The sequence below is a fragment of the Miscanthus floridulus genome, chromosome 14, assembly GCF_019320115.1.
Source record: "Miscanthus floridulus cultivar M001 chromosome 14, ASM1932011v1, whole genome shotgun sequence".
Lineage (NCBI taxonomy): Eukaryota > Viridiplantae > Streptophyta > Magnoliopsida > Poales > Poaceae > Miscanthus > Miscanthus floridulus.
Window position 1 is genome coordinate 27,526,681 of NC_089593.1, and position 60,948 is coordinate 27,587,628.

A 60,948-nucleotide genomic window follows, 5' to 3' on the forward strand; every position below is an offset into this window, starting at 1 on the left:
AACTTTTCAATTTGAAGTAATTTAGAGTTCATAATACTAGAGTCAAAGTGTTGTTTTTTCATTTGACCAAATTTGACTTGGTCAAACTTGCTCAAATGAGACAGTAAATGACCTCAGATGAAAAAACTCTGAATACCAAGTTTGATCGTCTCAGCAAGATCTACAATTGTTACATAGCTCATTTTCCCATTTGAGAAAGTTTTATCAAACACTAGTCACAAATTCTTGAATCTTATATAGACTTTCTGAAACTATGTCACACACTTGTAAAATTTGAACTACATTTTGTTCAAACTTTCTCAAATTAAAAAATAGCATATATAAGGATTGTATATCTTGATGACCTGAACAAATTTGGTATTCAAAACTTTTCAATTTGAGACAATCTAGGGTTCCGAAAACTAGTTTGTAGACGTCAAAATTTAAAAATCACAAATTTGAACCATCCAAACTATCTCAAATGGAAAGTTGACCAAAACAACAATTGTAGATCTTGATGAGTTGAACAAACTTGGTATTCAAAACTTTTCAATTTGAAGTCATTACAGTTCATAATACTAGAGTCAAAGTGTTGTTTTTTCATTTGACCAAATTTGACTTGGTCAAACTTGCTCAAATGAGACACTAAATGACCTCAGATGAAAAAACTCTGAATACCAAGTTTGATCATCTCAGCAAGATCTACAATTGTTACATAGCTCATTTTCCCATTTGAGAAAGTTTTATCAAACACTAGTCACAAATTCTTGAATCTCATAGACTTTCTGAAACTATGTCACACACTTGTGAAATTTGAACTATATTTTATTCAAACTTTCTCAAATAAAAAAATGTCCTATATAAGGATTGTAGATCTTGATGAGATGAACAAATTTGGTATTCAAAACTTTTTAATTTGAGACAATCTAGGGTTCCGAAAACTAGTTTGTAAGCATCGAAATTTAAAAATCACAAATTTGAACCATCCAAACTATCTCAAATGGAAAGTTGACCAAAACAACAATTGTAGATCCTGATGAGTTGAACAAACTTGGTATTCAAAACTTTTCAATTTGAAGTCATTTAGAGTTCATAATACTAGAGTCAAAGTGTTGTTTTTTCATTTGACCAAATTTGACTTGGTCAAACTTGCTCAAATGAGACACTAAATGACCTCAGATGAAAAAACTCTGAATACCAAGTTTGATCGTCTCAGCAATATATATAATTGTTACATAGCTCATTTTCCCATTTGAGAAAGTTTTATCAAACACTAGTCACAAGTTCTTGAATCTCATATAGACTTTCTGAAACTATGTCACACACTTGTGAAATTTGAACTACATTTTATTCAAACTTTCTCAAATGAAAAAATAGCCTATATAAGGATTGTAGATCTTGATGAGCTGAACAAACTTGGTATTCAAAACTTTTCAATTTGAGACAATTTAGGGTTCCGAAAACTAGTTTGTAAGCATCGAAATTTAAAAATCACAAATTTGAACCGTCCAAACTATCTCAAATGGAAAGTTGACCAAAACAACAATTGTAGATCTTGATGAGTTGAACAAACTTGGTATTCAAAACTTTTCAATTTGAAGTAATTTAGAGTTCATAATACTAGAGTCAAAGTGTTGTTTTTTCATTTGACCAAATTTGACTTGGTCAAACTTGCTCAAATGAGACACTAAATGACCTCAGATGAAAAAACTCTGAATACCAAGTTTGATCGTCTCAGCAAGATCTACAATTGTTACATAGCTCATTTTCCCATTTGAGAAAGTTTTATCAAACACTAGTCACAAATTCTTGAATCTTATATAGACTTTCTAAAACTATGTCAAACACTTGTAAAATTTGAACTACATTTTGTTCAAACTTTCTCAAATGAAAAAATAGCCTATATAAGGATTGTAGATCTTGATGAGCTGAACAAACTTGGTATTCAAAAATTTTCAATTTGAGACAATCTAGGGTTCCGAAAACTAGTTTGTAAGCATCGAAATTTAAAAATCACAAATTTGAACCATCCAAACTATCTCAAATGGAAAGTTGACCAAAACAACAATTGTAGATCTTGATGAGTTGAACAAACTTGGTATTCAAAACTTTTCAATTTGAAGTCATTTAGAGTTCATAATACTAGAGTCAAAGTGTTGTTTTTTTCATTTGACCAAATTTGACTTGGTCAAACTTGCTCAAATGAGACACTAAATGACCTCAGATGAAAAAACTCTGAATACCAAGTTTGATCATCTCAGCAAGATCTACAATTGTTACATAGCTCATTTTCCCATTTGAGAAAGTTTTATCAAACACTAGTCACAAATTCTTGAATCTCATACAGACTTTCTAAAACTATGTCAAACACTTGTGAAATTTGAACTACATTTTGTTCAAACTTTCTCAAATGAAAAAATGTCCTATATAAGGATTGTAGATCTTGATGAGATGAACAAATTTGGTATTCAAAACTTTTCAATTTGAGACAATCTAGGGTTCCGAAAACTAGTTTGTAAGCATCGAAATTTAAAAATCACAAATTTGAACCATCCAAACTATCTCAAATGGAAAGTTGACCAAAACAACAATTGTAGATCATGATGAGTTGAACAAACTTGGTATTCAAAACTTTTCAATTTGAAGTCATTTAGAGTTCATAATACTAGAGTCAAAGTGTTGTTTTTTCATTTGACCAAATTTGACTTGGTCAAACTTGCTCAAATGAGACACTAAATGACCTCAGATGAAAAAACTCTGAATACCAAGTTTGATCGTCTCAGCAATATATACAATTGTTACATAGCTCATTTTCCCATTTGAGAAAGTTTTATCAAACACTAGTCACAAGTTCTTGAATCTCATATAGACTTTCTGAAACTATGTCACACACTTGTAAAATTTGAACTACATTTTATTCAAACTTTCTCAAATGAAAAAATAGCCTATATAAGGATTGTAGATCTTGATGAGCTGAACAAACTTGGTATTCAAAACTTTTCAATTTGAGACAATCTAGGGTTCCGAAAACTAGTTTGTAAGCATCGAAATTTAAAAATCACAAATTTGAACCATCCAAACTATCTCAAATGGAAAGTTGACCAAAACAACAATTGTAGATCATGATGAGTTGAACAAACTTGGTATTCAAAACTTTTCAATTTGAAGTCATTTAGAGTTCATAATACTAGAGTCAAAGTGTTGTTTTTTCATTTGACCAAATTTGACTTGGTCAAACTTGCTCAAATGAGACACTAAATGACCTCAGATGAAAAAACTCTGAATACCAAGTTTGATCGTCTCAGCAATATATACAATTGTTACATAGCTCATTTTCCCATTTGAGAAAGTTTTATCAAACACTAGTCACAAGTTCTTGAATCTCATATAGACTTTCTGAAACTATGTCACAAACTTGTAAAATTTGAACTACATTTTATTCAAACTTTCTCAAATGAAAAAATAGCCTATATAAGGATTGTAGATCTTGATGAGCTGAACAAACTTGGTATTCAAAACTTTTCAATTTGAGACAATCTAGGGTTCCGAAAACTAGTTTGTAAGCATCGAAATTTAAAAATCACAAATTTGAACCATCCAAACTATCTCAAATGGAACTTGACTAAAACAACAATTGTAGATCTTGATGAGTTGAACAAACTTGGTATTCAAAACTTTTCAATTTGAAGTCATTTAGAGTTCATAATACTAGAGTCAAAGTGTTGTTTTTTCATTTGACCAAATTTGACTTGGTCAAACTTGCTCAAATGAGACAGTAAATGACCTCAGATGAAAAAACTCTGAATACCAAGTTTGATCGTCTCAGCAAGATCTACAATTGTTACATAGCTCATTTTCCCATTTGAGAAAGTTTTATCAAACACTAGTCACAAATTCTTGAATCTTATATAGACTTTCTGAAACTATGTCACACACTTGTAAAATTTGAACTACATTTTGTTCAAACTTTCTCAAATGAAAAAATAGCCTATATAAGGATTGTAGATCTTGATGAGCTGAACAAACTTGGTATTCAAAACTTTTCAATTTGAGACAATCTAGGGTTCCGAAAACTAGTTTGTAAGCATCGAAATTTAAAAATCACAAATTTGAACCATCCAAACTATCTCAAATGGAAAGTTGACCAAAACAACAATTGTAGATCTTGATGAGTTTAACAAACTTGGTATTCAAAACTTTTCAATTTGAAGTCATTTAGAGTTCATAATACTAGAGTCAAAGTGTTGTTTTTTCATTTGACCAAATTTGACTTGGTCAAACTTGCTCAAATGAGACACTAAATGACCTCAGATGAAAAAACTCTGAATACCAAGTTTGATCATCTCAGCAAGATCTACAATTGTTACATAGCTCATTTTCCCATTTAAGAAAGTTTTATCAAACACTAGTCACAAATTCTTGAATCTCATACAGACTTTCTAAAACTATATCACACACTTGTAAAATTTGAACTACATTTTGTTCAAACTTTCTCAAATGAAAAAATAGCCTATATAAGGATTGTAGATCTTGATGAGCTGAACAAACTTGGTATTCAAAACTTTTCAATTTGAGACAATCTAGGGTTCCGAAAACTAGTTTGTAAGCATCGAAATTTAAAAATCACAAATTTGAACCATCCAAACTATCTCAAATGGAAAGTTGACCAAAACAACAATTGTAGATCCTGATGAGTTTAACAAACTTGGTATTCAAAACTTTTCAATTTGAAGTCATTTAGAGTTCATAATACTAGAGTCAAAGTGTTGTTTTTTCATTTGACCAAATTTGACTTGGTCAAACTTGCTCAAATGAGACACTAAATGACCTCAGATGAAAAAACTCTGAATACCAAGTTTGATCATCTCAGCAAGATCTACAATTGTTACATAGCTCATTTTCCCATTTGAGAAAGTTTTATCAAACACTAGTCACAAATTCTTGAATCTTATATAGACTTTCTGAAACTATGTCACACACTTGTAAAATTTGAACTACATTTTGTTTAAACTTTCTCAAATGAAAAAATAGCCTATATAAGGATTGTATATCTTGATGAGCTGAACAAACTTGGTATTCAAAACTTTTCAATTTGAGACAATCTAGGGTTCCGAAAACTAGTTTGTAAGCATCGAAATTTAAAAATCACAAATTTGAACCATCCAAACTATCTCAAATGGAAAGTTGACCAAAACAACAATTGTAGATCTTGATGAGTTTAACAAACTTGGTATTCAAAACTTTTCAATTTGAAGTCATTTAGAGTTCATAATACTAGAGTCAAAGTGTTGTTTTTTCATTTGACCAAATTTGACTTGGTCAAACTTGCTCAAATGAGACACTAAATGACCTCAGATGAAAAAACTCTGAATACCAAGTTTGATCATCTCAGCAAGATCTACAATTGTTACATAGCTCATTTTCCCATTTAAGAAAGTTTTATCAAACACTAGTCACAAATTCTTGAATCTCATACAGACTTTCTAAAACTATGTCAAACACTTGTGAAATTTGAACTACATTTTGTTCAAACTTTCTCAAATGAAAAAATGGCCTATATAAGGATTGTAGATCTTGAATCCATGACCATGACTCCATGAGACCCATGAAGCCATGAGCTTGGCTATTTCTACTCATGCCGCGAAGATTGATGCTTGTATGATGTTTGATGTATGATGTATCTGTATCTTTATCTTATTTGTTGCTTTACTCTTTAGTCTTTCGGCTTAATCTAGATGGATTATGGACTCATAGAGTGGTGTAATGGTTTGCGTACGTATGATATATATATATATGCTGCTTTTACTCAATATCCGAATAGATATTTGTATCCGACCTTCTCCGAATCCGATTCATACCGTATTCGATACTCATTATTCGTATCCGTAACCGAGTCAATCCGTATTCGTATATGTATCCGAACGCTATCCGTGTCCGAATCCGAATCCGAACAGAAATATGAAAACAAATATAATATGAGTGATATCCGTTCGTATCCGATCCGTTTTCATCCCTACCCGTCAGTGAGTGCGGGAAGGGCCCCAATGGCAAGACACATGGCGCCCGGAAATATGGGCAGGTGACACGATCTGGAGGAGCAGCGAAGTTCACCGATGCCATGCCTGCTGATAGTAGCAGGCACAAGGACATCAACGGCCTAAGACTGTCTCCAACAGTCCAAACCCATATACGAGTGGATTGGGTAGCCTATAGTGAATGTGTGCGTGACCCAAAATTTTCCTTTTCCAACAGCCCACGCATACTCCATCGCGAGCCCCGACTTCATCGCCCCCATCCCAATCTCCGACGAGTCCGCCGCCCTGGAAGACGAGCCCTCGAACCATCCTCCACCGGCTGCCCCCTCTCTCCTCTGCTACTGCCAGCAAGGCAAGCCCTCGAACCTTCCAGTTCCACTCCATCCATCGCCGCCCTCCTCCTGAGCACCCAAAACAAGAGCAGCGGCAACCGCCGCCAACAAGCAGAGACGGCTACGGCGGCGCCCGCGCGCGCCCTCCCGACGATGCGGCGAGCCACACTCCCGCTTGCGCTCGGGCTCTCCCTCGTCGCCCTCTTTGCGGCCCAACTCCTTCTTCTTCCACGGCCCTGCGCGCGACGCCCGCGCCCTCGTGCCACCGCTTTGCCCCGCATTCCGCGCCCGCCTCGCCACCGAATCGGGCGGAATCTGAGGGGGTATGGGGTCGCCGGGTGCGGGCAGCAGCGGCGCCCACGAGTGCTCCTTCAAGATCCTCCTCATCGGGGACTTGGGCGTCGGCAAGAGCAGCCTCCTCGTCAGCTTCGTCGCCGCCTCCTACCTCGACGGCGACATCGCCCCCACCATCGGTACGCACGGCATCCGTCGCCATGCCACGCCTCTGCTGCGCTGCGCTGCGCTCCACCTCCACTCCCTCGCTTGCTGTTCCTCCTTCAAGCACGATGGGAGCCTCCATATTTGGGTCACGATGGAGAGAGCACGCTAATTTGGGTTGCCTCTCTCCTTCTACACAAAATGGGTTTCTCTTCTGCCTACTCCGTTGGAGACCATTTTTTTCACTGTGCAGGATACATTTTGGGTATGGGTCACTGTATGCCAAGGCTGTTGGAGACGGTTTAAGGGCATTGTCTATCACTACAAGTCAGTACTAATTAAGTGCGATTAAGAGTTAATAATGGATTAGGTGTTCCTGTGATTAGACTAATTAAGATCCTAATTAAGAACTACTTCCTTTGTCCTAAAATATAAGGAATTCAGTTTTGTCCTAAGTCAAACTATAATAACTTTGTCCAAATTTATAGAAAATAATATTAACATCTACCACGGTCAAAGAGGTATATTATGAAAATATATTTCACAATGTAACTAATTAAGCTAATTTGAAATTGTACTTATTTTTCTTCTCTTCTATAAACTTGAACGCCGTGTTCGCTTGAACTTATCAGCCAGCTTATCAGCTAGAATCTAGAGTATTTTTCTCTCACAACAAAACAGATTCAGCCGGCTTATCAGCCAGCTGTTCGTTTCAGCTTGTTTGGCTTATAAGCCATGACCGAAAGTACTGTTGGCTGATTTGGTGTGAGAGAAAAATAATGTTCGTTGGCTGATAAGCCATGATTTATAAACCAAATACGACCAAACGAACATGCTATTTATTTCCAATTATATCGCCGGTCACTCTCTGCTTCACCTACGATCGCAGCAATGCCATTGCTGGTGTGTATGTGGAACCGGAGACGGAGGTGAGCTCGGCTGCCTCCCTCCTGCACTCAGACCATAGATCAGGCATCAAAAACACATGCAAGTCAGCTCTACTTAATCCTCACGTGTAGCTGTGCTGGCTAGCATAGCTTGTCAACTGAAGAAACCAGGAGCCATAAACTAACCACCAGAGTGGCGGGAGCATAGTACGTAATACCTTGCGCAGGCTCAACGTGCACGGCGAGAATGATGAAGAACGTCGCCGCCAAGATCGCCAGGAAGCGCAGAAGTACCAGCAAGGAGGGACGAGGCGCCTTCATTTTATCGATGTTTTTGCTGTTGTGCGCCGGCTCTCTGTCTCCAAGTCGTCTTTCGTGGATGTGCATCCGTGATGCCTCGCTCTTCAATTTGTAGGTCGCGGTGGCGGCTGGTGCGCAGCCAATTCAAGCTAAAGCCCGACTGGTCGTGTACGTCGATCGACTTGCTTTGTTAGGCAAAGCGACGAACGAAGCCAGCGTATACTTTGTTGCCGCTGACAAGTGACAGCCGGCGTCAACGATTCTGCCGCGTGAAAACCACGTTGTGATGACTGTGGACCGCTCAGAAACGGTATGATGGACTGCATGCCCGATTGGCGGCTGTTGATCTAATTTTCATGGATACAGCTCGTTTGGGAGGGCTTCTCTCTGCTCTGATTACATTTCCATTTGGAATTACTTTTGATAAACACATAGAAATTCATTTAAACCAAATGTCGGGTACCATAAAAAGGGGTCCCCTAAGCGAAAACCGAGAAAATCGCTTAAACCCTGTCAAAATCAAAGCCAAGAGACAACTATTGGCTAACCCCCGGCCTTGTCCGAGGCTACCGAATCCCCGCCTCGCTTGAGGCCTCGCACGAAAGACCTCAGACGGCCTGCCGATTCTCCGCCTCGCTCGAGGCCTCGCACGAAAGGCCTCGGACGGCATACCGATTCTCCGCCTCGCTCGAGGCCTCGCACGAAAGGCCTCGGACGGGGAACCGATTCTCCGTCTCGCTCGAGGTCCCGCGCGTAGAGCCTCGGACGAGGTGCCGATTCTCCGCCTCGCTCGAGGCCGGCTCGGCAACAACCCCGTCGCCTCCGCCTCGACCGATCTCCCTGACAGAACGTCACGTCCAATTAATGCGACCAACCACTCCCGCGACGTTAGCCGGACGATGGCTCGATACAGCAGAGCGGCCGACGAGACGGGAAGTCGCATCAACGCCATGCCATCCGGGACAGGACAGGGCAGGGGTTACCGGCCGCTGTGCTCAGTACTGTGCCCACGACCGACGCCTGCATCGCACTGTGCTACCTAACCCCTGCTCCAGGAACAACGCGGCGTGGGGAGTCAGGTCCGGGTCACTATAGCCTCGGAATCAGTGTACCGGACCAACTGCTCCCTCCAAGCCTCGGCAATCCACTTCAGGGTCTAGGCAGCCTCGGGATTCGCGCCCGCCGAGCCCCCACAATGGCTCGGCCTCGGCATCAACTGAGCCTCGGCTCTTTACGCGGTCAACACACAGCGATCGGCACGTCGCCGGCCATGCCCTGCGTCAAGCTATCACTAGAGCTCCCACATCACACAGGATCGGGTGTGACCGGCGCGTCGCCCCAGTGCATCAAGGACAAGGACCGCTCCGTCGACCATGCCGCCACAGTGACAAGATACAGGGCTCGGAAACGCCACCTCCGCTCACAGGACGCCGCATAGCGAACGCATGTATCACTCCTGTCCCCCCTTCAACTATAAAAGGGAGGGACCGGGGCCATTTCTAGGAGAGAGCTCTCGAGATAGACGATCAAGCACGGGCACACGCACAGACGGACAGACGAACTCACTCACTCACGCGCAAGCGACACTCTGTAACACGCATGCTTCCCCGCTACCTGAGATCAACATCTCAAGTAATTCACATCGCTCCACGCAGAGACCTGGGACAAGCTCCCTCTCTCACCCTACTTGTAACCCCCTACTACAAGCACTTCGGTGCAAGGAATACAAGATCGATCTCTCAGACTAGACGTAGGGCACCCATTGCCTGAACCAGTATAAACCTTGTGTCTCTTTGCATCACCATCCGGGATTAGGAGCACGCAGTACATTTTCACTAGTTGGTTGAGAGCCCGCCAGTCCAAAACACCGACAGTTGGCGTGCTAGGTAGGGGCTCTACTGCGTGTCATCTTTGTCATCCCGACAAGTTCCGGATGGCAGACCCCGTGCTACCACTGCGTCTCGGCACGGTAATCTGGTTCGGGAGCCTAGAGTTCATGTCTCTAGGACATGAGTACGATATGGTACTCCTCTCACCCCGAGCCCCACCGACCATCGACGACGTCACGCCCCAGCAGCCTAGGTGCAGGCGGCGCCCAGGCCGCCGTTCTCATCGTGCTTGCTAGGCACGGCACGGGCGGGACCACCTCGACCCCGCGCAAGCTCAGGGCGCCGCGCCGCGCTCCACCGGTATCCCATGCCCAGCTGTTGGCACAAAGTCCCTAGTTGGGGACCTGTCTAGCCTGAGCCTGGACATGGGAAAGGCGCCGGTGGCGCACGGCGACGCCCCGTCGTCAAGCTCTGCCCCGCCACCTCCTGAGGAGTCGACACCGGCGGAGCAAAGCCCGGCGATGGCACCATCCCCGTACCCCTTCGGGCTGAGGAACGCCGCCGCCGCCTATGCTTCCACCTACGCTTCCGCACACGCAGAGCCCTCAGGACGCCACCAATGCTTCGCCCTTGACCTCGAATCCACAACCTCGACTCACACCCACGCCGACTCCTCAGAGGAGGACGAGGCGTGGGCCGGAGCAGATTTTTCTGGGCTTCGCGACCCTGAAGCTATGCGCTGCTTCTTGGCCGCGAGCGACTACTGCTTCGGTTACTCCGACTCCGACAACGAAGACACTTACGACCCCACTCGCGAGTGTTTCCACATCGGGCTCGGGATGCCGAGAGCAAGCGATGAGGACGAAGGGGTAGGCAACCGTTCCCCGCTTCGCCAGGGGGCAGGCGACGCCACACCTCCACACATTGTCCCACCGGCAGCGCGGAACGAGAACCTTGCCCCCGGACAACTTCAACGCCCAGACCTGGAGCAGCTCCGAGAGCTTCAGGCTAAGGTCAAACAAGACCGACTCCTTCTGCAGCAGCTCCGAGACACTCTCGAGCAGCGAGGTTGCGGTGATGGCGGAGGAGCCCAGAGGAGGGCCCGCGACGTCCACCACCACATCAACGACGACGAAGGGGGTGAGCAACCCCCAATCTTTAATCGCGCTAGCCAGAACATCGCGGCAGCGGCAATGCTAGTCCGAACGATGCCCGAGCCCTCTACCACGGAGGAGCGATGGATCCGCGGCGAGCTCCGGGATCTCCTCGAGACCGCCGCAGTGCAGTAAGCCAAAAGTTCCGCCTCCCGATGGCGCGGAGCGGCCTCGGAACTTCCCACGGCACCACCTCGGCAGGATAAGGAGGCCTTGGTTCGTCCTGAGCCCGCTCAGGCACCGACAGCCAATAGGGTCCCCTTGGTGCGCGACCGCCTCGGTAACCGATGCGAGGCGCAAGGCGACCACGATATGGTCAGCAGGCGACGGCGCCACGACAACGAGGGGCCCGCTCGAGGCTACCATCCGCACCGGGGTGGCCGCTGCGACAGTGGAGAGGACCGTAGTCCTTCTCCTGAGCCACCTGGCCCTCGAGTCTTTAGTAGAGCTATCCACGCTGCTCATTTCCTGGCCCGGTTTCGGCAACCGGCCAACCTCACGAAGTACAGCGGCGAGACCAATCCCGAACTTTGGCTGGCCGATTACCGCCTGGCTTGTCAGCTAGGCGGCGCGGACGATGACCTGCTCATCATCCGCAACCACCCGTTGTTCTTGTCAGACTCGGTGCGAGCCTGGCTCGAACACCTCCCTCCCTCGTAGATCCACGACTGGCACGACTTGGTAAGGGTCTTCATCGGGAACTTTCAGGGCACATACGTGCGCCCTGGGAACTCCTAGGACCTCAAGAGTTGTCGCCAGGGGCCAGACGAGTCTCTCTGAGACTTCATTCGGTGCTTCTCCAAGAAATGCACCGAGCTGCCAAGCGTCGGCGACTCGGAAATTGTCCAAGCTTTCCTCTCCGGCACCACCTGCCGAGACCTGGTCCGAGAGTTGGGCCGAAATGTGCCAACCTCGGCGGTCGCGCTCCTCGACATCGCCACCAACTTTGCCTCGAGCGAAGAGGCCATTGGGGCCATCTTCCCCGACAACGACGCCAAGGGGAAGCAGAGGGACGAGGCCCCTGGGGCCTTGGCTCCCCACCTCCCCAAGAATAAGAAGAAGGGTCGCCAGGGGAAGCAAGAAGTCCTTGAGGCCGGCCTAGTTGCGGCCGTAGAGCGCAAGAATCCCCGACGCCCCAGAGGCCCCGGGCTCTTCGACGATATGCTTAAGAAACCCTGCCCTTACCACTAGGGCCCGGTGAAGCACACCCTCGAGGAGTGCACCATGCTCCGGCATTACTACGCCAAGTTCGGGCTCCCCGACGATGACGCCAAGAAGAGGGGCGCCGGCGACAGGGACGACGACAAGGACGATGGGTTCCCCGAGGTACACAACGCCTTCACGATCTTCGGCGGGCCTTCAGCGTGCCTCACGGCATGCCAGCGAAAGAGGGAGCACCGGGAGGTCTTCTCGGTGAAGGTGGCTGCTCCCCGGTACCTCAACTGGTCTCGGGAGGCGATCACCTTTGATCAGGATGACCACCCCGATTATGTCCCGAACCCCGGGCAATACCCACTTGTCGTCGACCCCATCATCGGCAACACCTGGCTCACTAAGGTGTTGATGGATGGAGGTAGCGGCCTCAACATCCTCTACGCCAACACCCTGGAGCTCCTGGAGCTCGACCAGTCGCAGCTCTGGGGTGATGCCACGCCTTTCCATGGCATTGTGCCGGGGAAACGCACGCGGCCCCTCGGGCGCATCGACCTGCCCGTCTGCTTCGGTACTCCCTCCAACTACCGCAAGGAGGTCCTCACCTTCGAGGTGGTTGGGTTCAGGGGAACGTACCACGCCATCCTGGGGCGGCCATGCTACGCCAAGTTCATGGCGGTCCCCAATTACACCTACCTCAAGCTCAAGATGTCGGGCCCCAACGGCGTCATCACTGTCGAGTCCACGTATGAGCATGCATACGACTACGACGTCGAATGCGTCGAGTACGCCGAGGCTCTCTTGGAGGCCAAGACCCTCATCATCAGCCTCGACCGGCTTGGCAGCGAGGCGCCTGACTCCAAGCGTCGTGCTAGGACTTTCGAGCCCATAGAGGCTGTCAAGCTCGTCCCGGTCGACCCCATCTGCCCCGGTGATCGGGCGCTGAGGATCAGCGCCACCCTCGACATCAAATAGGAAGACGTGCTCGTCGACTTTCTCTGTGCAAATGCTGATGTATTCGCATGGAGTCCCTCGGACATGTCGGGCATGCCAAGGGAGGTCACCGAGCATGCCTTGGATATTCGGGCTGGCTCCAGACCGGTGAAACAGCGCCTGCGCCGATTCGACGAGGAAAAGCGCAGGGCCATCGGCGAGGAGGTGCAGAAGCTTTTGGTGGCTGGATTCATCAAGGAAGTGTCCCATCCAGAGTGGTTAGCTAATCCTGTATTAGTTAAGAAGAAAAATGGGAAGTGGAGAATGTGTGTAGACTACACCGGTTTGAATAAGGCATGTCCAAAAGTCCCATTCCCATTACCTCGAATCGACCAAATCATTGACTCCACTGCGGGATGCGAAACCCTATCTTTCCTTGATGTGTATTCCGGTTACCATCAAATCAAGATGAAAGAATCCGATCAGCTCGCGACTTCTTTCATCACCCCATTCGGCATGTACTGCTATGTGACTATGCCATTCGGCCTCAGAAACGCAGGGGCCACATACCAGCGGTGCATGACCCAGGTCTTTGGCGAGCACATCAGGCGAACCGTCGAGGCCTATGTGGACGACATCATGGTCAAGTCTAGGAAGGCCAGTGATCTCGTTGATGACCTAGAGATCGCCTTCACATGCCTCAGAGAGAAGGGCATCAAGCTCAACCCCGAGAAGTGTGTCTTCGGGGTCCCCCGAGGCATGCTCTTGGGATTCATAGTCTCAGAGCGCGGCATCGAGGCCAACCCAGAGAAGGTCTCGGCCGTGACCAACATGGGACCAATCCGAGACCTCAAGGGAGTGCAGAGGGTTATGGGATGCCTCATGGCCCTGAGCCGCTTCATCTCGCGCCTTAGCGAAAAAGGTTTGCCCCTGTACCGCCTCTTGAGAAAATCCGAACGCTTTCTTTGGACCCCCAAGGCCGAAGAAGCCCTCACCAAGCTCAAGGCATTGCTCACCAATCCTCCCGTCCTGGTACCGCCGGCCAAGGGCGAGGCCCTCTTACTCTACGTCGCCGCAACGACCCAAGTGGCCAGCGCGACCGTGGTGGTCGAGAGGCAGGAAGAGGGGCATGCCCTACCCATCCAACGACCTATTTACTTCATCAGTGAAGTGCTCTCCGAGACCAAGACACGCTACCCCCACATCCAGAAGCTGATCTACGCCATAGTCTTGGCTCGACGCAAGCTGCGTCACTACTTCGAGTCCCACCCGGTGACCATGGTGTCGTCTTTCCCCCTAGGAGAAATAATCCATAACCGGGAGGCCTCGGGTAGGATAGCCAAGTGGGCCGTCGAACTCATGGGGGAAGCCCTGTCTTTTGCGCCTTGGAAAACAATCAAATCTTAGGTCTTGGCCAATTTCGTGGCTGAGTGGACCGACACCCAACTGCCACCTACTCATGTCCAGGCGGAATGATGGACCATGTACTTCGATGGGTCCCTGATGAAGACCGGGATAGGCGCGGGTCTGCTCTTCATCTCACCCCTCGGAGTGCACATACACTACATGGTTCGGCTCCACTTCGGCGCCTCCAACAACGCAGCCGAATACGAGGCCCTTGTCAACGGCTTGATGATCGCCATCAAACTTGGAGTACAACGTCTCGACGTACGAGGCTATTCATAGCTCATTGTCGATCAAGTGATGAAGGAGTCAAACTCCCATGACCCCAAAATGGAGGCGTACTGCAAGCTGATACGTCGCCTTGAAGACAAGTTCAACGGTCTCGAACTCAACCACATCACGCGTAAATTCAACGAGGCCGTGGACAAACTGGCAAAGATGGCGTCAGCACAGGCCCCGGTCCCCCCGAACGTCTTCGCCAGAGACCTCCACAAGCCTTCCATCGACTACGCCTCGACGGTGGAAGAGGGCCCACCGGTTGAGCCCCCTACAGGGCTCGAGGCCCCCTCTGTCGCCGAGACCCCTTCGGCCGAGCCCGAGGTCATGGAAGTCAACGCGGAACCTCCCGAGGCCAACCATGGCACAGACTGGCGGGTCCCATTCCTTGATTGCCTCGTCCGAGGAGCGCTTCCCGCAGACAGGACCAAAGCCTGACGGCTTGCTCGGCGAGCCAAGACTTATGTTCTCAGCGACGGCGAATTGTATAGGCGAAGCCCATCCGGCGTCCTCCAACGATGCATCACCACCGAGGCAGGTCAAGCCCTACTTTGGGACTTGCACGTGGGAGCCTACGGGCACCATGCAGTGCCGCGGACGCTCGTCGGAAATGCTTTCCGCCAAGGGTTCTACTGGCTAACGGCTGTTGCTGACGCCACCAAGCTCGTACGCTCCTACGAGGGATGCCAGTACTACGCACGGCAGACGCATCTCCCGACCCAAGCCCTCCAAACCATCCCCATCACATGGTCGTTCGCCGTGTGGGGGCTCGACATGGTTGGGCCTCTGCAGAAGGCCCCCGAGGGCTACACCCATCTGCTGGTAGCAATCGATAAGTTCTCCAAGTGGATCGAGGCTCGTCCGATCAATCGAATCAAGTCCGAGCAAGCAGTGCTGTTCTTCACTGATATCATCCACAGGTTCGGGGTTTCGAACACCATCATCACCGACAATGGGACGCAGTTCACCAGCCACAAATTCCTAACATTCTGCGACGACCACCACATCCATGTGGCCTGGTCGGCCGTGGGACATCCTAGGACAAACGGCCAAGTAGAGCGTACCAATGGCATGATCCTACAAGGCCTCAAGCCAAGAATATACAACCGGTTGAAGAAATTTGGCAAGAAATGGCTTGCCAAACTCCCGTCGGTCATCTGGAGCCTGAGGAACATCTCGAGCCGAGCCACGGGGTTTACACCGTTCTTCCTGGTCTACGGAGCCAAGGCCATCCTCCCCACTGACTTGGAGTATGGTTCCCCGAGGCTGCAGGCCTACAACAAGCAAAGCAACCGCACTGCCCGCGAGGACGCCCTCGACCAACTGGAGGAAGCCTGAGACGTTGCGTTATTACATTCGGCCAAGTACCATCAAGCCCTATGACGCTATCAAGCCCGGCACATTCGAAGCCGAGACTGAAGGTGGGTGACCTGGTGCTGAGACTGAGGCAGAACAACAAGGGCCGCCACAAGCTGACCCCGCCATGGGAAGGGCCGTACATCGTCGCCCAAGTGCTAAAGCCCGGGACCTACAAGCTAGCCAATGAGAAGGGCGAAATCCTCACCAACGATTGGAACATAGAACAGCTACGTCACTTTTACCCTTAAATTTCCAAGCATTGTATACATTGTTTCTCGAAATACAATAAAGAAGCGATTTTTAATTGTTCTAATTTTTGAGAAACTCTCCGAGCCCATCGTGGGCCTCAGCGTGTGGCAGAACCTCCTAAATTATAGGACCCACATGCACTTATCACTGTCCAACGACCTTTGACAACTATGCATATGTTCCTGGTAACTTAAGAAGTCTATCGGGTGTCCTCGGGGAACCCCGAATCATCCACGATTTCCGAGCAGGATCACATTACAGAGTCATTGCAGTATTACAACATTTATTCAAATATCGACATCAGAGTAAAAACAGCGGAAGTCTTACGATAACATAGTTTACAAACCAGTTGTTTCAAACTTTACAAACTAAGTTCGATACTTATTACAAACCATAGAGCTCAAACAAAGGATCCAGGAAGCACCAGTGGCTCACCCCGAATGCGTTGAAGCAAGGAGCGAGGTCGGAGAAGCAACGGAGAGGCGTGACGACGATAACGGTGATCACGGCGGAGCAAAGATCGTCGGTGAGGAAGAACCGGCGACTGTAGTGGTCAAAATGAGCAACCAACTATGGATTAAGTACCATAGCATCGAAACGAAACGAAATCAACCAAAACCAAGGACGGAGATGCACCGTGGAGCTCTGGCCGCGGCGAATCATGCTCGGCGGAGGAGTTGCCGGCCGCGAGGAAGAAGACGATGCAACTCGAGTTCCCGACGAAGACAAGCCGAATAGGTGGGTCGACTGGATGCGCAAGGAGTAAGCGAAGTTGGAACTAGCTTATCAGCGACGGTGGAGCACAACAACGACAGTGCGGGCTCGCCGGAGATGAGCAAGGCGACGGGAAAAACAGAGCAAGAAGAAAGGGCAAAGACGACGGCAGCTCAGGCTATAAAGGGGGCCAAGAAGCTCGAGGAAGCTGCGCTATGGCCTTCACCGCGCCAGCGCGACGCCAAAATGGCCACGACCGCGCCTGGAACGCCGAAGAAGGAAACGCTGGCAATGTAGCTTCGGCGGTGGACACTGTTCACAAAAATTACAGATTTGCCATTCGCCAAATTTCACAAATTACTCCCAAATTTTCATAACAACTCAAAAATTTCCAAAACCAGAAGTTGTTCAAAATCAAAAGTTCTACAACTTTGCTTTAGAAACCTTACCCAAATTCGACCTACATTTTGAAATGAACTTTTGAATCCAAAGCGGGGATTTTTAAGGAATTTTGCCTTTTTAAATAACTTCAAATTTTACTACACAACTTGAAAAACTCCAAAAACAAACTTTGCTTAACTTGTCAAGCTCTACACTTTTGCTTTAAGGTTCAACCCCAAAATATGCTTAGATTTTGAAATGAGTTTTCAGGGTAGAATTTAAATGCTGAAAATCAGGGTTTTCTCGAAGAATTCAAAATTCAAACAAACTTTGAACTTGAGTCAAACAATACAATGCAACACATACCACATAAATATAAACTTGTTTTAGTGTATGCATCTCAAAGTTTTTAATATGACCAAATGCCTTGCAATGCATATGATGACATGGCAGTTTTTAATATTTAAACACCCGAGGTGTTACAATCCTTCCCCCTAAAAGAAATCTCGCCCCGAGATTCAAAGCCATAGGGTAAGTAATGGAAAAGGAAATGTGTCACGAGAACACATACAAAATCTGTCCATAAAACAGCTGAGGTCCCTTTACAAAACACAACTTGTACTACCGAGCTCAACTAACATTACTCTAGTCTATATTGACGCTAGAAACTCTGGAAACTTTTCTAACAAGTAATCTTCTGATTCCCAAGTAGCTTCCTCTTCTGAATGTTGATTCCATTGTATTTTATAGAACTTGATTGTCCGTCTTCGAGTAACACGATCTTTCTGATCTAACACTCGGATAGGATATTCGGAATAAGTTAAATCCGGTTCTAGTTCCACTCCTTCAACTTCAACATTCTGTTCAGGCACTCGGAGACACTTCTTCAATTGAGAAACATGGAACACATCATGCATAGCTACGAGATGTTCAGGTAATTTCAAGCGATATGCCACTTTTCCATACCTCTCCAAAATTTGATATGGTCCAATATATCAGGGTGCCAACTTTCCTTTAACACCAAAACGGGTAACTCCCTTCATTGGTGATACTTTCAGATATACAAAATCTCCTTTGTTAAATACCAATAGTCTCCGTCTTCTATCCGCATAACTCTTTTGGAGGGACTGAGCTATCTTCAAATTACTCTGTATTTGCGCTTGGCCGCTCAACGCTGTCAAGCGGCTCCTAAGGGAGCTGCCCGACTCGACCCCCTCAAACTCCAGGGCCTCGCAGATGGTACGGGCGGCGTTCTACAGCGCATTATGCTCCTTGATCTCGGCCTCGAGCACCGCCTACACTACGACAGAGGCCTCAGCTGCCTGGGAGATCTCCCTCTCCAACCCTGCGCCAAAACAAGCAGGATGGGATTAAGCGCAAAAGAAAATAAACCAAACAAGGGTGAAGGCTTATGGGACTCACCCTCGGTTTTCTCTTTCTAGCGCTGGACCTCGACCAGGGAGGCCTTGGCTTTTTCTTTCTAGCACGAGACCTTGACCCGAGAGGCCTCGGTCGCTCGGGAAGCCTCCTTCTCTAGCTCTGCATCGCATCGGGGAGTTAGGGGTCGAACACAAGAAAAACAAATAACACAAGGGGGACGGAACTCACCCTTGGCCTTTTCCTTCAAAGCTAGGGCCTCGACCTGGGAGGCCTCGGCCACCTTGAGGGCCTCGGCCTGGGCACCTTTCGTCAGCAGGTGCGAGCCCTGCTCCGCCCCCAGCTACCTAGCGAGGGCCTTAGCAGAGGCCATCGCTTCTTCAGCCCGGGACCTGAAGGTGTCCCGATCGCCGGCCGCCTGGGTCAGCTCCTCCTCCAACTCCTTGATCCACGCCGCCAAAGGGGCGGCCTGCTCCCGAGCCGTAGCTACCTCGGCCTTCATATCAGCACAGTGAAGACAGAGGTCCTCCACCTCCGCGCTCCATGCCGACAGAAGCTCGTTGGCATTGGCGAGCAGGTCCTTCTACTGCCGAAGCTAATCCTAGACATCCCTCTCCCGCCGGAGGAACAATGACTTCCCTAGGGACCGGGCCTCGAGCTCCTAGATAGGCAAAATAGGGGTCATGCACTGCGAGAAAACTTGGAAAAAGACGACACCGCACGAGAAAAGAAGGCGTGAACCTGAGCGACCCCGGGCAGATCGTCGGCCACGACGGACAGCGCTGTCCGTAGCGACCGCTCCGCCAGACAGCGGTATTGCTCGAAGGTGTCCCAGCGCCCCCCTCGGCCACATCCTCAAGGGCGAACAGAGGCTCCCCCTCAGGGTCGTCCCGGCTCCGCCACAAGACATGCGGGTGATCCCACCCACGGGGCTCGGGTTGTACCCGCACGAGGGCCGAGCTTCCCTCGCTAGAGGTCGGAGCCGGCTGCTCCACGGCGCTGGCCGCCTCGGCGTCTGCCACCTCCTTCCCCCAGGAAGTATCGTCGGAGGAGATCGAATGGACCTCCACTTCCCGAGCGCTCTCCTGCAACGGCGGTAGGCCTTGGACCGGCGGCGGTATTGAGGCTTGCCCCGCCTCCGTCTCCACTTCCTGGGCCACCGGCTTCACCGCGCTCACACCGGCCCCCACCACCTTGGCCTCGGTGGTCTCGGGGGCTCCGATCCACGCCACTTCGGCCTCGGTGGTCCTGGGTGCCCCGGCCTCCATCGCCTTGGCCTCAGATGTCTGGGGGGCCTCGGTCTCGCCCTCGGTGGCCTCGGCAACTAAGGGCGCCTCGACCCTATCTGACTCGCGGGCCTCGGCCTTGCGGGACGTAGGCATTTCCTCATCTGCTTGTTTCATGGCCGCCTCGGCAGCCTCTCCCTGGGCGACCAGCTCCTTCGGGTCGGCCCTCGCTGACGCCATGCCATGCTGTATGGCGGCCTGCGCCTCCACCACCCGTTGAACGGTGGAGCCCGTGCTCACCTTGAGCGACTTACGCGGCGCCAGGGCAGGCACCTCTGCCTCACACTTCCGGCTGAAGGCAAAACACCCACTTGGTCAGCATACGACCATAAAGTGAGCGGGAGACGATACGAACTCCGCTGAAAAAACACTCACCTTGAACAGGGACACAACCACTTTGGCACTGCGTCCCTCCTCCTCTGCAACGGTGGTGGCGGCGGCGGTGGCACGGCCTCTGTGTCCACCGGTGCTGGCCGACCCTCACCGGACTCTGGCGCCCCCTTGACCCTCTATGGGGGTAGTTACGTCGCCCCTGCCGCCACCTGCTCCACCTCTGTCGTTGAGCCCATCGGGCTGACGGCGCGCTTCCCTAACGCCCGTGCCTCGGGCGTGTCGGCCTCGGCCCCGGGGCGGGCGATCGCCGGCCCCGAGGCGCCCTCCTCTCCTCCTCCTAGGAACGTTGGGCCGCTCGCCCATGCCACGACATCAGGGAGATGGTCCAAGGGACCTCGCCCCACCTCGCTCTCGTCATCTTCGCCCGAAGAGTCTGTCGACAGCGACGATGATGGAGACGCCTCCACCGGGAGACCGTCCTGCCTCTGCTGCCGGCGGTGTTTCTCCAGCTCCTCACGCTCAAGGATCTTCCTCGTGCACTTTACCTCCTCGGCGTCCTTCCGCTTCTTCTGTGCCTCGGCATGTGCCCAGTTCACCGCCCGCCGCTCTGCGTCCTCGGGAACGGGCAGCGGGGAGGCTTGCACGTCTCTCATCCCCTGTAAGAATGGCGAACACAAATATGGGAATGGGAAACGGTGAGGAACGAGGAGGCCTCGGGGGCCGCAGCAGCGTGTGACTTACCAGAGAGAGGTACCCCCGCGATGGGTGCATCACGAATGGGGTCAGACCATCGATCCTCAGCCGCCCCTCCACCGTCTCCCTCACCCGATGCAGAATCTCCTTGTCGAAGAGGGTGACGGCAGACATACGGATGCCCTCAATCGGCTCATCCGATGACATCTCGAACTGGCACCACCACCGAGCCATCCGCGGTAGCACCCTCCGGCGGTGGAAGGTAGCCACGACCACAGCCACCGTAAGGCTGCGGCTGTGCAGCCTCTCCAGCCCCTCTAGGAGCGGCTGCAGTTTGGGCTGGTCGACCAGCGGGACGTTGTACCTCCACTTCTCCGGCTGGCTCTCCACGACCCGCCCGGTGTAGGGGGGAAGTCCGCCATCGTCGTTGTGGAGGTAGAACCAGCTAGTGTACTAGCGGTGATTGGATGACGCGAGCTGGGCCGAGATGTAAAGGTGCTGCCGGTCTTGGTGCACTTGGAGAGTGTAGCCGCCGGCCCTCACCGCCTTCCTCGTGCCTGTCGTGCCCGTCGGCTTGGTGGTATGCCCCACCCGGAAGAGGTGGAGTCACAGCTCCCAATGGGGGGCAATCCCTAGGTACCCCTCGCAGACGGCGATGAAGATGGCCGCCTGCACGATGGAGTTGGGGTTGAAGTTGTGGAGCTCCACACCGTAGTAGTGCGGGAGTGCCCGCATGAACCAGTCCACCGGCAGGCCGAGGCCACGCTCGTGGAAGGACACGAAGCTCACAACGTATCCATCGTGTGGCCTCGGCTCTGGCTCGCCCCCCGAAGCGATCCACTCCGGTCTGCTGGGGTCGGTAACCGGACGGAGGAGGCCGTCGTCAACGAGCAACTGCAGCGTCTCCACAGATACGTCGGACTGACCCCAAGGATCCGCTTGAATGACAACAGCATCGGCCATGAGTGCGGTGGAGAATGCGACTACGGCGGTAAGCCTCGCTCTCTCTCTCTCCCTCGCCCTTCTCCCTTCTTCTCCCTGGCGCTCTCTATTCCTAACAACGGCTCAAGGGCGGCAAAGGCGAATGCAGGCAAGGTAAGGAGGGGAGGGGTGAGGCTCATTATGTATTTATGTAGGAAGGGGGCGAAACGGACGGGCGACAAAATCGGGGAAGTTTCCCTCAAATCTGATATAGTTAATCCAGATCTAATTTTACCGCCCACGCACCCAACTTTTCCTTATTAATCGCACGCACAGTTATGTCCCATCCGCTGACACCGTGTCGCATCCGACCGTAGCAGCGGCAGGCACCGTTCCGCCTCCCCGAGAAAACCGCCTCAAAAGGTGCACCTACCGTTGTCAGCCGATGGGAGGGGAATATCCCCCACCCGATTCCTTTCAGACGAAGGAACTGGGCATCGAGCCCGTTACGGTCCAGGGGTTTGAAGGCTGGGCCCCTGAGGGTTTTGACAGCCGCCCCAAGACGACAGAGTCAGGGGTGACTATGGGCGAGCCCGTACGTGGCCGAGGCCCAAGCAAGCGAAACGCTTGGTATGCCCTAAGTCGTGTCCGAGACCGGCAGGGAGGTCTCCGAATGGGATCCCTCCATAGGGAGGCATCGAGCCCCTGGGGCCAATCAAATGGCCCTAGGACCCACTAGAGAATGCCCTCTGGTACTTGTGGAGTGCGTCTCTGGACGGCTAGCCAACCCCTATCGAATGGGGCATGGGCCTCCACTCGGACTTACCCGATAATAGCTCACCGGAAGTGTCACCGCTCGCGCCCACCGAGGGTAGCCTGGCATATTCCACCCCTCCTTTCGAACGAAAAGGATGCGCGAGGGTCGCACAAAAAGCCAGGGGAACTCCTGATCACCCTCTCGCTCCGTGCAGAGGCCCGGGGGCTCTTCCTGCAACCTTGCCGAGACCCAGCGACTTAGGCTCGCACTCGAGGGCCCGGCAAACAACCCCTCCTTCTAAACGAAAAGGATGCACGAGGGTCGCACAAAAAGCCAGGGGAACTCTTGACTGCCCTCTCGCTCTGTGCAGAGGCTAGGGGGCTCTTCCTGCAACCTTGCTGAGACCCAGCGACCTAGGCTCGCACTCGAGGGCTCGGCAAACAAGCCCTCCTTCCGAACAAAAAGGATGCGTGAGGTCGCACAAAAAGCCAGGGGAACTCCTAATCGCCCTCTCGCTCTGTGCAGAGGCTCAGGGGCTCTTCCTGCAACCTTGCCGAGACCCAGTGACCTAGGCTCGCACTCAAGGGCTCGGCAAACAACCCCTCCGTCCGAACGAAAAGGATGCGTGAGGGTCGCACAAAAAGCCAGGGGAACTCCTGATCGCCCTCTCGCTCCGTGCAGAGGCTCAGGGGCTCTTCCTGCAAACAGGTCGAAGACAAGCAACCTGAACTCATAGGGAAAAACGCGATAAAGGGCACCGAGCCCGTTACGGTCCAGGGGTTTGAAGGCTGGGCCCCCGAGGGTTTCGACAGCCACCCTAGGGCAACAGAGTCAGGGACAACTATGGGCGAGCCCGTACATGGCCGAGGCCCGAGCAAGCGATCACTCGAGACGCCCTAAGCCATGTCCGAGACCGGCAGGGAGGTCTCCGAATGGGATCCCACTGTAGGGAGGCATCGAGCCCTTGGGGCCAATCGAATGGCCCTGGGACCACTAGAGAATCCCTGTGGTACTTTTGGAGTGCATCTCTGGACCGCTAGCCGACCCCTATCGAATGGGGCGCGGGCCTCCACTCGGACTTACCCGATAACAGCTCACCGGAGGTGTCACTGCTCGCGCCCACCGAGGGTAGCATGGCATCCTCCACCCTTCCTTCCGAACGAAAAGGATGTGTGAGGGCCGCACAAAAAAGATAGGGAAACTCCTGATCACCCTCTTGCTCCGAGAAGAGGCTCGAGGGCTCTTCCTACAACCAAGCCGAAGACCCAGCGACCCGAACTCACACTCATGGGCTCGGCAAACGCAATAAAACCCCTTGCACGACCTAAGAAAAGCCCCTGGAGGAATAAATCCACTCCTCCAGGGCCTCGGGGGCTACACCCGGTGGGTGCGCTCGCGCGCACCCACCGAGGCCTCGAGTACGAAACACCATCCCGCCAGGAGCTACCGCGAGCCGAGTCTCGTCAAAACCTCAGGGAGAGCGCTCACACTCTCCCTGAGGCTCGGGGGCTACTGTCGGGTACCATAAAAAGGGGTCCCCTAAGCGAAAACCGAGAAAATCGCTTAGACCCTGTCAAAATCAAAGCCAAGAGACAACTATTGGCTAACCCCCGGCCTTGTTCGAGTCTACCGAATCTCCGCCTCGCTTGAGGCCTCGCATGAAAGGCCTCAGACGGCCTGCCGATTCTCCGCCTCGCTCGAGGCCTCGCACGAAGGGCCTTGGACGGCCTACCGATTCTCCGCCTCGCTCGAGGCCTCGCACGAAAGGCTTCGGACAGGGAATCGATTCTCTGTCTCGCTCGAGGCCCCGCGCGTAGAGCCTCGGACGAGGTGCCGATTCTCCGCCTCGCTCGAGGCCGGCTCGGCAACAACCCCGTCGCCTCCGCCTCGATCGATCTCCCTGATAGAACGTCACGTCCAATTAATGCGACCAACCACTCCCGCGACATTAGCCGAACGATGGCTCGATACAGCAGAGCGGCCGATGAGACAGGAAGTCACATCAACGCCATGCCATCTGGGACAGGACAAGGCAGGGGTTACCGGCCGCTGTGCTCGGTACTTTGCCCACAACCGACGCTTGCACCGCACTATGCTACCTAACCCCTACTCTAGGAACAACGCGGCGTGGGGAGTCAGGTTTGGGCCACTATAGCCTCGGAATCAGTGTACCGGACCAACTGCTCCCTCCAAACCTCGGCAATCCACTTCAGGGTCTCAGCAGCCTTGGGATTCACGCCCGCCGAGCCCCCCACGATGGCTTGGCCTCGGCATCAACTGAGCCTTGGCTCTTTACGCGGTCAACACACAGCGACCGGCACATCGCCCGCCATGCCCTGCGTCAAGCTATCACTGGAGCTCCCACATCGCACAGGATCGGGTGTGACCGGCGCGTCGCCCCAGTGCATCAAGGACAAGGACCGCTCCGTCGACCATGCCGCCACAGTGACAAGATACAGGGCTCGAAAATGCCACCTCCGCTCACAGGACGCGGCGTAGCGAACGCATGTATCACTCCTGTCCCCCTTCAACTATAAAAGGGAGGGACCAGGGCCGTTTCTAGGAGAGAGCTCACGAGATAGACGATCAAGCACGGGCACACGCACAGACGGACAGACAAACTCACTCACTCATGCACAAGCGACACTCTGTAACACGCACACTTCCCCACTACCTGAGATCAACATCTCAAGTAATTCACACCGCTCCACGCAGAGACCTGGGACAAGCTCCCTCTCTCACCCTGCTTGTAACCCCCTACTACAAGCACTTCGGTGCAAGAAATACAAGATCGATCTCTCAGACTGGACGTAGGGCACCCATTGCCTGAACTAGTATAAACATTGTGTCTCTTTGCATCACTATCTGGGATTAGGAGCATGCAGTATATTTTCACTAGTTGGTTAAGGGCCCGCTGGTCCAAAACACCGACACCAAATCATTTTCAATTTTTTGAACAGAATTGCTAGCGCCCAGCCGTCCGTCCAGACAGGGCGTCCAGATGCCTACGCCCCACAATCCGTTTCCCGCGCTGTTTTGCACATCCACGCAGGGCCCGCACTACCCCGAACGTCACCAACATTGAGAAGAGGGGAGGGGTGGCGGATACCCAACCAGCGCCAGGAGGTGGCGAGGAGGAGACATCGAGACGATGCAGCAGAAGGCGAGGAGGAGATGTAACAACCGATCTACTTTTGAAACATCCAAATACAACACTTGCAACATACGTCTGAAGGCAGATGAAACACTTGAAACATGCTTCTTATACACTTGAAAAAACACCTAAAAATCATTGCAAACATACACAACATCTAGATAAAAAACATATAACATATGCGTGAAACATAAGCAACATCCAAATAAACACACTTGCAACATACGTCCGGAAAACACATGATGAAATATTGGTAACAAACTTTTGCAACGTACGTGTACAACCATTGCAATATATGCAACATCCCGATCTAGTTTTGCAGCATCCATCTGGACATACCTCTGAAATATCTGAAACAGTTGAAACATATGCTTGCAAAATGCACTTTCAGTAAAACCTGACAGCCAGGTGGGCGGAGCACTGTACAGCGGGATCCGTGTAACACCCTAAAATTTATAATATTTTAAAATAGGAGAATTTGATTTATTATACATTTTTGTGGGCATTTGAATTTAGGAAAAAAATAATTTTGTTAAAAATAAAATCAAATATAAGGTTACCTATATGCATGTGCATTCATGCTGCTGCATAGTATTTTTGAATTGTGTGATTGAAATCAAATTTCAAATTGATTTGGATTTGCATTTAAAACTTGTTTGGAAATTAGTTTAGAAAATAGAAAAGTATTTTTTTTCTCTTCTTTCCCTAGAATTTGGCCCGCGCGTAGCTGGTTGGCTTGCTTTCCTTGGCCTGCTGGCCAGCCGCTCCCTTTCTCCTCCCCGCTCGGGACGAAGCCGCGCCGGCCCATCTTCCGCGCCGCCCGCTCCGCAGTGGCCTAGCTGAACGCGCCGGCCTAGTCAGACGTCGTGCCGCGCTTCCTCTCCCCGCTCCGCTGACAGCGCTGGCCCGCCTGTCAAGTCTTCTTCCTCCTCCGTCTCGTGTTCACCTCGGACACCTCCGCGTTGCCAGCCGTCCGTGTTCGTTACGTGCGGGTGTCGTGTCGCCCACGTCTCCATGCCCTTAAATAGTCACCCGAGCTTGCGCCGCCTCCCTATCCCACCTTGCAGCGAGATTTTCATCCCCGCGCAAGCTTGCAGCCACCTAACCTAAGCACCACCGCGAGAGCCGGCCGCCTCGTCGAGCCCCGCCCCCGCCGTTCCTTCTCCGCCAACGAGGTAACCCTAGGTGAGACCGCCGTCGCCCCCCTCTCTCTCCCGGACCGTCACATTCGAAAAACCGTGCTCCGTAGGCCCTAAATGAATGTCGCCAGTGAGCTTCCTATGTCCGGCCATGGCGCCGCCATCGTCGACCTAGCTGCCGGCCACCTTCACCCGCCCGATCCAATCACGGCCGTCCAACTCTAATCCAAAGGCCCAAGATCAAAGTTACCCCTTCGCTGCGAGATTTACAAAAACCCCTTTATAAATATTTGAGGCTTAACCCGTAGTCCAAAACGTCTTTCCCGATTTTATTTTCTTCTTTGGAAAGCATAGTTTCATCGGTTTAGATCCAAAATACGTATTCATCTATTTACAGTTTTGCCACTAGATTCGTTTAGGCCATAACTTTTTCGTTTTAACTCCGATTTGATCCTTTCAACTTGCGTTAGGTTTATAATTTCATAATCTAAATGTTCATACTACTGTTAAGTAGGTTTTCAACTTCTAAAATTCGAGGTTAGATTTAATCTATTATTTTACTATAGGAAATCTTGTTTAATTCATAACTACTTCGTTTTAGCTCCGATTTTAGTGATCTTCGCGTATGTGTGGTCGTAGCGAGACATAGATTCGTTTTACAAACTTTTCATCTTGATTTTATGCTAATTGGTGTACTGTTCTATTCTATAGCTTTTGTTTGCTATGCATGATTGTATGGATGCCTGTGTGGTGTTGTTTGACCTCGAGTAGACTATGAGTTTTGTGTTGGTGATCTGGAGCAACTCTTTGAAGATCAAGACCAGCAGCGATACTTTGAATTAAGGCAAGTATAATGTGAGGCTCCTTGTTACCTATTCACTTTAATGCAATCTCAATTCATATGCATATGTTAATGAACCGCTTGGAGTCTACCTACCTTGATATTGATTATCCTATCCTTGATTTACCTATGGGTTTTGCATGTGGGTAGTATGCTCAGCTTGCTCTAACTAATATTGATTAAAGAATACAATTAAAGATATATGCAACATCGTATTAAAAGATGCTTTTTAGCAACATGGAATCAAGGGGGCTAGAGCATTGGGCCTTTCTCTTATGGTGCTCTAGTTTCTCTCCATAAGGACTCATCTTTAAGTGACAACCCAGGACTTATAGTACAACCATGAGGACCACATGGCTCTGTTCTTAGTCCAGTGCCTTGCTCTTTCTAGTTTGTAGCAGACTAGCAGTTTACCGAAAGGGCAAGAGGGGCATACCAGGCTGGGTATGGGCCTCATCCCCAGGGTGTGTACTATGCTACGTGTATAAGTACCACTTTTGGAGATGACTCCATAACACTTGGGAGATGGAATCCTTAGCGGCTGCTCCTTATTAGAACGACTGGGGAAAAACTTCGTAGTGTACCCTGCCTGCTCACCTTAGAAGTGTTTTGGGAGTAATTAATCCAGGCATATGGGCAACACGACTCGTGGTGAAAGTGTACAACCTCTGCAGAGTGTAAAACTATTATATCAGCCGTGCTCATGGTCACGAGTGGCCTGGATCCTTACAATATAGTTGGTTACTTGGATGGTTTGGGTTATGATTAAAATAGCTGATATCTCTAATTATTCATATTTGGGAGCCTAAGCATAACTTATCAACTTATGATTAATAATAAAATGTGATCAACTAAAAGTGCTTACCGTAGTTCAGTCGTGTCAAGCCTTTTGAGCCTTCATCCCCTCATGTTATGCTTGCTAAGCGGTAGTAGCTTACGCTTGTTTCTTTTCAATACTTTGGCAAAATCTTGGATGGGTACCAGATGGAGGTTCTTCAGTGGAGTTTTTCATGAGGTGTTAGACTTGTGATCAACCAGTTGACGATTCCTGTGGTGTTGGAGGCCTCGCCAGAAGATCAGAGTTATAGTATATACTGTAAAGTAAGACTACGTCTTTTGTAACAAATATTTGTGCGCTAAGTATTTAAGGCATTGTCTTTGATATTACCCCTTCATTTGTAGCTATATGTGTGAATTGCATTCCTAGGCACACATATGGTGTGTATCTGGTTTTATCCTTAAAACCAGGTGCTACAAAGTGGTATCAGAGCTATGTCGACCGTAGGACGCAAGCCTAGTTAGAAAATGGTCGTTTTAAGGTTTAGAATTTGCTATGACATCCTTGGTCTATAAACCTTGCTATTTTTTCCTATACTATATTCTTGTCCTTGTTGTTCATCTCCTCCTTGTTGCTATAAATTTGGTCCCTATCTTCACCCTTGCTTTGAATTGCTTTTAGAGCTATCACTTACCACATTCTTGCGCAAAATGAAGGTGAAGCTGTAGAGTTTTGAGCCCTTGATACAACAAGAACACTAGTAATGTGAGTAGTGTCATTCAGTCCTAATGTTTGAATTGTGAACCTGTAATGTTTGAATGGTTGTCTTGATGTTCATGCTTGATTTGGATCTTTGTAATGATTGCAATGATTTTGTGGGTTATGCTCACAATTTCATTTAGTTTACATGATAAGGCATAAGGACCAATGGTTAACTAGTTGGGTTGGTTTTTTTCTTGTCTCTGTGCGTGCTATTTTCTGAGCAATCAGTGTTCATCGGGTTATATCTCCAAAGGTAGATGCTCAAAAGTCATGAAAGTTTTATGGATTGGGAGTTATGACCTCTACAAGTTGAAGTTTCTGCACTGTCAGGGAGTCTGAACAGTTTTGGTTGTGCCCTATTTCTGACTAACTTAACCTTAGAATCTGGCAAGGTGGTTTATACGAAAGTTGTAGAGAATTTCATAAGCTTTCTAGCCAAATAAGGAACACCTTCCTAGGATTTTTGGAACTTGAGATATGTATGTCTTTCTGAACGGCTACTGGTAGTTCTCGTCTAGAAAATTTTAGATTGATTGTTTTATCATGTGAGCTACTTCCGGATCATGGATTACAACCAATAATTGTGCTAAATGTTGGCAAACAGATGGTTTCTACTAGGAGAAGTGCTTCACATGATGCCAGAAGGAATGCTCCCAATGCTAATCCACCGCCACCAAATCCTCCAACTATAGAGCAATCTATGATGACACAGACTCAATTGTTATAGACCTATGTTCAGAATGTATGCATCAACCCACATCAAGCACCACCAAGGGACAGGCGTGGTGAATTTATGAAGGGATACCCGCCGACATTCTCTCATGCAAGCGACCCACTAGAAGCTGATGACTGGCTTAGGGCCGTGGAGCGACAACTTAACATAGCTCAGTGTAATGACCATCAGAAAGTGCTTTATGCATCCGGTCAACTTCAAAGAGCAGCTTCAGACTGGTGGGAATTATTTTAGGTTGGGAAAGATGTAAATCAGATTTGTTGGGAAGATTTCAAGACTGCTTTTAGATCTTACCATGTTCTAGAAGCTTTGGTGGAGATCAAGGAGGAGGAGTTCCTCAACTTGAAACAAGGTTCCATGATAGTGTGTGAGTATCGTAACAAATTCACTCAGCTGTCACGTTATGCTCCAGGAGAGGTGGTTAATGATGCTAAGAAATAGAAACGCTTCTTGAAAGGATTAAATGATGGACTTCAACTGCAGTTGATGACTGTTGAGTATCCTGACTTCCAAACTTTAGTGAATAGGGCCATTTTGATTGAGAACAAGCGTCGGGAAATAGAAGAGAAGAAAAGGAGAATCCAAAGCCAATCTATAGGTAGCAACACACGCCCCTGCTACACTCCCCAACAAGAATTTCAGTAGAGGTACCTGGAACCAACTAGTCAGTGGGATTTTGATCCTTCTCAACAACTCCCTCAACCTCAGCAAGAGCAACAGTATGTGAACCAAAGTCCACCCCAAGAACCACTCATCAACTCCCCAATGAAGGATAGTGTGCCCAACACCCCCTCTTCAGGCAAGAAGTGCTACCGTTGTGGTGAGCCCGGTCACTTTGCAAGTCAGTGTCCAAAGAAGCCGAACAAGCAACAATCCCACAACGGAAACCATAAACAACAGACTCATGTGCAAGGCAGAGTCAATTATGTGACGATAGAATCTGCACAAGAAGCCCCAGATGTTGTGTTTGGCATGTGTCTAGTCAACTCTAGCCCTGCATCAGTTTTGTTTGATTCGGGAGCTTCACATTCCTTCATTGCACATTGTTTTGTTAAGGAGCACAATATACCAAAGTGTCCTATGAAAAAATAGATGTTAGTTGACTCACCTTGTGGGGATATGCAAGCTACTCTAATGTGCCCCAGTGTAAGAGTTGAAATAAGGGGGATAGAGTTTTTGGCAAATCTGATAGTGTTGAAGTCTTCAAGCATAGATGTAATTCTTGGAATGGATTGGCTAAATCCATGAAAGGCTATTATCCAATGTGAGAATGGTACAGTACACTTGACATCCAAGTTAGGAGAAGAAGTTGTATGCAAGGCAACTACAACAACAAGAGAGGTGTGCAGTGTCAATTAGATGGAAGGTGCAACCATAGATAAGACCAAGGCTATTAATGAGTTTCTAGATGTTTTTACCTGATGATTTGTCGGGGATGCCGCCAGATTGTGACATTGAGTTTATTATTGAGCTTTTACCTGGAACTGCACCTATAGCCAAGAGACCATATCGGATGGGAGTCAATGAGCTAGAGGAACTTAAGAAGCAGTTAAAGGAGCTACAGGATAAAGGTTTCATACGCCCTAGTTCTTCACCATGGGGAGCCCCAGTTATATTTGTTGAGAAAAAGATGGGACGCAGAGGATGTGTGTGGATTATCGTTCTCTCAATGAGGCAACCATCAAGAACAAGTATCCTTTGCCTAGAATTGATGATCTGTTTGATCAATTACGAGGTGTTTGTGTGTTCTCCAAGATTGATCTTCGCTCTGGTTATCATCAGTTGAGGATTCATTCATCGGACATTCCCAAGACTGCTTTTACTACTCGGTATGGATTATATGAGTACATGGTTATGTCTTTTGGATTGACTAATGCCCCTGCATACTTCATGTATATGATGAATAAGGTGTTTATGGAATATCTCAATAAGTTTGTTGTGGTCTTCATTGATGATATTCTAGTCTTCTACAAAACAGAAGCAGAACATGAAGAGCATCTAAGATTAGTTCTGCAGAAACTTAGAGAACATCAATTGTATGCTAAACTAAATAAGTGTGAGTTCTGGCTGAAGGAAGTCTCTTTTCTTCGGACATGTTATCTCTAATGGTGGAGTAGCTGTGGATCCTAGGAAGGTTAGTGATGTGTTGAGTAGGAATCCGCCTCAAGATGTAGGTGAAGTCTAGAGTTTCCTAGGAATGGCTAGATATTATCGGAGGTTCATTGAAGGTTTTTCTAAGATTGCTAAGCCTATGACATCTCTACTTGAGAAGAATGCTAAGTTTGTATGGACTGAGCAATGCCAAGCTAGTTTTGAAGAGTTGAAGAAAAGGTTAACTACAGCTTCGGTGCTGGTACTACCAGATCTGAACAAGAGTTTCTCCATCTACTGTGATGCATCTCGACTTGGTCTAGGGTTGTGTTCTTATGCAAGAAGGACGAGTAGTGGCTTATGCATCTAGGCAACTAAAGAAGCATGAACTTAAATTATCCCACCCATGATTTGGAGTTAGTAGCTATGGTTCATGCATTGAAGATTTGGAGACATTATCTTGTTGGACATAGGTGTGACATTTATACAGATCACAAGAGTTTGAAGTACATTTTCACTCAGTCAGATTTGAACTTGAGGCAATGTCGTTGGTTAGAGCTAATCAAGGACTATGATTTGGAGGTACACTATCATCCTGGCAAGGCAAATGTTGTAGCTGATGCTTTGAGCCGAAGGAGCTATGTTAATGCAGCTCTAGTGACACAGTTAACTAAGGAGTTGTGTGCTGAATTCGAGCATCTTAGTTTGGGAATAGTTGCTAATGTAATGGAATTGGAAGTGGAACCTAGACTTGAACAAGAGATCCGCAAGGGTCAGTTGGAAGATGAGAAAATCAAGGAGATAACAGAGCTTATCACAATTGGCAAAGCACCGGGTTTTCAATTGGATGATCAGGGAACAATGTGGTTCGGAAAGAGAATATGTGTGCCAGAGATAAAGTCCATTCGAGAGATGATTCTAAGAGAAGCTCATGATTCAGCATACTCTATCCATCTAGGTAGTACTAAGATGTACCTAGATCTGAAGGAGAAGTACTGGTGGTATGGTTTGAAAAGAGATGTGGCCGAGTATGTAGCAATATGTGACACCTGCCAGCGAGTTAAGGCAGAACTTCAAAGACCAGCAGGTTTACTTCAACCTATGAAGATACTTGAGTGGAAGTGGGAAGAAGTTGGTATGGACTTCATTGTTGGATTACTACACACTCAAAGTGATTATGACTCAATTTGGGTAATAGTAGATCGGTTGACTAAAGTTGCCCACTTCATACCGGTTAAGACTACATATACGGGTGCAAAGTTGGCAGAATTATACATGCAACGGATAGTATGTTTGCATGGAGTTCCTAAGAAGATTGTGTCAGATAGAGGTACTCAGTTTATATCGCACTTTTGGAAGAAATTGCATGAGTCTATGGACACTAAGTTGAACTTCAGCTCAGCTTATCATCCACAAACTGATGGACAAACAGAGAGAACCAATTAGATCTTAGAGGATATGTTGAGAGCTTGTGCTTTGCAATATGGTACAAGTTGGGATAAGAGTTTATGTTATCTAGAATTTTCATATAACAACAGTTATCAGAAGAGTCTCAATATGGCACCTTTCGAAGCTTTGTATGGACGAAAGTGTAGAACCCTATTGTTTTGGAATCAAACGGGAGAAACTCAAGTGTTTGGACCAGATGTTTTAAGAGACCCAGAAGAGCAAGTAAGGATGATCAGGGAAAACTTGAGAGTGGCACAATCTAGACAGAAGAGTTATGCTGACAGTCTCGGAGAAGGGAATTGGTTTTTGAAATAGGGGATTATGTTTACCTAAAGGTTTAACACGGTGGTGCTGGCACTGGCAGTGGTGGAGAGGAAGGCCGGCGGGAGGCGTAGTGGAGAGGAAGGTGTGCGGGAGGCGCGGCGGAGCCGGTGGCGAAGCGAGTGGCGGTTGCGTAAGTTTTTTTATAATCTACGGTGACTAGAGGGGAGCGGAGAGAGCAGACAGGAAAGGATAGGCTCCTGGACATCGGGTCCACCAATAGGGGCGTCCTGCGCACGGACGGACGTCTGATTGCTAGCATTACCAGTTTTTTGAAACTCCTACACAATAACATATATGTATGCTATTGCATGTAAAAAGAGTTTGGAGAATAAAAGACATTTTTTAAGGTTTCTTCGTAAGCTGCTATCTCTATTTACTTGATAGAAAAAACCATTTTATTTGCATATCAAGGTGCCTTCTATGATTACTTTTTTTAACAAAAAGAATAATCATGCATGATTGCTATCGTATAGCCAATTGTTATGTAGAAAGAGTTATAGAATAGGTATAATCCAGGGGCCAGGGTGTTCTGGTTACCGGATCAAAGAAATCCTATAGATAGAACTATATGTAGCAAATCTCAAAATTACATGTGTAGTCCAGCAGTCAGAGTGTTCATCTCTTTCCACTTGCACTTAGTATCGAATCCTTGTAGCCTTTTTATTATTTTCAACTTTTTTGCTGGAAGCTTACTGTCAGAGGACTGTGAGACCCCACTAAATGGGCCAAGTTGGGCCGGTCTAGGTTGACTGGGCCGAATGGACGAGCACTGTAGCTGCAGGAATTTAGTCCCATATCAGAACTGTAGCTGCGGGAATTTAGTCCCACATCCGAACCAGAGGCAGTGCCGAACCAGCTTAAAAGCCTGGACCTGGGAGGCTGTTAACTCCGGATTGATCTTTTTGCGTGAAGCGATGACGAAAGCGCAAGAGAGTTAATTAGCAAGTGGGGTTCATTTAACGTGTAGAGTGGATCCTAGCCGTCATCCCTTTAACATGTAGAGTGGATCCTAGCCGTCATCCTATATTGGGGCGTTATACAGACTTACAGTAAAGTGCACAGCGGGCAGATCTATATAAGATAGCTAAAATAAATACTTCGGACCAGACTCAAGCCGAGAAAGTTTTTTTCTGGACAGGGGATCTGTGTCCTCCATTAAGGTTCATGGGTGGGCCAAACCCATCGGGCTTGGATCAAGCTCGTTTTAGGTTTACCAGCAGGTTTAGGTCGGTGCCGGAAAAATGAGACAACTTCGTAGGATAATGTGCTTGTGGAACACTACAAGAAATGTGTGGCTTTTTTACAATCTATTACGTCATAATATATGAAAATTAAGTCATAAATTAAGATTTGTGACTGAACAATTGACGTAAATTCAAACGTCAAAAAGCCACCGTCACAAATTAATTATGTGATGTTTGTATATTTATTGTCACAAGCATCATAAAATCCTAGGCCTTGCCACATGGCAGCTGACATGGCAAAAAAAACAGTCATAAAATAAGATTTGGCCTGCTAAAGCCCACGTAGCTCATGGGCCACAAATATTTTTTATGGGCTGTTGCTAGCTAGCCCATTATTTATTTTCGTTTTTTTGTCATTGCAACCCGTATAAATTTCTAGCCCACACCAATTCAGCCCTATATAATTTTTCCAGCCCACACAATTCAGCACATATATTTTTTTCAGCCCATATGTTTTAATAGACCACACAATTCAGCCCATATTTTTTTTCATCCCACAATTCAGTCCATATACAATATTTCAGCACATACAATTGCATCCATATAATTTTTCAACACATACAAAATCAAATTCAAATAAATCAACATCTCCATGAATGGTTGCAATATCACAAGCATTTCACATTCCACAAGTCTTAAAATGCAATATCATTATATCCATCCATCGATTCAATACACATCTAAAGTCTCAAGTCTCAAATTTCAACTTACTGCTACATCCAGAGCAGCAATAGCACATCTGCAATAGCAGCACAGCAGCAGCGCAACGGCCAGAAGCATAGCAGCAGCAACGCAGCGGCCAGAAGCACAGCAGCACCAAAATACCATCCCACAAGCACAACGGCCACAAGTTCAGTGTCACCAAAATATCATCTAGAGCCTAATTGAGTATGAGAGCTTACTGCTAAACATCAGGTGATGCAAACTTGCTGCCAAACAAGGAGCGAAGAAAGCTTTGGATTTCACTTCCTTGCTGTCTCAGCTTCTCAATTTCTTCTTCATTCTTCCTTGCTGCCTCTTCCCACTTAGGTTTCTATCGGGCTCATATAAAGGAAGCTTCTAAGTGCTTCTATCGGGCTCATATAAATACAAGAGGCTTCATTGATTAAAGAATACAAGCACTTAGGTTTATATGTCCTTGCTGCCTCTTCCCACTCAGTGCGAAGAAACTTAAGTTCTTCATTGGGCTGCTGGTGCTTGTGCTTGAAAGAAAGGAAGCTTCTTGCTGCTCCTTAGGGAAACATGTCGGCATTTGAAGAAAAAAAGTGTAGAGAGAAAGTGAAGTGAAGCACTGTAGTTCTTGAATGAGCTGGGTAAGATATCATGTTTTATTCCTGAATTATGGATTGTCTTCCTGCATCAAATCTGCAATATGTGATGAGCATGCAATCTGTAGTTGTTTTTTGAGGGTTGTCCAATATTCAGACTTAAGCCCTCGTCAGAAAAAAGTTCAGACTTAGGCACTTTAAAATGTCTTCCAAATCAGCAAGTTGTTGCTTAACTACCAGTATTGCAAATTTAATATTCTTGAATCAAAATGTAATCTGAATCAACAGCCATCCATTGTTCAGTAGAAATATATGGGCTGATATGTTTAGTAGTTGTTCCTACTCGGTAGGAAGAAACCATACTGCTCAGTATGACAAAGGCTTGCCCATGTATACATATATCTGTCCATTTCATATTACAAGTTATACACATTCTGTTTAAGTAGCCTTCTCATGCTTGATAAGTGTGATACAATAGTATTTGCTCTTTACCTTTGTCTGTAATTTAAGTTCATTTAGTAATATTTCATACTTTTTTATTGACATATCAAGGTACCTATATAGTGACCTATCAAGGTACCTATATAGAATTTACCAAAGGAAGATTAGTATTTTATAGATACACTAGATCAGATAGTTTTTACTAGATGGAGAATCACTCAAATAGCACTCAGTTCAGTCAAAACAGTTCCAGAGAACAATTCCATAAGCGATGCCACAGAATGAGTAGGTCACCCTTTTAATCTGTAGAAATTTTAATGTCCAACTGATATTTTCATAGTACTATCTGTTTTCAGCTATCCACTACTTCCATCTCATGTCGATGAGGACACCCATGGTGACGACATGGACAGCGAAGACATGGACGACGAGGACTTGTCTTTTGAACAGCTTATGTGTTGACTGTCTTTTGTCTTTTGAACATGTATGGTTGAGCTTAGATAACTTAGTACAATGTTAGATGGTCTTAGCTAAAAGCAGGACGCGGCCTGTAACATGGGCTGTACATGAATAACTTAGGAAGCGTGTGCTGGTGGTAGGATGTTGGTATGTAGTAGAATTTTAGATGGACACAGATGAAGTTGGAAACTTGGAATATATTGGGATTGGAATAAGATGCATATATACATGTATTGGAATTTATTGTATTTGTGTGTTGGATTAACATTTGGACTATATGTGTGCATTTGGAATTTGGATTGACTCCTGTTGGGTAATTTTCATGGTGGTTTGTACTCTCATGAAATAACTTGTTTTCGTGGTGGTGTTCTCTCACGAAATACTATATTTTCTGTGTGTTTGTGATACTCTCACGAAATCAATTTTATGAGGGTGACTCTCGCGAAATCCATTTTATGACGGTGACTCTCACGAAATACCAAACTCTCACGAAATTATTTCATGAGGGTGACCTCTCACGAAATAGCACAAAAATCGTCATGAAAACACCAATGCAAATCTGGCGGCCACGTTATTTTGGTGGCTGTCACGGAATCCCGCCACGAAAAGAATCCGTGGCGGTGAACTCTCATGAAATGGTATTTTCGTGTGTCTATTATCATGAGAGTTGATACGTAACGGTGTACCCTCACGCATTATTTTTGTGAGAGTAAAACCATATTTCGTGATGTGTTTTGCACTCTCACGAAATCTCTGGATTCTGGTAGTGACACCCATTGGGTGTGTTGGTCACGCACCCAAGGTAGAAGACTTGAAGCACTTGGACACCAAGGGCCTATTTGGGTGCCCTGCTGCGTGCGTCCCTGCCTCCCAGGATGTAGTTTAAGGGTGTTTGGTTCCCTGGAGTCCACGGGCCTGGCCGTCGGCATGCAGGCAAGGGTCTGGAGCCAGGCTCTCTAAAAACGGATTTCGATTCCTTTTTTTTTGCAGCCTCGCTCGCGCGGCTGGCGATGGCGTGCGCGCGGGAGCGCGGGCGATTCGCGTGGGAAGGCTAGGGTTACCGCCCCTTTAGGCGTGAGATAAATCCTCACCGCCGCCCCCTTCGGCCCTCAATCCAGCTCGTCGACTTCGTTCTCTCCTTCTGAACTATCCCGTCTTCCTCTTCTAGTCCTGCGGCGCAGGTGAGCCGTCGGCCATCCCCATCCGAACTCTCCTTCCCTCCTCTTCTCTCCATCACCATCCTCCATGTCTTTCCCTCGTCTTCTCCTCTCCTCTGCGTATGTGATGACATTTTTTCATGCATTAGGGTTTGGACGAGGAATCGCTGGTGACCTGAGCCAATCCTACAAGGTATGGTCGATTCCATCCTTGATCTGTTGTTACCCCCACTCAATCTTGTCGATCTACATGTTTGATTGAAGTTTGTTTGCTCTGTAGGCTCTGATCTGTTTGGTTCACCCGTTCTTGAGAGAGCAGGCAAGTAATCCATGTTTAGATTTTCTTTTGTTCATGTTCCATTTGTTGAACTGTGATATTGAGAGGTACTAATGCCCATTTAATTGTTGTGTAGTTCTTCTCTCTGGATCTATAGCTGCTTCACCTGTCTTTGTTTTGCTCGTCCTTCCTGCTCAAGCACTCGCGGTATGAAAGGCACCCCTTCCCCTCTTCCAACCTAACTCTTTGTTTTGGTACCTCTGGATCTGTAGTCAGTATGTGATTGAATGGTTGTTCCACCGGTTAATTTTTGACTGAGATTTGAGAACATGGGAATGGCAATGATTATAGTTTTTTTTACTGAGATCTGAGAACATGAGAATGCAAATGATTACTGCTTTTTCCTTTAACATAAAAACTGAGCACATGTCCAAACCAATGAATTTTGATCTCTGTACATTCTGAGCACATGTCCTAGCCGATGAATTGATGATTGTATATTCTGAGCACATTGTCCATGGATTATTGTTAATGACATAGCACTGTTTAAGTGATTTTGGGTTATAATTTGTTTTCTAAGCAATGTTGTTCAATCTTCCTTTTGCAATAGATGGATTAGAGGGAAAAGAGACGTTTGCTTGTTGTTAAGGCTGCTGCCTTTATTGCTATCATGTATGCATTTTTCATTAGTAGGGTAAGGTTGGCACAGAAGTCACGTCCTAGGATCACATATGCACCGATGAGTGCAATGGACGAAGAACGGCAAGCAAACTAGGACAAAACATACAACTGTAATGACATAGAATGTGTTGCAATGCTCCGTGTGCGTAGAGCCCCTTTTTCAACTTGTGCAACCTTTTTAGGGAGAGGCACTTGCTTAGGGACACCATAAACAGTAATATAGAGGGGCAAGTTGCTATGTTCTTGCATGTATTAGGTCATAATCAATGATTCAGAGTTATCCATCAAATTTTAGGAGGTCCATCGAGACTGTTAGTAGGTACTTTAGAGAGGTTTTGTATGCAATTGGAGAGCTCAGGGAGGAGATGATAAGGGCACCATCCAATGAGACATCACTTAACATCACAAACAACCACAGGTGGTATCCATATTTTAAGGTAATCAAATAAAACTGACCATGGTACATAGCTTGGTGCATTTGGATACAATAACTGAGGTCAAATTTGAAACCATGTAGGTTTGTATTGGTGCAATAGATGGCACTCATGTACGTGCTAGAGTTATAGCAAAATTTGCTGCTGCATTCAGGGGTAGGAAGCATTATCCTACTCAAAATGTTCTGGCAGTGGCAGACTTTGATTTGAAGTTCACGTATGTGCTAGCAGGATGGGAGGGGTCAACACATGATGCCCTCATACTTGCTGATGCACTAGAGAGGGATGACGGGCTGAGGGTTCCACCGGGTAATTAACCACAATTTGGTAGCCATCCTGAAGAGGGTTTGATTGTGGCATACTCTCACTTGCTTGACAACAAGGCTCAAGGTGATGCATTTGTGGGGATGATTGAGCCTCACCATGTCCTTTGGATGAGGACTTGGCTTTCCAGGCACTACTACATGTGAGTGTGGCAGCTTGGGTACTAACTGATCATTCTTTTGGGAGTGTAGCTGCAACACTTGTGCTGCTCCTTTTGTGCAGTGGCTGACTATTTTGTGTAGTCCCTAACTATTTTGTGTAATCTTTGTAACCAACGAGGGCTGGTAACACTAGGCTCAAACTATATTGGTGATGGGCAAGTATGTTAGGTAAATGTGGCACAAACTGGTGGTTTGGTTGATGTGCCACATGTTGTATGGCAGGGATTGTGAGATGTTGCCTGGGTTGATCAGTCAGGTAATATGCAGATGGAATTAGCTGAGATCCATGAACTATTGACCATTGCCTATGATATGCAATGTTATTCTAATATGTGATTCCTTCCTTATATGCTTATGCTGATTAGAGTTGCGACCATTGCCTGTGATGTGAAAAATATTTTACAGTTCATTTTTCTGCTTGTGACCATTGCTTATGCTTTCAAAGTTACACTTCTTACTAATCTGAGCACATGCCTATTCCCAATGATATTGCATTTCATTCCATGTTGGTGAGCGTTGGACTGTTATTTATTTCATGGCTTGTTAACTATTGAATAGAATGGGTTCCTGGTATGTTGTTACAAATGGCTGGAGTACTGGTGTGTTTCCAAACTGGGAGGCATGCGCAAATGAGGTCCTTGGGTTCTCAGGAGCCGTGTAAAAGAAGTACAAGACAAGGGAAGAGGCCTATGCAGCATTCTATCATCAAAAGAAACAAAATTGCATTGATGAAGTTGAAGAAAAGCCTGTCATTGCTGTTAAGAAGAAAGCTGGCTGTCAATGTGCTCATGTCATTATTTGTTTCCAAGCCATGGTTATTGTGTTTTTAATTCGGAAGCTCATGTAACCTTTGTTTGCCAATGTGTTGTAATAGACCATGCGCTCTGTAGGGATGTTGGTGGTAACGTTACCATTGTATGCAAGTGGTAATTGGACTCTTTCTCATGCAATGAACCAAACATGTGAGCCTGCATGTCAATTTTGCATCCAAACACAGGTTCTGTGCAGCCAGGCGCTGTATATCCTGGGAACCAAACAACCAACGTTTGCACACCCGTAGCCTGGTCAGTTGGAGCTTGTATGGTCAGATAAAGTGCAAGGAAACTGAGAAGACAACCAAACAGGCCCCAAGGCACTCAGACTCAGACTCGAACCAGCCAAGCAAGAAGAAGCGGAGAAGGTAGCTAAAGTACAAAAAGACTTGGGGGCAATTGACGATGATATAACCCCTGGGTATCATCATGGAATCCAATACCTGCATAGGGTATGATAGGACATGACACCTATGCATATGACCATATTTGGCGCATGGTAGGGAGGCGTAGGAGGCCAGCAAGGGTGTCCAAGTTAAGAAGGAGGCCCGAGGTTAATTCGGTTCGAGTCCCCGAGGTGGAGGCCCAAAGCAACTCAAGTTTGAGCCCGTCTCGGAGTCCAGGAGCAGCACGTACTAAAAATGACGCCTAGGTCGCATACGGTGTCCGTTTTGGGCGTTCTTTATATGGATGGAAAGATAATTTCATGGAGCTTTCAATAGAACCAGTCCCACCTTAAAATTCGATCGGAGTCAACAGGAATCGTCGAAACAAGTGGACGTCCCAAATCTGTCAGGGTGCTGCTCCATCGTCTTTTGGGTCGTTGACCCGTGTATTGTGTTGGATCCCATAGGGGCGCGTCCAGGGGGATCTCCACGACCTAACCCTCATATATTCAGTAGCCGTCGCCACATTAGAGTTTGTGTTTTGTTTAGTTCTAGTTTTTCTTCGAGAAACTGAGATTGATTCGTTGTAACTGTGGCGATAAGTCCTTTTACAGTGATCCAGGGCCCCTGTTCTTGTTCTCCTCACCTGTGACGATTAGTCCGTTTGAATCGAGAGCTTGAACCCCATATTAACCTTTGCTTCATTCATATTTGCAATTTCAGATTGCGTGTTTACCGTTCTCTTGCTTGTGTTCTTCGATTTGCTTGCAGGGAAAGCCTTCTCGGCGAGGTCAATCAAGTTGTGCTTGGTTGATAACCAACGGAGCTATGGTGTAGCGGTTGCAGGGTTCGAATCGTGTCTGATTTGAAGCTGGATCGTCAACGTCGAGTCTCCACCAATTGAATTTATCACTACCTTTCGAAAGATCGGGCCTTGTCTACATTAGGGTATCTCACTGACGTGCTATATTAGGCATATCCCAATCTACCAAAATCCTTGTTATAACTTATTAGGAAACCAATCTATAAACGCAACGGGGATATACCCGTCGGGTATCGTCGGAACGTTCTCTTCCCCACTACGGAGAATTCATCCCGTCCCCGTCCCCATTAACTGTCTCGGGTATAGATTCTTGCCCATCCCCGTACCCGTCGGGCATCGGTCGGGTAACAGATACCCGACGGGTACTGCATACCCGATAAACAAGGACACTTGGGGTCGTAGGTTTGCAATCGGAGACGTTTCTTCTTCACCCGGGTATAAGTGTCGGAGTCTTGGAGATGCCGAGGAGAAGGAGTGAGGTTGCGAGGAGGACGAGCAAAGATGGCAGAGAGACCGAACTGAGGAAGCGAGGGGCACGAGCGCTCGTGAGGTAGGCGTGCTTGTGCTGCTGGCGGAGATGGTGAGGAAAATTTGAACTAGGATTTCTAGAACACACAAACTATATATATATGATTGTTCAGATTTGGGCCAAAATACCTATGTTGAGCTTCTTTGGGCCTAATACTCGCATGACAGCTCAAATAGTCGGGTTCCCCAACGGGTAACGGGGACGGGTAAACAGGGAACGTTCCCGTACCCGCTATGCCCGTCGGGGATGGATTCTTGCCCATTTAGATGCCCGCAGGTAAAGATATGCAGCCTGTTCGTTTGGCCGTGGCTTGTCGTAAACGATCGTAAATTTCTAGCCGGAACAGTATTTTTCTCTCACACAAACCAGCCAGCAGTACTTCTTCACGAACCAGCAACGATACGAACCAGCCAACCGAACAGGCTGATGATCCCATCCCCATCCCCTAATGAATCAAATACCCGTCAGGTATCGGGTATCGGGGCCCGTTGCCATCTTTAGTTGGGACTCTATGTGCAACTCTAACATCTGACTATATAAGACGGGTTAGAGAGACCCCGATGGGGACCTCGAGAAATTCCCTAGCACATAATGGCATATGGTGCACAAGTAGTAGCATAATTATACACTAGACGTGTTGCACCTTCCATCTAAAGAAAAATAAAACTATGTCACACATCCTTCCCTCTAGATCTACTACCTATAACATACTCCAAACATACAGCTAGCCGTAAAAACACAGACAACAACCTTCTCTGTCATTTTTACTCTCATGTCCTACTCTTAAATTAATTGCTTTATTAGCGTGTAATGCTCAGTAGTTGTTCCACCATGAATAACATACAGGCTACATGTTGCTTTACTGGTTGGTTGACCCTACAACCTACAAGTGTATGCAGGGGGCAAACCTATAACAGTAGTTCATTAAAAAAAACTCGACCATTGGGGGTTATGATGGCCCCCGGGTATTTTGTTAAGAATAATACCTTTCATGGGCCGAGAAAACCCCCAAACCTCCGCCCCCACCTATACACAGCGGAACCGTAACCCTGTGAGAGCAGAGCCGGGCCGTAGACCTGCGCTTTGGTTATGAGGACGGAGGAGGGTATTTTTTCTGTCCATAGCCTGAAATTCGGTCTCATGGAGAGTCGACCTCAGAACCTGAGGGGTGCTACTGAGGTTCTCTAACCGACTGAGCTAGAGTCCATTTGCTATAGCAGTAGTTCATATCCTCCTATATAATTACTCATATATCATGATTTGCATATTACTAGTTCTGTTAACAATCCTTTTGTCATTAGAGCAATCCAAGAGACTCTCTATGTCCTTTTTAATTGTTAGGAATAGAAATTTTGGTGAAAATACCTAACAACTTTTTTATTTCGTTATCTAAATATAGTCATCCTCTATCTTGAATTTCTTGCTGGCCAAAGATGGAGAACGAAACTAAGGGGCTGCTTGCAGCGGCAGAGCGTGACCCAATATCAAAGAGGGGCTAATCAGACTAGTATGACTTTGCACCAGAGAACTGAGTACAAGAAGCTAGCTAGAGTAGGCATCATAACAAAATAGGTCCCAGCGTGACAGGCTTCATCTGCTGATAGATTAGGGACCTAGCTGATCCTTCATAATCTGTAGCAAGCAAGCTGGGGCAGGAGCCCAGTTTCCCCGCCACTGAGCTCCGCCCCTGGCTGCTTGGATTCTTTGCTAGCCCCTTTGTTGCCTTGCTAGGTGAGAAATCGGATGTAAACTTGTGTTTGGTTGTTGAGCCAGCTTACCTCGTAGTTGATGAGGGCAAGGTTTTGCGTGGCTCCTCTAGGATAGTCAAATTGGCTCGCCCACCCTGACAAGTCAAGGCTTGCTCAGCCAGTCTAGGCGAGGCGAGGCAAGGCAAGGCTTGCTGGAAACCAAGTAGCCCCTAAGTCTCTAGAGTGTGCGTAAGATATGAAAAAAATATTGGAGAGTGGAAAGATATAGAAATCAATTTTTATTCAAATGGCTTTCTAGATGATAATAAGAGAGTGAGTTTTGGAAAAACACGATGCTCTTGGATATCACAATATTTACCATTAGCTATACGAATCACATCTGACTTAGTTGCCTAGCTAACATTATGACATCAAGATAACTTCCTCAGCATGGTGCAAGCAATTGCTAATGTATATATCAATGTTGGTAGTGGTATGGATCCATCTATTTGCTTCTCTTTTTAATTGCACTAGAAGAACTCGTGCGTTGCCGCGGGAATCAGCGATGGATTTTTAGCGTGTTGCTATGGAAATTAGCGATAGATTCTTCTCATATTATTACTATAATTATTATGGAGCACAAAGTATTTAAAACTTAAAGTATAACTTGGGAACGTAAGTAGCTAGTTGCTTATTGAACAACTCAGAAATTACAGTAAACACTCTTCATCATGCAGAAAGTTGATTGAGAAGGTTATTGCCAAAATAAGTGTGCATAATTATCACAGTTTCCATTTCATTCAGCTAGTTGTTTCATGTAGACTGTTTTCATCGGGGGATACCCAAATCCAAATTAGCAGTAGTATTGTAGCGAGCAATAGAGAAACAAGTGCCCGTGAAAACTTTTCACAATCAGAAGCAACCTTATCTCATTCACAATCTCGTTCTGTTCCTAACACGCTTTCCCTTCTCCGATACATCCGTGGAGCTCGCATGTTGCATGTAGATGCAGCGTACAACATCCATGTGGATAGGACCAACGATTCAAGGAATTTTGCGTGTCAGGAATTGGAAGAAGAATCGAAGCAGGTGAACGTGCGGCTGGAATGGAAAGAGGCACGATGGCGGTTTCTCAACCTATTCAGTAGATTGGAATTGTAAACGCCAGTCGACTATGGCGTGCAGCTTTTCAGTTTCTTCTGCATTAGTTGACGATACTTCTTCTGTATTAGTTGATGATGACGTGGATTGATGTAGTATCATATAGCATTGGTAGTGGGGTTTAGCTTTATAAGAGATATAGATTTGTCCTTGTTATCCCATTAGATATGTAATCTCATACTACACTAAGCATCCTTTCTCGTTGTTCTAGAGTGAGCATCAAACTGACAACCCATCTACACGAGGAAAGAGATAAATAGTACACATCGCTTGTTTTTTTAATTCAGGACGCTTGTAACTTCTCAATATGAACAGATTGTTAAATCTCTCAGGTCATATATCTTTATCTTTTTTCCTGTTTTACATTCTAAACTGTCATATTGAGCTATGTTCCTTTTTATATTTTGTTTGACATCAAAAGGTAATTTGAATCGCAGCTATGAATATCCTTTTATTTCAAGAGAAGATTCAATCACTTAACCAACATTAAGAATCTCTTTCTTGCTTGAAGTCAACTTTCATCTCTTAAATGCATGAAGAAGACAGTTGGCTTTTTTTTTTTTGACAATGCTATTGGTAGCGAATAGAGGAATGGATATTATCATAGACTAAAATTTACCGATGGTCCTCAAAGTTATCTAAAGGTGTTATCTAGGTCCTTAAAGTTTCAAAATGTGTTTCTGGCTCTCTGAAGTTGCAATGGGTCTCATCCAGGTCCCAATAAGCGTTGACCCAACCCGTGATCCTACGTGGCATGGATCTAACAAATGAGATCTACATATCAGCTGCAAAGCTACACCATAGAAAAATCGTATCATTTCATTCGACCTCGAATGAGGATGATTTTTATATCAAAATTGTAGCTCTTGATGAGATCTACAAATTTCTAGTTTTGAGTTTGTTTTCATTTGAGATTGTTAAGATGTTGAAAAACAAAAATATAAAGTTTCAACAGTATATTAATCGTGTACTAGGGCTTGTCGTCTTTGAAAAATCATATATTTCTTGTAAGGTGTCGGATAAACATACTTTGTATATAAAAATTGTAGCGATCGTTTAGATCTGCAAATTCCTACTTTTGAGTTGTAGATCTCAAATGAAAAGAAACTCAAAACTATAAAGTTGTAGATCTCATTAAGAGCTACATTTTTCATGTAAAAAATCATCTTCATCTGAGGTCATACGAAAAAAAAATATGATTTTTTCTAAGGTGGAGCATTCCCGCTGACATATGGGACCATCCGTCAAATCCATGCCACATGGGACAATAGTAAATGTCTGTTTGGACCTAGTTGAGACATGTTACAACTTCAATGACCGGTGATGAATTTTACTCTTGGATTAGCTTTGGCCACAGCAGTGGCAGGTAGTTATATAAGCATATTTTGGATTAAAAACTTTTGCAACAGCAGTGGCAGGTAATCCCTCAATAATGGCATGCATAGCTAATATGGAAACAGGTATAAAGACTATTTCTGTGTTCATTTTACGTAACAGTGGCAGTAGGAAGTTTCTTAACATGTAGAGGGAATTTTTTACTTCATTCTCTGATGACCATGGTAATTTTTAGAACTTAGACCCTCAGAATTAATGTAGTCTTCTTTTTGTTGAACAAAAATACCAAGATACAGACAATGTTGTAGTGGTATGGATCAATTTGCTTCTCTTTTTTATTGCGTTTGTCCTAGTTATAATTTCATACTGCACTAAGCATCCTGTCTCGTTCTGGAGTGGGCATCAAAATGACAACCCATCTACACAAGGAAAGAGATAAATAGTTAAATTGCTTGTTTTTTTATTAAGGATGCTTGTCATTCTTCTCAATATGAATAGATCGTTAAACTCTCAGGTCATACATCTTTTATTCTCTTTCCTGTGTTTACATTTCAAACTGTCATATTGAGCTATGTTCCTTTTTATATTTTGTTTGACATCAAAAGTTAATTTGAATCACAGCTTTGAATATCCTTTTATTCCAAGGGGAAGATTCGCTTAACCAACATTAAGAAGCTTTTTTCTAAATTTATCTTTTAAATTCTAATATCGAATTATGGTCCATTTTTGTAATGTAGTTAAAGAATAATTAGAATTGCAAGTATGAATCTTTCTTGCTTGAAGTCGACTTTCATCTCTTAGATGCATGAGGAAGACAGTTGGCTTTGTTTTCCTTGACAATGCTATGGGTACCAAATAGAGAAATGGATATAAGCGTATTTTGGATTAACTTTTGTATAACAGCAGTGGCGGGTAATTCTATAAGCGTATTTTGGATTAACTTTTGCAAAAGCAGTGGCAGGTAATCCCTCAATAATGGTATGCGTAGGTAATATGGAAACAGGTATAAAGAGTATTTCTGGGTTCATTTTTACATAATAGTGGTGATAGGAAGTTTGTCAACATGTAGAGGGAACTTTTACTTCATTCCCTGAGAATTAATGTAGTCTTCTTTTGCTGAACAAAAATACCAAGATAATACGTAGATGTTAGTTCTTCAGAGTTCAGACAATATAATAAAGTCATTCTTCTGTTTGATGGCAATTGCTTGCCGTTGGAAAGCTGTTCCACACGACTGACTCGCTGTGACAGCAAGAACGGAACTGCTTCTGGTCCGTGCTACGGAGTACACTCCAGTCTGCTTTTCCTGAGCGTCTGCTCGCTGCATTTGAGTAAAACCTGCAGCACATCCTCCATAGTAAGGCGTGAGGACGGCGAGTTAGCCGTGCATTTCACGCCTAGCCTGAACACGGTCTCAATCTCGTCAGCATACCCTGCATATCTGATGCAGATGTCTGTAGCATCAGGGATACTCGCCCCTGATCGGTAGTGATGCCCTGCCTATTCTGCCAGGGAACCGTGATCGCCACCATCGTTGGCATTCCTGTCAGTCGTGAGCTCCAAGAGCACAACACCAAAGCCGAAAACATCCACTTTCTCATTCACCTTCCTCGTGTAAGCATACTCTGCAGATATTAAACAACAAAGGCTATAAAATTATGCCCTGTTCGCTTGGTTGATAAGCCATGGCTGAAAGTACTGTTGGCTGATTTGTTGTGAGAGAAAAATACTGTTCGTTGGCTGAAAAAGTACGGCTTATAAGCCAAGCGAACAGGGTGGCCTCACAAGACTTCAACCTATGGTATTGACTACAGTAGTTACCATCTTAGTCATCACTGTACAGAATCCGACAAAATGATCCATTGAAATAACCAAAAGTAGATCCTTACCAGGAGCCATGTAGCCGAATGATCCAACTACCCAGGTCATCGTGTTGGGTTCCCCTACTTGCATCAGCATCCTAGCCAGCCCGAAGTCCGCAACCTTAGCCTGGAACTCCGAGTCCAGCAGGATATTGCTCGTCTTGACGTCCCGGTGAATGATGGGAGGTGGGCAGTGGTGATGCATGTAGCACAGCCCCTGCGCTGCGCCGACAGCCACTATGAGCCTCGTTGGCCAGTCCAACGGCACACGCTGCACAGGCCGTGCCCTCGCCATAGGGTGCCCTGCACGGTGGACGTAGGCGCCATGGAGCCATCTGTCCAGGCTGCCGTTGTCCATGTAATCATACACGAGGAGCTTTGAGTCCGCGCCAGAAAGGCAGAAGTACAGAACAGCAGCTTGACAATGTTGTTGTGCCGGATGTTGCATAGGATGCTAGCCTCGGACTCAAACTCGTGCTCCATCAACTCGTCCAGCGACCCAAAGCTTCGTATCTGCTTCACGGCCACCACCACGATGCTCCTGTTGTACCAGTTGGTGTATGTGACGCGGTAAACCTGCCCTGAACCACCGCTGCCGACAAGGTTCTCTTCAGTTAGTCCGTGGAGTATGTCTGCCGCATCGAAGTTCAGAGTTTGGAAAGCTGTAATTCGCCATTCATCCTGCTTTTCTTTCATGAACATAATCGCAGAGGTGCGGAAGCAGTTCATTTCTATGAGGCCACCATTAGTGATTTGAGAATCATGTTTCCCAGGTGGTATCCTTACGTTGTCTACGCGGTATGTTCTCTTTGGTGATGAGATAATAGAAATAACAACAAGGAAGCATATTCCAACAAGAGCACTGGCAGCGGCAAAGATGGTGACTACAACGTTGTGTGCCCTTGTCTTATGAGTACTACGACTAGGAGTGTAATTATTGTTTCCTGTACCAGTTACAAGATCAGGATTCCCAGCTATATCAATATAAACACTTTGGCGGAGACTAGGAACAAACCCAGAAAGATTATTATAAGAAAGCACCAGCTGTGTCAAGCTTTGCAGGTTCCATAGTGAAGATGGAACCTCACCTGTCAGGTTGTTATATGAAAGATCAAGAATCCCTAATTCACTTGAAGAGCAAAGATCTGAAGGAATAGATCCACTGAGATGGTTGTGACTAAGATTCAGTGTGGTCAGGCTATCAGAAAATGTATCTGGGATAGGTCCACTAATGGAGTTGTTTTGAAGATTCAGAACTACCAGCTTCTCAAGGCTACTGATTGCAACAGGAACTGGACCCTGAAACTTATTTGATGCCAGATTCAACAAAGTCAAGCTCTTGCATTTACTAAGCTCTGAAGGTATATTTCCAGTCAACTGGTTGTCATCCAACTCAAGATAAGCCAAGCCCATGCCATCACAAGTTGAGTGTCAGATGTTCCCTCTAAGCCTGTTTCCACCAAGCCTCAAGCGGTAGAGGCTTCAAGACAAATGGCTTGGAATAGTCCCTTCAAGAATGTTATTGGTAAGATCAACAGTGTGTAACCCCATATGCGAGAGGAGATCTGGAGGAATCTTTCCACTCAGACTGTTATAGCTCAAATCCAACATCTTGAGATGAGTGGTAATACTACTGGGGACTGGACCAGTGAAGTTGTTCTGGTTTGCTGCAAACCGGAACAGCATCGTCACATTTGACAGACTCTTTGGTATTCCCCCACTCAATCTATTTCCCGACAGGAGCAAAGTCTCCAGCTTTGAGAAACTCAAGAACTTATCTGGGACAGTACCAGTTAGATAATTTTGGCTGAGATCCAGTAGAGTAAGATTTTCATATTTAAACAGATCAGTAGGGATTGAACCCTTCAACTGATTATCAGATAATACCAACTCCATCAAAGAGAGGACCATACTTGTAGGAACATAACCATATTCAACATATTTGAACTAATATCCAAGGTCCTCAGTTTGGGAAAGCGCTCAAGTCTGCACTCAAATTTTCACTAGTAAAATAATCTAAGGACAAATCAAGGATCTCCAACTGTGAGAAACCAGAAAAATCGCTGAGCCTGTGAGATAACTGATTGCTGCTCAGATTAAGTGACAGCAATCCTTCCTTCATACGGCAAGAAGTAGTGGAGAATTTCTCCCCCAAATTGGTAATGAAATTTCTTGAGAGATCAAGGGACAACAAGGTGTCAAGATGGCATAAGGAGGCAAAGATAGAGGGATTGCATATGCCGTAGTTGGACAGAGTGATGTCAGCGCCATGGAAGAACCAGACCTAGAGCGCGAGCAGGTAACTCCAGTCCAGTAGCAAATATTTGTGTTGGAGCTCCAACTGTCACCCACAAAGCTCGAGAGGTTCATCATGATGGCCACCTGCTCCTTGTCGGGTGGTAGGCAAGATGGCACATCCATGGTGGCCACCGACTCACCGGAAAACAAGGACAAGAAGAGATGTGGTACTACTAGCAGCAAGAAGGAGCTGAGGGCACGGGGACAGTACCTCCTGTACACCACGGCCATCTGATTGAACTTTCTTGTCTCAGCCTCCACTTTATTGATTTGCCTCTTTTCCTCCGACTTAACTGCTGGCTCCAGCTGATCTTCACCGGCGCGAGCAAGGGAAGAAAAACAGAGGGTACTTTATTCTCTCCAGGCTTTGGGTATCATTGTCAGTTGGTTTGCTCAGCAATGGCTTCCTTGGGTTTTGTTCTTCAGGGCGCTTGAAAGAAAATTGAGTGCGGTACGCGCTATGGCTGTAAATTCTTATTGTTGTTCTGCTGTTCTAATAACATACCTTGTAACACAGTGGATTCTAATATACAATATTCTTAAAATACCTTTGATGTCAAATCTAACCATGCAACTTTTATTTTTTATACCTAACTAAATACTCAAAATATCATTGTCAGTCAAGGTTGAAGCGGTAATTTCTTGATGGTCTCCTTCGGCCCCTGGGTTGGGTCCAGGGTTGACTGACTGACGCACTGCATCGTCTGTTCCTGATGTGTGAGACAGCGAGAGCCACACAGAGCTAAATCCGTTCTACGGAGTACTGACTAGTGGCTATGCAAGATCGTCTAATGAATGCTGCCTGTAGGTAGACCGACTTGTATATGCATCGGGTCGTCGCTTTCGCTTACCTGAGGTAGACGGCGAGCACGCACAGGCACAGCACGGCACGTCGGCACCGGGAAGCTTCACCCTCTCATCTGGCTGGGAACGGGGATCGATCCCACCGGATCTTACCTTGGTTCAGCAGGCGGCCATCCTGGGCGGTGGGCGCTGCATAGAGGGCCATATCGGGCACCCGGCACTGGTCTGTTGGTAATGGCGGCGGCGAAGTCCAAACCCTATGGGCTGTGTGATCTGCTGTTGATCTTTCTCTCTCTTTTTTATTTTTTCTTTTTTTTTGAGAAAAATGATTTTTTTGAGGAGATTGAGAAAAATGATCTGCTGTTGATCTGGTTTGCCACTCGCGGCGCCCCGATACAGCCCATGATACAGGATCTGGGCGCGTTTGGTTTCCTTGTAAGCACAGCCCAGCCCAGCGTGGCTCGTATCTAATCTCCATGTAGGCTCTCGCCAGCCAGGCTTAGCTTATGCAGGGCCAAGTTGTTTCGTAAATCAAATCATCAAAACAAGTCTGTAATCATGGGTAAGGCATCAGTTACTCTGTACATGCAAAATACATTAGCTGAAGAGTTAAATGCACCAGAGATCCATTAACTTGTGAGGAGATTTCAGTTAGGTCCATCAACTTTCAAAGTGGTTTTTGGGTTCATAAACTTTATACGCCGTACCACTTAGGCCCATACCTGGCTTCTCGTGCTGATGTGGCATGATGACTAGGCACAATGCAACAGTGATTACCCTCCGTATGCAGCTCTTATGTCCATGAGGTTCCTGACCCTGGACCAGTCGATGCCCATGCCGTTGAGGTAGGACCCATCGACGACGCGCCACCAGTGGTCGTAGTCCACCGTGAAGTCCTCCGGCGCCGGCTTCCCGTACACCCCGGCCTGCGAGCCGTTGAGCCAGTACGGCGGCGTCCGCACCCGTCGCGGCCACTCCGAGGGCCACCGCGCGCCGCGCTCCGACGGGCCCGTCGGCATGCGGTGCACGCACGAGTTGAGCCGCATGTACCACGTCACGTTCGCGTCGTCGTCGGCGGCACACATCGGCGGCTGCTGCCGCTTCCTGGCATCGTAGCACTCGTTCGTCGTCGGTCTTCGGAGATGCCGACGACGGCAATGGCGACAAGCCGGCCATGTCGGAGTCATAGTACACGGGGGCCGGACGGAAATGCCAGTCAGGACGACGGCCTCGGCGTCGAGGACTCGCTCGTCGCCGAAGACCGCGTGGAGGAGCAGAAGGCGTGGGCGACGCAGGCCGACGAGTCACACCGGGAAACAGACCGCCTCGAGGAGGGCGGCGAGAACGATGGCAACGGCGCGGAGAACGGCGGCGGCGAGGAGCATGAGTGGCGGGTGTGCAACGTGAAGGCCGGCGCCGACTACATCCTGTGCCTGGACAACGAGAAGGCCATCAAAAAGCTGCGGCCGGAGAACTTCCGGCGGTACGAGCACCAGAAGCGGCACTGCCTCGACGAGGGCCCGACGTGCCTCATCGCGCTCCCCACCGGCTACCGCCGCCCCATCGAGTGGCCCAAGAGCCGAGACAGGGTACATCCGTCCGCGTCTCTGAATCTTCATGCGGCAATGCATTGCTGACTCGTGGCCGTTCGTTGTGCCGGCGGCGACGTACGTGCAGGTATGGTACAGCAATGTCCCGCACACAAAGCTGGTGGAGGTGAAGGGCCACCAGAACTGGGTGAAGGTGAGCGGACAGTACATGACCTTCCCCGGCGGCGGCACACAGTTCATCCATGGCGCGCTGCACTACATCGACTTCCTACAGCAGGTACCATGCATCACCAATGGCCAATGACCAGGCCATGGTTTGTTTGTTTGTTTCGATCGCTCCGGAAGAAAGTGTATGTAGAGTAAGGAGGTTACTCTGCGTTGTCTGGCTAGTCCGTCCGCGCCATCGCGTGGGGGAAGCACATGTGGGTGGTGCTCGATGTCGGCTGTCGCATGGCCAGCTTCGGCGGCTACCTGTTCGAGCGTGACGTGGTGACCATGTCGTTTGCGCCCAAGGACGAGCACGAAGTGTAGGTGCAGATGGCGCTCGAGCGCGGGATCCCGGCCATCTTCGCCGCCATGGGATCCAAACGCCTGCCTTTCCTCAGCAAGTCGTTCGACCTTGTCCACTGCGCGCGGTGCCGCGTCCCATGGCACGCCGACGATGCGCCGTGCCGCCGCCCCCATTCCACCGTGTGTCCTCCTTGTCTGAGATCCCTTGCTGACAATGCCGAGATTGTTGTGTCCCCGTGCAGGTGGCGCTCTCCTCCTGGAGCTGAACCGCATCCTGCGCCCTGGCGGTTTCTTCGTCTGGTCCACCACGCCGGTGTACCAAAAGCTGACGTAGGACGTCGAGATCTGGAAAGGCATGTAAAGTTCCGACCACTCGCCATGATGCCATGCCATGGCCATGGCCATGAACCGATCGAACAGAGCCAGCTGTCGGGGTGGCCTTCTACCGGAGTGGCCCTCAGAGTGGTCATGGCGGGTGCGGACGCCGCTGTACTGGCTCAACGGCTCGCAGGCCGGGGTGTACGGGAAGCCAGCGCCGGAGGGCTTCACGGTCTACCTCAACGGCCTGGGCATCGACTGGTCTAGGGTCAGGAACATCATGGAGATGAGAGCTGCATACGGAGGGTAATCACTGTTGCATTGAGCCTAGTCATCATGCCACATTAGCATGAGAAGCCAACGTGGAGAGTTATGGATGAAGGGACCGTGACGCCTAAGAGGGGGGTGAATTAGGCAACTTAAAATTCTAACTCTAAACTATGACCTCTTTTTCTAACCTTAGCAAAACCTATGCAAAAGATGAACTATATAAATATGCAACTACGGTTTTGCTAGTGTGTTGCTATCTCTACCGCAAAAGGAGTAATTCAATCAATGTAAATGCGGAAGCTAAAGAGCAAGGTAGAGATATGCAAACTCCCATCGACGACTCCGGTATTTTTACCGAGGTATCGAGAAGCACGCAAGCTTCCTCCTAGTCCTCGTTGGAGCCCCTCGCAAGGAATCCCTCGCAAGGGCCAAGCTCCCGGTCGGGGTAACTCCATGGATAGCCTCGGACCTTCCCCACGCGCAAGTGGGTCTCCGACGTGCCTCTCGGCAAGCCTCTCCCGGATGCTCCCCGCCGTCTTCACTATCAAGCTTCCGGCCAAAACGCCGCGGGCCTTGTTCCCTCCGGTACACGGTGGCGGCCACACCACAAACGCGGTTGGTGTGATCTCGCAAGACTTCAAGCCCCTCCAATGTACAACAATGGTGCGCGCAAGCACCGAGTGGTAAGAGGTATGCAAACCGTACTAAACACTAGGCCTAAACCTAGAGCAAGCACATGAGCGATGGTCTAATCAACCTAAGCACTTCGCAAAGCACCTACGCTAATCACCTAATGAATCACCAAGCTCTATGCAAGTGGAGATCACTAAAATGGTGTATTAACACCCTTGGTATGTTTCTTCAGCTCCACACTACTCAAATGGCCGGTTGGGGGTTGTATTTATAAGCCCCACTGAGAAAATAGCCGTTGGGGATGAAATCTCGCTTTTCTACTACTGACCGGACGCTGAACTCGTCCTGACCGGATGCGTCCGGTCGTCCCAACCGTTGGAGCCACAAACACTTGATCGGACACTGCCAGCGTCCGGTCACCTGCCACCGAACGCGTCCGGTCGTAGTTTCACCGCTCTAGAACCTCTCTGTACTCGACCGGACTCTACCGTCCTATGTCCGGTCGACTTGCTGCCAGCGTCCGGCCAGCGTCTAGTCACGCTTGTTGCCGAGCCCCTTGATCGGAGCGTCCGGTCACTTTCCTCCAGCGTCCGGTCCAGCGTCCGATCACCTTTGTGAGCTCGTTTCTTCACGATCTTGCGTATGGCTTGGTTCTTATCTTTATGCTTGGACTTTGCTTGATATCTTGGGTCTTCTCTTGTGCTTTTGAGGTCTTGCTTGAGGTGTTGATCATCGGATCATCACGTCGCCTTTGTCCAAGTCACGTCTCGCATCCTATTGAACTACAAAACAATCACTTGCAAATTTATTAGTCCAATTTGGTTGTGTTGGTCATCAAACACCAAAATCCAAAGTAAATGGGCCAATGGTCCTTTTTTCTTACAATCTCTCCCTTTTTGGTGATTGATGACAACACGACCAAAGCAAGCAAATAATAGTATTTTGAAATTTAAAAACTACCTACTTGCTAGGATGCAATACAAGGGGCAAGATTATATGATGCTAAAAGATACTACTTGTAAGACTATATAAAGACTTATCTTGCCCTTGCAAATGTCCCTATGTGATATTATAGATTTGAGTCTTGCTTTCTACAAATTCTCCCCATTACATAAGCTAATCCATAATCAACTATCCTCCCTTTCTCGGACTATTACTATAAATTAATGCTTGCTTTTGGTCCTCTAAATTCTCCCCCTTTGGAATCAAACACCGAAAAGGAAGACATTAGTAGCACAAGGGAGGGTCAAACTTTGTGATCCTTTGTGTGTAGAGTGGAATAGATCACAAAATTTGACTCTTACATTATATAGACAAAGCTCCCCCTAAATATATGCATACATATGGTGGAAGGTAAAGCATATGCATAATTGGCAAAGTATTGCACAAGGGAATTTAATCTATATAATGCATGGAGAAAGCATATAAATATCAAAATGAAATCAACATGATAATATTGGTTTAGAAATACCACATGCGGAAACCAATTTGATTTCTACCACTTACAACCGGTGGTGGATCTTTAAAGTATAATGCTTAACTCTGGGGACTCCATTTTCCTTGCAATGAGACTACTACACACATGATAAGCTTGAAAAGGTGTTAGTCTCAAAGCATCCAACTTGTAGAGTAACCTCTCCCAAAATTTGTGCACACAAGTATGGAATACTTGTTGGAAACATGCACATTGATTTTAGAATCAATAATACCACTTGAAAGATGACATCTCATGAATGTGAGAATCATTTTTGAAGATGATATTCGGGAGAAATTATCTACAATTTGGACTTTGGCACATATTAGATGAACAATTGAAGGACAAGCTATGTGACGTGCTCCTAAACAATTTTAAACCATGTAGGATTGCTCCAAGGAATAAGAATGAAACCGAGCAAGCCTACCATATGAAATATCTAGTGTATGCATGACAAAAGATATAAGAGCATCAACAGTGTATAGAACCAACCCTGGTTCTATATTTTGACGTGACTTTACCTGTTAAACAGCCCACAATGTATAGAACCAGGCCTGAGCATACAGATGGGTCCCACCACATTAAAAAAAACAAAATGCAGCCGATTCGCTCGTGCCCAAGGCCCAGCGTGGGAGTGTCAATGGCAGGAGAGAGAGAGAGAGGGGGGGGATCATGATTTCTTTTTTCGCTAGGAGCGGGTTCGATAGGAAGGACCCGCGTCTCCATCGAACTGGCCTCCCAGTGTATCAAACCGGGTACGATCCATGCATTTATTGTATCGGCACACCTTCGAACCTCACACTGCTGATGCTCTAAGTATGCAAATGCAAACCTAGGCATGAATAGTAACTAGATGCTAAAAAATACCAATTGTAGGAAAATTTAAATCAAATACCAATTGAAATAAATTGAATCTAGTTACCTAATATGGGAAGGGGAATTTGGGTTCATAGTATTCACTAACCCACTTGGCAATGATTTTGACCATCATGATGCACCCCATGAAATGCATCCATACTTTGCCAAGTCTCCAAATTCCCCAAAGTCCTTTGGACTTCTCACTTCCCTTTCGGGATCCAAACCTTCTTGGTGCTCCTCATGTTGGAGATGATCTCCTTTGGCACAAAGCGTTTGACCCCATTGTTGGCTTGCTTGTTCACCTTGATGGCCACCACTTTGTCATTTTTCTTCTTCTTCAAGAGATAAGGTGTGGAGGCCTTCTTGTCCACCTTGTTAGTGTAGGTGTTGGAGAGCTTGCTTGTTTGCTTCTTCTCTTTCTTCTTTGCTCCTCCCCCATTCTTCACCTTGCACTCATAGGACTTGTGACCTTCCTTGTGGCACACGTAACAAACCATGGTTGTCCTTCATCAAGCTTCTTCACTCCCTTGACGGTGTTATCTTGATGAAGTTGGGTTTGCTTCGCCTTGCCTTTCACTTGAGTCAAGTCCTTGGTGAGGCGAGCTACTTCTTGCTTGAGTTGCTCATTCTCCTTTGTAACCTCTTGTGTGCATGTATCTACAACAACTTTCTCAACACAAACTTGGTTGCACAAAGGTGAGTCTAAACATAAATCATTACAAGAAGTAGAGGCGTCCTTTTTAGACATGTTAAAGATAGAACTTTTCTTTTTAGATGCCTTGGTGGGGGTTGTACTAACGGCTTCAAGATTAACAACTTTATTAGTTAGCTCATCACAATGTTTGCACATGGTTTCTATTTTTGCAAGCAAACTTTTATAAGCATCTTGTGAGCTAGCTAACTTTTCTTTTAATTTTTCATTTTTCTTTACAAGTTGCTCATCATTGATTGTGCATTCATTTGTTGTTGCACTAGACTTACGTTGCTCAATTTTAGTAGATAGTTTAACATTGAGATTAGCAAAGTTCTCATATTGTTCAAGCAAAGTTTTGTATGCTTCTTGTGAACTATCTAGCTTTTCTTTTAAACTTTTGAGCTTCTTTTGTTGACTAGTGCAAACTTTAGCATAATTAAGATTTTATTGCACAATTTCATCATAAGAGGGCATATCATCATCACTATCACTCTCACTAGAGGATGAGCTTTCGTTACCTCGTGCCATAAGGCACACACGAGAAGAGCTTGATAATGAGTGCTTGTGGCCTCGCCTCTTATGATGGTGTTCTTCTTCATTTGAAGAATCATCCCATGATCTTATTGATGTGAGGGCTTAGTTCTTGCATGCCTTCTTCTTTATTTTGGGTGTGGGCTTGTTTGGACAAACTTCCACAAAGTGCCCCAACTCGTCGCATCCATAGCATCCTCTCTTTCTTTGCTCATTTCTTTGATTGGTGAAAATGAGATCTTGAATTTGGATGGGCACACCCTTGACATTGAGCCTTTGGATCATCTTCTCCACCTTGTTGATTAATTTGATTGATTCTTCATCAAGGTCGGAGGTGGAGGAGGAAGATTGATCATCATCACTTGAATCTTCATCATCATCATCGTCGTTCTCATCTTCTTTTTCATCTTCACTTGAGGAGCTTGAGCTTGAGCTTGTCTCAACTTGCTTCCCTTTCATCTTCTTTTTCTCACTACATGCGAGAGCTTTGCCTTTGCTTGATGAAGAAGCTTCTTCTTTACCCATCTTACGTGACATTTCAAATGCCACTAACTTGCCAATAACTATGCCTGGGGTCATGGTGCTCAAGTCCTCCATATTGTGAAGGATGGTGATGATGCTTGCATATTTCTTTTGCGGTAGCACGGAGATAATCTTCCTCACGATGTCTGCATCATCTAGCTTTATTAATCCTATTGAATGGAGCTTATTGATAATTAGATTCAAACGAGAATACATAACACGAACAAGCTCATCATCATTCATTGTAAAAGAATCATAATTTTATTTAGCTAGACAATGTTTTTGCTCACGGACATTACTTGTGCCGTCATGGAGCTCTTGGAGTTTTAACCAAATTTCATGTGCCGTATTTAAAGTAAATACTTGGTTAAACACATCCATGCAAAATGATTCAAACAAGCAAATCTTAGCTCTAGTATTGAAATGCATTTCTTTTTCATCACTCTTTGTGGGTTTTTCAGGATTCTTGATGGGTTTCATCCCGTCACGAGTGACTCTCCATACACCCAAATCAACCGCCTTAAGGTGGCAAGCCATTCTAGCCTTATAATAAGAGAAGTTAGTGCCATCAAAGTGCGGAGGCCTAGAGGTATCTATCCCAACCACTCTAAATAGCATCGGCTCAACGGCGGTTAAGCCAAAGGTCCAAATTGAGCCAACCGGCTCCGATACCAATTGAAGGGACCATGACGCCTAAGAGGGGGGGGTGGTGAATTAGGCAACTTAAAATTCTAACTCTAAACTATGGCCTCTTTTTCTAACCTTAACAAAACCTATGCAAAAGATAAACTATATAAATGTGCAACTATGGTTTTGCTAGTGTGTTGCTATCTCTACCGCAAAAGGAGTAATTCAATCAATATAAATACGGAAGCTAAAGAGCAAGGTAGAGATATGCAAACTCCCGTCGACGACTTCGGTATTTTTACCGAGGTATCGAGAAGCACGCAAGCTTCCCCCTAGTCCTCGTTGGAGCCCCTCGCAAGGAATCCCTCGCAAGGGCCAAGCTCCCGGTTGGGGTAACTCCGTGGATAGCCTCGGGCCTTCCTCATGCGCAAGTGGATCTCCGACGTGCCTCTCGGTAAGCCTCTCCCGGATGCTCCCCGCCGTCTTCACTATCAAGCTTCCGGCCAAAATGCCGCGGGCCTTGTTCTCTCCGGTACATGGTGGCGGCCACACCACAAACGCGGTTGGTGTGATCTCGCAAGACTTCAAGCCCCTCCAATGTACAACAATGGTGTGCGCAAGCACCGAGTGGTAAGAGGTATGCAAACCTCACTAAAAACTAGGCCTAAACCTAGAGCAATCGTATGAGCGATGGTCTAATCAACCTAAGCACTTCGCAAAACACCTACGCTAATCACCTAATGAATCACTAATGTCT

The 60,948-nt window shown here is 47.0% G+C and overlaps 1 long non-coding RNA gene and 2 pseudogenes across 2 annotated transcripts; 2 read left to right on the top strand and 1 right to left on the bottom strand.

The window, feature by feature from the left end:
* Positions 1 to 38,351: 38,351 nt before the first annotated feature.
* Positions 38,352 to 41,479, top strand: LOC136504775 (uncharacterized). 2 transcript variants are annotated; one of them, XR_010770975.1, is made up of 5 exons: positions 38,352 to 38,653; positions 38,779 to 38,822; positions 38,910 to 38,948; positions 39,043 to 39,113; positions 41,065 to 41,479. It is a non-coding gene; the product is annotated as an uncharacterized lncRNA (long non-coding RNA). The 2 variants fall into 2 exon arrangements; XR_010770976.1 differs by lacking the exon at positions 41,065 to 41,479 and adding an exon at positions 40,253 to 40,870.
* Positions 41,480 to 48,250: 6,771 nt separating this feature from the next.
* On the bottom strand, positions 48,251 to 51,891 carry LOC136505458 (MDIS1-interacting receptor like kinase 1-like; annotated as a pseudogene).
* A 1,330-nt stretch (positions 51,892 to 53,221) lies between these two features.
* On the top strand, positions 53,222 to 54,625 carry LOC136503248 (probable methyltransferase PMT26; annotated as a pseudogene).
* The last annotated feature ends 6,323 nt before the right edge of the window (positions 54,626 to 60,948 follow it).